The sequence below is a fragment of the Helicoverpa zea genome, chromosome 13 (assembly GCF_022581195.2).
Source record: "Helicoverpa zea isolate HzStark_Cry1AcR chromosome 13, ilHelZeax1.1, whole genome shotgun sequence".
Classification (NCBI taxonomy): Eukaryota; Metazoa; Arthropoda; class Insecta; order Lepidoptera; family Noctuidae; genus Helicoverpa; species Helicoverpa zea.
Window position 1 is genome coordinate 2,120,435 of NC_061464.1, and position 72,089 is coordinate 2,192,523.

Sequence of the window (72,089 nt, forward strand, 5' to 3'; positions counted from 1 at the left end):
CGTGCTTACATTTTAAACGTACTGAGTTATACACAAATTCATATAACAATAAATAAGCGACGAACGTTTGGGAACCCCAGTATATTAATTGGTATTTGGGAAATATTCTAGCGATCGTTAGCTTTTTTAGTCTAACAAAAATGACCAAATTAGGAGTCATGGTATTACATAATTGGTAACATCTAAGTAGTGACAATATTTGGTCTAAAGGGTATTTTAAAGGCGTCCATATATTTTTTTAGTAGTCAATAAAACGAAAAAATGGTTTTATTTAATAATATTTTTGGAAACGTTATTTGGTGACCATTTATCCATTTTGGTAACCATTTAGAATTTTTTTGGTAGTAAAATAGGTACTTTTTTGGGTGGTGTTTAAACACAAGCCATTTTTTTCACCAGGGGCCCGATTCTCCTAATTTTACTTAAGCGCCATTCGATTGACGTTCGACTCGATTCGACTGAGATCCAATCCCGACTCGATTACGATTGAAGCGTATGTGGCATTCCGCTATTTTTTATTTGAAATAAATGTTTTTATCCTTTTCTGTCATTCAATAATGAATCATTTTGTCTGCAAATGATTTACGATTGCAAAATGATTGTACAGCAAACTACCGTATAGACCAAAATCATCAAAATAGCAGACCAATCGCACACCAATCGAATGTCAATCGAATACGATTGGTCTTTTATTAGTAGCAGAATGCCCGATATGGTTAAAACTGCTATTACGATCATATTGCGATTCGATTTCTATTCGATTTTGACATCATTAACTTAGGAGAATCGGGGCCCAGGTATACAATTATGAATAAGTAGTCGGCAGCAGCGTTGCCATATATACAGATTTCTCCGTATTTATACAGATTTTTGATGTGTAATACGGTATAGCACTGGATACAGATTTCTATACAGAGTTTTCTAACTCGATTGATGAAATTACCATAAAATTATTCAACTCAAAATAGAACGAAGCAAAAAATATACAATCATGTTTAGTACACACATCATTGCATAATTCTATTATTTATGGTCAACTTTCACTAACAACGTATATTTTTAGTATGGCAGCATTACAAGTGTCACTCGCTATACTTGGGAAAGTCCCCGGAGGTCTTTGCGTGCTGTTTATGATACTTTGCTCTCGTTGCGAGAACGAATGCGTGTAGAGTGAGCCGAGTGAGCGAGTCGCGAAAGAACTCAGTGCTTATTATTGTGTTTTTGTTAACCATTATGGCATCTAAAAAACCCAGAGTGATGCAAAAGTTTAATCGGAACTGGATGGAGTATTCTTCCTACAAGGCGTGGTTGAGACCTAGTAATAAAGGTGATTACTTTGCTTTTTGTACATTTTGTAACACAGATCTTTCAATTGGAAGTGCTGGGAAGAATGATCTCTTTAGACACACAAAAACAAACAAACACATAAATTCAAGTCCTGGTGGATCTAGCTCGCAAACATTATTGACAGATTTATTTTCAAACAAAAACATTGAACCAGTCAAAAGAGGAGAGATTTTGCTCGCAGCGTTTATAGCTGAACATAATATTCCCATGAACGTTATGGAACACTTGCCTCAATTGCTAAAAAACGTGTGTCCCGATTCACAAATTGCAAAAAGTATTAGTTGTGACAGAACAAAAACTTCAGCTATTCTAAAGAATGTGACTGGCATAACTGCAAAACAGATGTTAATGGAAAAGTTACGAAACCTTAAATTTTCTTTGATCGTCGATGAAAGCACTGATAGGGGATGTGTTAAGCATTTATGCATATTAGCACGATTTTTTGAAAGCAAAGTGGAGGATGCATTTGTTTGTCTAATACCCCTTGAAGAGGCTACTGGCGAAAAGCTGTACCAACATATTAAAAAAGTTTTTAGTGACAATAAAATCCCAATGGACAATTTTATCGGATTTGCAGCTGATGGTGCGAATGCCATGATGGGACAGCACAATTCATTATCATCCCGTCTAGTTGCCGAAAACCCTCATCTGTTTGTATTGAAGTGTGTATGTCACTCATTCCATCTTTGTGCATCGTATGCGTGTTTAAAATTGTCAAGAGAGCCCGAAAGTCTCATAAGAGACATTTATAGTTATTTTAATAACAGCCCCAAAAGAACTGGAATTCTAAAAGAGTTTCAGCAGTTCTTAGATCTAAAGCCCCATAAAATACTTCATCCTGCTCAAACTCGATGGCTTTCGCTAAGAGCAGCAGTTTGCCGTATTCTAGAACAGTATGCCGCACTCAAATTATATTTCACCGAAGCCGCTCTTACGGACCACTTGAATGCTGATTCCATCTTGTTTAGATTAAACAATCCATATAATAAGCTGTATTTAGAGTTTTTGGAATTTTCATTAGAGTTATTTAATAATATGAATAAGCTGATGCAGTCAGAACGGCCGCAAATTCATAAATTGCATAACAATATGGTAACGGTTTATAAATCTTTATTGGAATGTTACATGGACGACGAATATGTTTCGCGAACAGAAGCCGGATTAATTCAGATTGACAATCCACGTCATTATAATATAAACCAATAGATAACCTTTACCTAGGAGCGAAGGTATCAGCCTCCCTTGCCTCCACGAATTCAAACACTTTAAACCAAGATGATATTAAAGCATTTAAACTCAAATGTCTTGACTTCTTTATTGAAGGGGCAAAGCAGATCAAAAAAAGATATGATTTCAGCAATGATGTCATTAAAGAAATGCAGTTTCTTGACCCACATGTCGTCAAGTCTCGTAAAATAAATTCATTGGTCGCTTTGGCTGTAAAGTTCCCAAATTTGATCTCAGTCAATGAACTACAAAAACTTGACACAGAGTGGCGGTTTTTGCGTAATAATAAAGACCTAGCCCCTGATGAATCAGAAGACGTCGAAACCTACTGGTGTAAAGTCACTGCAGCCCGTGACCCTGCTAACTACAGCAATCAATTGTACCCTACTCTGTCAAAATTTGTTTCTGCGATACTAAGTCTACCTCATTCCAGTGCCGCCGTAGAGAGGATCTTCTCTTCTATAAATTTGATAAAATCCAAACAACGCAATAGACTTAATACCACTACTATCGAAGGTCTTTTACATACAAAGCAACTGATTGGTGCAAAACCTTGCTATAGCCTCGAGGTTGATAATAAATTACTGTAAAAATTTAACAAAAATATGTATGATTGAAAATAATAAAGTAATTTTTAGTGTGATTATTGCAAATGTGTGAGTTAGAGTTGTTTGTTTAAATTAATATTTAAATTTTATAGTACATATGTAAGTACTTCAGTACATAAAAAGTCAATTTTATTAATTTGTTGTTGCTTATTTAATACATGATTAATAATTCTATTTTTTGTTTTATTTTATTGTACAGAGTTTAAGTTAAAATAGTATACAGATTTAATACAGATTTTATCAGTTTCTACTACAGATAAACGGTTCAAGGCATCTGGCAACACTGGTCGGCAGTATCGTTACTCCCTACTAATCCTCACGCAGTACAAGTACAGAGTGTGTAGTGAAAATAGAGAGATCTACGTTGAAATGAATTCTTTTGATACGCAGACAGTTTGCATCAGGTTTCTTTTGAGTGTACCTACTTTTAAAACTTAACTAGGATAGCATTTATCGAGACTGTTTTCCGACACAGTATTTACTTTAGGAAGGAACTTATTTTTCAAGGTTAAGTTTTGAAAATAAAAACGTGTTATAAAACTCGGGCACGCCGCTCGGGTGAATTACCTACCAATAATACGTCGTACCTACGATAAATATCAATGGCTAACAGGCCGTTGTAAATTAAATACTTAAAATGTATTGTTACTAGTGTCAATTTTTCTCAGATTCTAGTAGTTAATATACCTAACTAAAGATAATAAAGTTTTATAGATATTAATAATCTGCTGAATTCCTCGAGAAAACATGTTCAAACTATCAGTTTCTCAGTCAGTGCTAAAAGGTGGACTGAGAAATTACCTCCATTACCTCTCCCTCCCATCCCTGAGTACTCCCCCCCCCCAGTTTTTTTTCTGCTGCGGCTTCCCTTTTTCATTAAACCACCCCTCGCCACTGGGCAACAGTAAGGGAAGCAGTTTGGCCTGTCAATGGTAAACAATTAGCGAAACGTACAGCCAATAACTGCGTGCGATGCAGGCGCCTAAGTGGTAGAACGCTGTGCCTGAAAATGGGTGACTTACCTTCACAGTGCGTACTTTCCATTTGTGTCCGTCGGTTTAGACTTCGCTGGACCATTTTTAATTCTTAATCGTAAAGGTCGTGGAAGTCGTTTAGTAAAGTGTTATATGTGTGTCTACGTTACAAATGCATTCATTTAGAGGCAGTAAGCGATTTGAGCAAAGATGCATTTGTGATGACACTTAGAAGGTTTATTGCACGTGGAAAACCATCGGAATTTTTTTGTGACAACGGTCGTAACTTTGTCGCTGCCGCGAAGGAGATAGGCGATTTCATAAAACAAAGTACAGAACCTATATCTGAATTTGCAAGTCAGCAGGGTATAAGTTCAATTTTATACCTTGTTTACGCTCCTCACTTCGGCGGCATTAAGCCGGCGTAAAATCGGCTAAATATACATATCAAACGAGTTATTGGCAATAATAATTTGACATTTGAGGAAATCATTACTTTGTTTGCGCAAGTGGAGGCGATTCTCAATAGCCGTCCCTTGTGTCCTTTATCATCCAGTTCTAACGACCTCCTCTCCCTATCCCCAGGGCACTTCATCATTGGTCGGCCTTTAACTACGCTGCCCTTACCAGCCTTGGAAGACAATCATGGCAATCAACGAGACAGATACAAACGCCAAATCAAAACTCCTCGAGGCTGCGTTCGTCGTCCGTTCACCCGCCTATGCCCGCAGCCTACTGCTGAAGAACTAAACGCTTGAAAGGAACCTTTCAAGGGCCGGGAATATGTTGCGGCTATTGCCTCACGCCTAATAAATTTAAATGCATTGGTTGTCATCAAGCGACAACTTAATAAGAATATTTTGCCAAGCGTATTTCGTACACCATTCACCGGTCACCGCGGCCATTGTGTCATTCTTTATAATTCACTCCGTTCACTAGCTGTCATGTCACCTGTACACACGCTCTTAAATAAATCACATATTTTTGTAATTGGACTTTAAATTAGCCCCAGTGTATACGCTAAATATACACTTGACTAATTTTGTTTTTTGCAGAAGTAAATATGACTATTTAGCCCGGTCAAAATAGACATTTGAAATAACAAAAATTCCCACAAAGCTGATTTTTGGTGGAGAGCTAGATTTGATCATTATAAATAAAATACTAAAAGTCCCCATCAATCCCATGTGTGCGTCAAAAGTTATTCGAGGTTAAATGTCAAAATTTTAGGTTTTTTGACTTTTTTTCGAAAACGGTAAGTTTTATCAAAAAAGAACATCAGACCAAAGTTGTAGATCTTAAAATTTTCTACAAAAATAGCATCAACAGTTTTCTCCTAAATGTTACCATTCCTGAGATATCGCGATTCAAAGAGTCACACTACACATGCTATGCACATATATAAGCAATGTATATACGAGGACTTTGAGTGTCAGACTCTTATTGACTAAAAACCGTCGTGTTCCGTCGTAAGCATTTTATGTACCAGGGCCGCGGTAACTCTTTCGAACAATCCCGCAGCCCCGACAGGCCTTGGCCCTGCTGGGCCCCGCTGGGGCTGCTGACATGTCTTTGAGGAGCGCGTGGAACAACGCGCCGCCGACAGGGGTTTTTTGTCTATTAACTAGACATGAGCGATGAGCCACCCGAACTCACCGCACAGAGACCCACGCCTACGGTGGCCGGGAGTCGTCTTGCGACACCCGGAGCCCTTGGTGTCTGCCAGGTCCAGCGCGGCGGCCGGGATGAGAGGTGCGAACTCTTTGTCGTTTCGCCTCCTTCTTCTCGGACGCGAGAGGTCGCCGCCGCCTAAAGCCACGGCGAGGACCCGAAGGTGCTCTTCCCACACAGGGCACACCTGGACTGTGTGGTCCATCGTGCCCTTGGGGCTGTCCGCACAGTGGTGACACCCGGGCGCCTCCTCACGACCGATTCGATACAGATACCTTCCGAAACAAATGTATCCGGTGAGCCGCCATGACTCCTTCTGAGCCACTCCTCAAAGGGGGGACTTACGGCCACTATGGTGGCGTGCCCTAATTTACAACATCATGTGTAAAACAGAGATAAAGTTAGGAGTTTACAGTTTAACTTTCAGTTGCATTGTATAATTTTGTCAGCTTACTATTGTTAAGTAATAGACTGTTTGTAAAAATATTACTTTTTAAAAGAGTGTCTATGGAGTTTCTAGCCGGCTCTTCTCCATGAGACCAACTTTTTGTTTCATAGGAGCCTGCAAAGGCCTTTTTGAAATAAAAGGATTTTGATTTTAATTTAGAATTTCAATGTGGGCACTCTAGCTTCAGTGACAAGCCACGTGAAGGTAGTTCATAACCCGCCATGATCCAAGATAATATCGAGGCTAAGCGGCAGTTAATTCTCGCAGACCAACATGTAACATACCGTGACATAGACCCGTGGCCGATTATTTTACATTCCCCAAAATGAAGCAAAGTCTTCGTGGTTAACGTTTCAGCACACCTGAAAAAGCTGTTGACTCACACAAATCGGCCATTTTGACTACCCCCACTTCAGAATGGAATAAATGTTTCAAGAACTGGTTTAAATGCATGCAAAAGTGCATTAAATATCGCGGAGAATTCTTTGATAAACAATAAATGTTATTAACCTATTAGATTGTCTACACTTATTTCAAACGACACAACTTAAAAGGCAGCCCTCGTATATACGTGGCTCATATGTGCATATCATGTGTAGTGTGACTCTTTGAAGCGCGATATCTCAGGAATGGTAACATTTAGGAGAAAACTGTTAATGCCGTTTTTGTAGAAAATTTTATAATCTACAATTTTGGTCAGATGTATTTTTTTGATAAAACTTACCGTTTTCGAAAAAAACACAAAAAAACAAAAATTTTGACATTTGACCTCGAATAACTTTTGATGCACACATGGGATCGATGGGGACTTTTAGTATTTAATTTATAATGATCAAATCTAGCTCTCCACCAAAAATCAGCTCTGTGGGAATTTTTGTTATTTGACCACTACTTTTATGTCTATTTTGACCGGGCTAATTGTTTGTATGTTAGAAAAGAGAACAACATAAATGTTTATATTTAGTTGTGTATTGGACACTCATACTTACCCAGTGATCTAACAAAAACAATAGTCACTCCCATACTTAAGAATAAGACAGGTGATAGTTCGCTGAAACCTAACTACAGGCCGATTTCGCTTGCTACAGTCGTGGCCAAAATATTGGATAGTGTGCTTGAGACTCAGTTGTCGGAATGTATCAACCTACATGATGCACAGTTTGGTTTCCGCGCTGGACTTTCTACTGAGAGCGCGATACTGAGCCTGAAGCATACTGTTGAGTATTATACCAGCAGAAAGACGCCTATATACGCCTGTTTTTTAGACCTTTCAAAGGCATTTGATCTTGTCTGTTATAATAAACTTTGGGATAAGCTCAAAGACTCCAATGTACCTCATGATATTATTTCTATCATTAAGTTTTGGTACTACAGTCAAATTAACTTCGTTAAATGGGCAGGCGTGTTATCAGATCCCTACGGGCTACAATGTGGAGTGAGACAGGGTGGATTATCATCCCCACTTATGTTTAATTTATATAATAATGCGCTGATCGTTGAGCTCAGCAGCATGCACGTCGGCTGCCATGTAGATAACATTTGTGTGAATAATCTCAGTTACGCAGACGACATGGTGCTGCTGAGCCCAACGATCGGTGGTCTTAGGAAACTGGTTAACGTATGTGAAAGGTACGCGGCTAAACATGGCCTCAAATATAAAGTTTCAAAAAGTGAGCTCATGATATTTAAGGCTGGTACAAAGTCACCCGAGCAGGTCCCTCCCGTTACTCTGAACGGAATACCGATGAATGTGGTCACTAGCTTTAAATATCTTGGTCACATGGTCACGGAACACCTACGTGATGACGAGGACATGGATAGAGAGCGTAGGGCGCTGTCGATCAGAGGCAATATGATAGCTCACAGGTTCAAGCGTTGTGCGGCGAGTGTTAAAATAACTCTCTTTAGAGCGCACTGTACGTCATTTTACACTTGCAACCTGTGGGCTCGTTATACGCAACGTTCGTTGAGCGCACTACGAGTTCAGTACAATAACGCGTTCAGGGCGTTGTTGGGGCTGCCGCGCTGGTGCAGTGCGTCGGGCATGTTCGCGGACGCGCACGTGGACGGCTTCCACGCCGTGCTCCGCAAGTGGTATGCCGCGGCGCTCTGCAGGCTGTGCGCCAGCACCAACACCATCCTGGCCGTTATAGCGGATAGGCTGGACTCTTGTTACGTCCAACACTGGGTCAGAGCCCATGCCATAAAATAGATTTAAGTTTTTTGTTTTATTTTAAAGTATGTTTTTATTGTATTTACTAACACTAGTTTTAAGTTTTTTCAAGTTACTAACATTCTATGGACTTGTGGGTCTGCAATAAAAAGTTTTTATTTATTTATTTATTATATATTCTTCTATTTGTAGACGATTTATTGATATGTTGTGAAAGTGTAGAAGTTATTACTGACATAAAAACTAAATTATCTGAAAGGTTTAAAATGAAGGATATTGGTAAAGTAAAAAAATTTAATAGATTTGCAGGCAGGACGGTTTGGCTTGAACTTGACCATGTTGGATATTTCGGAAATTAAACGAAGTTTCATTGAAATATAAACGGATAGTTTATTTTAAACAAATTATACACCGCGTACAAAAAAAGATCATAGTGAAAAGGGAAGAGACAAGTGACAGCTAACACAGATAAACTAGATACGTCAAAACGTGATTTGACAGATCACATTAGGTTGCGTTTACACATCTTCAACAGGCCATTTACGGAACATTCTGTTTTGAACATTACAGACACTTGTTCTGGTAAGTGGTTTCATGGAATATTTTCACTATCATTGATTATATCTTTGATAGGTTCAAGATATTCAATAGTATCTTGTTTTTCAAATTGAGATGCCGTTATTTTGTCTGAATGCAAAGGAAAATCCAATACATCTTCAAATTGTTCATCAGTGATGGAGTCAATAAGTGAGATATCCATATGTTCTATTATAGATTCACTATTAAAGACTTGGGTCGTATAATTCGGGTCCAATGATTCTGATGGTTCGGGAGATAAAGAAACCAGTGATCTTTCTATTACATGGCCGGTAACAAGCGCATCATTGGTACCAGCTGGAAATGGTTCTGATGGCTCAAGATATGGAAGAACTGCCATATCACTCATGTTGTTCGTCGCTGTTTCAAGTACTCCAGTACGAGGGGGCTCCTGCATCTTGTAATTAGTCATCAAAATATGAGTTTGAGGATCATGACATCTACACAAGCCCTGCATTCCGTTACAAAAGCAACTTAATATCCGGTGCTCTATCTGATTTATTTTTGTAGATATAATTTGGTGGAGTTGCAGTGTACCGGGTACAGCCCGTATTCCTTCGGGGATGAGAGTTTTTATATTTTTGACATCATTGGCAGACACATAAAATGTTTTAACAGACTTCATTGTTCTTACCAATATTTTGTGAGCATCAGTAGCGTTGGTAATATCTTCGCCATATTCTTTTATCCAATTGTCTTTTCACAGACCCTCCAACGCCATCAGCTAAACTTTTACCATGCCCTGCCTCCGAAAATGACCGAGTAGTATGGGGTTAATCCTAATTTCTTGGTGAAATAGTTTAGGAGAAAGAAATTTTTCTTTTGGCGGTATTGACTACTTGGTCCATCTGAAAAAAAAATGTATCTGATCGTGTAATGAATCTCATCTTCCAGCTTGTTTCCGCTGTATTGAACAGAACTTTTGCACTCGTTGACAAAAGAGTTGAAGGTCAGATAGGCAGTCGCTTCTTGTAAAGCACTGGTACTCAGCTGAATCCGGTTAGACTGGAAGCCGACCCCAACATAGTTTGGGAAAAGGCTTGGAGGATGGATTTTGCACTCTTTGCATTTATTGTACATGCAACGAAACTATTTCGTATCACACGCAACATTCTTTAATAAATCGTCAATGTTAGTGAAGGTAATCCTAAATAACTCCTTTTAATTTTAAATCCATAAATATAAACTCCATATTGCTATGTTTAATACACCATGCATGTGTCTCTGCTAGCTAAACCGGGTGACAAAATATAAAATGGCTTGTATCTGAAGAATGTGGTGTAACTGTATTTGCCACCCTCATTCTTATAAATCTGATACAGATTTCTTAAAGTATCTACCAGATATCTGATTTACATTTTTTTTTCTTTACTGTTCTCGTTTCTTTCTTACCAGCCGTATTTCTACTTATGTCGTCTCTATTGTAAAATGCCTATTCGAAAGCACCCGTTTGCTCTTGCTAACAGTTCTTATTTTGCCTTTTAATCCTAAAAGTTTGTTGCTGGAACCATTTTTCATGCTTTTGTTTAATTTTAGACCTATCTTTTTGATTAACTGTTTATGGGCCGTTTTTTTACAATCAGAATATATTTCACGCAGTGATAGCTCTAATATACACAATATCAACGCTGTATTAAAAATCTCCATGGTGAATCAGTAGCCGTTCACAGGGCCGCGCCGCCCCTGTGTGCGAAGTGTGCGGCGCACACAGGCGCCAAGACAATAGGGGCGCCGCGCCGCCACTGCCACCTAAATTATTTTTGTTACCTATATGATTGTTTTTTGTAGTGGAGTATCGACAAGTAGGTACAATAGGCGCAACATAGGCCTTGTAAACTACAAAACATCTATAACGCTTATTGAACAAGTCTCTCAATATTTAATGTTTATTATTATTCACGTTTATGGTTTCATTTTACGTTTAGGGTTTTAGTTTACATTCCTTACGAGCTCAACGTTAAAACGGCGGCAGTTCTTTGAACCAGGGAAAAAGTACTAGTTATTTAAAACCGTAGAGGCGCCGAGTTTGTATGAGTATGAGTGAGTTTCTGAACGCAGCCCGATGCGATACGTGCGACGCAAGCGGGGGTGGGGTCACGGGTATTCCTCTTTTGATTTTAACGAACGAGATAGCTAAGGTAAAACAAAACAAATGAACAATCATTTGATTGAAAGTGTGTGTAAGGTGCGCATTGAATTTTTATAATCATTGTTTGGGTGTTACCTACTGATTGTTTTAACGTGTTTTCACGATGAGTGATAGTATTCATGATAAAAAAAAGAAATTATCTGGTTACCAGAATCTAATAAGGAAAAGAAAACAAGAAGAAGAACGTAATAAAAATGCAACTAAAATAAGTAAATACTTTACGGCTCAACCATCCACTTCGACACAATCATTAGAGACAGAAACCAGTCATGTTATCGATGAAAGTGTTATTAAATCTGATTCAAAAAACGCTTTATGTAGTGGTAAGTGTGTACTTTTTATGTAATTTTGTATAAAATAAATTAAATTAATGTAATTTTGTAAAAAAACGGAAGGAACAGACAGACAAAAATTGTAAAAATTATATTTTATTTTATGTACTTTTTACTGAATGCGTACATCATAAGCATTTAGTAAAAAGCGGTTATTTTAATATTACAAACAGACACTCTAATTTGTATAAATATAAATAATTATTCATAGATAGATAAATCAGTTTATTCAGACAAGGAGATAGATAGGTACTCTTGTGAACAATATTATGTATTTGTTTGTCTGTTATTAATTTAAGATGATGCCGCCGAAGTTACGTCTGTGCCTGTGCCTGATACACCATCGTCACCGTCAAGACAATTATCGTCACCAATACCAACTTTTCCAAAGATGATCCTGGAGCCTGGCCAGAAGTTTTAAACGCTACTTTGATCCAGTATTTAATAGAAAATCCGATTAAACAAATTAGACAGTATAATTTTCCGCGTGATTCTTCGGGACGAAAATTTTCTGAGTATTATTATGAAAGGCATTTAGGAAACGGTGAAAAGTATCACAGAGAGTGGCTGCTGTATTCAGTGTCCAAAAATGCCGTTTACTGCTTCTGTTGCAAGCTATTTGAATCAAAACATAAAAATAAATTCTGCGAGGCAATTAGTGATTGGCAACATCTAGCTTTGTATTGCAGCAGACATGAGAAAAGTTCTGCTCATTTCAATAATAATAAAAAATGGACAGATTTGTGTAATGCTCTTAAAAATAAGAACACTATTGATAGTATTCAACAAAAACTTTTAGAGGTTGAAAAGCAGCGCTGGTACGATGTAATCAAAAGAATAATATATGTGGTCCAATTTCTAAGTACACAAAATATGGCTTTTCGTGGCCAAAGCCAAAAATTATATGATCGTAACAATGGTAATTTTTAAAAATATATTGAAATGTTAGGAAAATTTGATCTTTCAATGACTGAACACATACGACGCGTAACGAATGATACGAATTTCAAAAATATGCCGACTTATCTTGGAGATAAAATTCAAAATGAAATAATTTACATACTCGGTAACCAAATTCAACATTTTATTTTAAATTTATGTCGAATTAATAAATATTTTTCAATAATACTGGCTTGTACTCCTGACGTTTCACACGCAGAACAAATTAGTATTATAATAAGATTTGTCAATTTTAACACAGAAACTAGAAAGTTGGAAACAAGTGAGCATTTCCTAGCTTTCTGTCCATACAAGCTGTTGATTTGCATTCGTGCCATATTCAAGGACGTAATTATGCTACTGATTCTCGACCCAAATCAACAAAAAAATTGGTACGTAATATTTTTTTTTTCGGAATTCCGTCAATGTCATCTAGCCGTATTTAAACTTCGCGCGTGTGTTACTGGCCTTAAAACCGTGCTGCGCCCTCACACAAACGCAAACACAAAGCATACGCAACGATTATTCATAAATTTCATTCATAAAATTGGATTATTTCTGAAATACTACGACATTACAATGACAAAAAAAGCAGTGCATATTAGCTATTTCCCGTCTACTGTAATTCCAATCGATTATTAACGTATTGTATGTCCTCATCCTAAAGTATGGCACAAATGCAAATCAACACCTTGTAGATACAACTGGCGCTGGATTGACGTCATTTATTTTAGAAAAACTAGACAACATTAATTTGGATATAAACAATTTAAGGGGACAGGGTTATGATAATGGATCAAATATGCGCGGTAAGAATAATGGTCTTCAAAAAAGATTGCTGGATTTAAATCCCCGCGCTTTCTATGTACCGTGCGCTAGTCATAGTTTATATTTAATGTAAACGACGCTGCCAACCTCAATCATCATACGACTGGTTTTTTTTGTATTGTGCAAGAATTATATAAATATTTTTCGTCCTCTGCTAAAAGATGGGATTTATTAAAAAAATATGTCATAAATCTGACCTTAAAACCATTATCTGAAACAAGATGGTCAAGCAGAATAGATGCTATAAAACCGCTGTTTACAAATTTACCAAAAATTTATGATGCCCTATATGAAATATCAAATGATATATCATATGATCAGAAGGCAAAATATGACGCTAAATGTCTAGCAGAAAAAATATGCAACTTTTCATTCATTTGTTCACTAAATGTATGGCATATAATATTGACAAAAGGGACATTCCACGCGAAGCGGACAGGTAAAAAATGATGATGTTTCGGATTTCTGAAATATCTGAGTATGTTCGACCTATACGTGTCCTTGATACGTGTATCAAATATTTTTATAATTTAGTGATTGGTTATAGAGTTAAGGGACTTTGAAGTTTTGACCAACTGGTAGGCATGCCCTAATTAAAAGCCGATTATCAAGTCATAAAACTATAGATAAAAATAATTTAACCACTGGATTCGTTACTTCATTAAATTGACTTTTTTGTACTATTTTTGAAAACCAAGAAAAACTTTTTTTTTTCAAAAATTTGTACTTCAAATTATTTTAAACTTGATTTTCACAAAGTTAGACCACTTCGATTTTTTTTATTTTTTGTACGAAAATAGCCAATATTGTATAGAACATCCTTGCTAAGTTTTATAATGGGCGTGGAAGTGGATTATGAGCTAGGTTGAAAAAACTGCCGAAGCGCGGCGCGTCCTACGCACTACCGCGCGCGCCTAACGTCATCTACTTAGGCACCTACTTGCGTGTTTTATTAAAACTATCATTCAGTCGAAAAAAAAATAACTTGTAATGGAATATTTTGCTTATATATTTTTATTATAGTTTGGTATTAAAAAAAAAAAAAACATAAAACAAAACGAATTTCCTCAGCCATGCAATAAAAAATAACAATGGTGTTCTATTCTATTCTATTTTTGAATGATGGCAAGCGATTCGTCGATGCTAATGCCAACGATTTATGTTCATTTCGCGCCATGTGTAAAAATTTTGGCGCGCTATTGTAGTAGCTAAGCAACTAATTGTTTAGACGGACGTGCGGACGCGATTAGAGTGATTTTGTTTTGCTACTGCTTGATTTAGTGATTTGAACGTCATGGCTCCTTATGGCGATCGATGTTACAATCCGTTTAATTTACCTCTTCATAGAAAAACTAAAGACTTAAGGAAGTTATCACAAATTTTAGCTAAAAAATGGTCAATTTCAAATAAAAACTTATATGTGTGTAAACAGTGTAGAGAACGTCTTGCTAGTGAAGTACCGTTAATTATTACTGAAAATGTGGTGCCAAGTAGCCAGTCAAGTCAGTCGTCAGTGCAAAATTCTCAAGAATCACTAGGTTCATGTTTTATTCCTGAAGAAACTACAATCAACAAATCAACACAGACAGACAATGTAACATTAAATGACAATGAAATACTTTTGCAATTGAAAGAGAAGTTTAATGACCCTTCCACCTCTGTTTCTATGAAAACTATAATTCTTACCTTAGCACCCAAATCATGGAGCGAAAACAAGCTTGCTGATGAGTTTCGTACGTCCAGACGGCAAGCCAAAAAAGCGAAGGAATTGGTTGAGCAGAAAGGTATCTTATCATCACCTAATCCAAGAGAGGGCCGCAAACTGACATCGGAAGTTATAGATCTAGTAAAAACATTTTATCTTAGAGAAGATAACACTAGAATAATGCCTGGGAAAAAAGACTTTGTGTCTGTTAAGTTACATGATGGTAAAAGAATACATTTGCAAAAACAGCTATTAATGTGTAACATCAATGAGTTATATCAGCAGTTTAAATTAGAATACCCTGGCAAAAAAGTAGGCATTTCAAAATTCTTTTCACTGCGTCCTAAGCAGTGCGTTTTTGCCGGGGATTCGGGTACTCATGTTGTCTGCGTGTGTATTTACCATCAAAACGTAAAATTGTTGCTAAGCGGGGGAGACATTTCATCGCTTACTTCCGAGTCTCAAATCCCCCTAAAATCATACAAAGATTGCCTGCAAAAGATGATGTGTCCAGATCCAACACCAACTTGCCATTTAATGACAGGAAAATCGCCACTAAACGAGCAATGTCATAATTGCCCTGGCCTGGACGAAATCCGCGAGCATTTGATAAAAACATTTGACGAAATTCAAGTGACCAGTGTGCAGTTTGATACATGGGATGGTACAGATCGTTTTACGATCGCCACTCGAGTCCTTCCGCCTGACGAATTTGTAGAGAGTCTTTGCTCGGCGTTAGAAACTTTGAAACCCCACGCCTACATAGCAGATCAGCAATCTCGGTATTTTCAATTACAAAAAGAGTCGATTTTGGAGGGTGACATTATAGTTCAGTGCGATTTCGCTGAAAACTACAGCTTCGTGGTCCAAGACGCAGCCCAGACATTCCATTGGAATAACGACCAGGCTACGCTCCTGACATCGGTGTATTATTATAAAGAAGAGCAAAATTTGAAACATGGCAGCATTGTAATGATATCAGATGACCTAAAACATGACACTGCAACGTTTTACACATTTCAAAAAATGTTGCACCAACATCTTCAAGAAAAAGGCATAACAATTAAGAAATATATTTATATCACTGATGGTGCACCCCAGCACTTCAAAAATAGGTTTAATTTCATTAATCTGTTTTATTTTAAACAAGATTTCGACACGGAAGCAGAATTCCACTTCCATGCCACTTCACATGGCAAAGGGCCATGTGATGGACTTGGGGGCAACTTAAAACGCTTGGCGACTCGAGCTAGTTTACAGTCGGCGCCCAACAAAGCTATAACTACACCCGAACGTTTGTATGATTGGGCGAGAAAATCAATGCCCTTGACGCAGTTCTTTTACACTCGGAAAGAGGACATTCAAGAAAATAGATCGTTTTTAAAAAGTAGATTTGAGTCGGCAGCGACGATACCTGGCACAAAAAAATATCATGCCTTCATTCCGACTACTGAAGGTATAATGATCAAGCGCACCAGTAACAGTGAAAAATTTAAAATTGTTAAAGTTTGTAAATAAATAGTTAATTGTAAAAATAATTGTTTTATTTTAAATATCACGAACTAGACAAAATGTAACTGAGCAAACTCACGTAAGTGGCAGACACGCGCATTATACGGCGTAGGACGCGCCGCGCTTCGGCAGTTTTTCCAACCTAGCTCATAATCCACTTCCATGCCCATTATAAAACTTAGCAAGGATGTTCTATACAATATTGGCTATTTTCGTACAAAAAATAAAAAAAATCGAAGTGGTCTAACTTTGTGAAAATCAAGTTTAAAATAATTTTAAGTACAAATTTTTGAAAAAAAAAAGTTTTTCTTGGTTTTCAAAAATAGTACAAAAAAGTCAATTTAATGAAGTAACGAATCCAGTGGTTAAATTATTTTTATCTATAGTTTTATGACTTGATAATCGGCTTTTAATTAGGGCATGCCTACCAGTTGGTCAAAACTTCAAAGTCCCTTAACTCTATAACCAATCACTAAATTATAAAAATATTTGATACACGTATCAAGGACACGTATAGGTCGAACATACTCAGATATTTCAGAAATCCGAAACATCATCATTTTTTACCTGTCCGCTTCGCGTGGAATGTCCCAAAAGTAAATTTTGTGAGTAAAATTCTACAGTCCGTCGATATGAATATGCAAGTTGCTTTAGATGCTTTAACAGAATTAAAAAAGTTTTTGATAAAAATTAGAACAGACACAAATTTTGAAGAAATTGTAAGTGACGCCAAAAAAATTGCCGAAAAATTAGACGTCGAACCTGAATTTGAAACTTCCAGATCCAGACCCCTAAGACGTCGTAAAACTCCAAAGAGTTTTGATTATGAACACGAAGACCACACTATAAATGATCCGAAAACCTCTTTTAAAATTAATGTGTTTTTTTATATATTAGACCAAACGTTATCCTCCGTAGATGAAAGATTTGATTTATTGAATAATCACAACGACGTGTTTGATTTTTTATTTAATTTAAGTGATGACCAAGATCAAAGTCGATTAAGAAGTAGCTGTCATCGTTTACAGGAGAAACTTTCAGCAAATGATTCATTGGATATTAACGGCGATGATTTGTGTGAAGAAATTATGTCTTGTCAGCCATTTTTCAAAAAATTCAGTAATGATGTGGTGAACATTCTTGAATTTATATATTTAAACAATTTGACAGCTGTATGCCCTAACATTACAATAGCATTACGAATTATGCTAACTATGCCAGTTACAGTAGCAAGCGCGGAAAGGTCCTTTTCTAAATTAAAACTTATAAAAAATTACCTGCGCTCTACAATGAGTCAGGAAAGATTAACTAATTTAGCAACAATATCCATAGAGGAGGCCATACTAGACCATATAGACATACATGAAACTATTAAGGATTTCGCAAACAAAAAAGCGAGAAAAGTGGAAATATTATAATTTAAGTAATGTTTGTATTCTTGCAAATGTTAAGACTCTTGTTGTTTTTTTAAAACATAATATAGGTAGGTAATAGTCATATTTCAGTTCTGTGCCTTCGGCTTGACCTTTCGGAGATTACCTACCTTACCTAGAGTACACACATGCTTGCTACTTACGTCCATTCATGATAGTGTGAGCCGCGGGCGGGCACAGCGATGACCGCGCGGGGAGAGAGGCGGCGGCAGGCGCGCGATTGTAACTCGAACGCGCTCTCGTCAGTACGCTATCTTTATTCTAGCGTGCGCACGTATTGCTACAGTGTAACCGTTATATTGTGGTGTAACGTTGTTGTAACGTTTGTGTAAGAAAATATATATAACGGTAAGTTATTCATTATTTTGTTTTGTGTGAATTGTGTGTTTTAGGTGCGGGCCAACTGTGAACAAGAATGCTGAGGTCTAAGTGCTTAATTTTGCATCTGCAATTTTATTAGAGCCAATAAAATGTTTGTCGGACATACCATCCACAAACTGCGACCGATATAAGCGATACGTTGGCAAGCCAGCCACTATCGTACCTACGGGTCGCGCTGCGAGTTGCATGTTTTGTTTACATAAACATTGCGGCCCAAAACTTGGGCGGCGCGGCTCAACTTTTGGTCGGCGCGGCTCACCATTTGAGCGGCGCGGCTCACCATTTGAGCGGCGCGGCTCACCATTTGAGCGGCGCGCGGCTCACCATTTGAGCGGTGCGGCTCGATATTTGACCGGCGCGGCTCAAGGTTCGAGCCGCGCGGCCCTTAATCTAGGCGACGCCGCCCAACATTTGGATGGCGCGGCTCGATATTTGAGCGGCGCGCCCCGCGCCTTGAACCGCTCCCCAACTTGTGAGCACTCAGTGAACTTTTTCACTTTGCTTCAGATGACCCAGCTTGGAGGAGTGGTGACTCTGGGTGAACTTTTGGACGAGCATGCCGAAGCGGAGGAAGAGAACGTGATCTTGGAACGGGTGAAAGTTTTGGCTCAAGAGCATCTCCCCGATGGTTGGACGAACTGGGAGGTGACCACGGCAACGAAAGAGGAAGTCTTTGGGGAGAAAGTCGACCCAAATATACTAAACAAACTCGTAGTTGCTTTGCCTACCGTAGGGTTAGTTCGTGCCTTTATACCGGAGGCGGATCACCGCGTATTCCGTGCGGCGCGCACGGAATACGTGAAACAGTCGGTTGCTGCGCTTATGCCTCTTCTCCACACAAGAGCGGAGACAGATAAAATACTCTCAGGCTGTCTTTCGGAGACAGAAGAGACCAGTCGAAAGAGGAGGTCGACGTCTCGGGTCAAAGAGCCCGCGACACGTCGACCTAGGCTTGAGTCTCCGCCGTTCTCTACTGGGACGTCACTTCAGGAAGAAAGGTTTTGTGCACTAGAGCAGAAAATGGAAATGCTCCTGGAGATGGTCACTCAAAGCAGAGGCAGAAACAAAGATTCGGACTCTGATTCTGACAAGGAAAACGATTTTTCCGATGGCGAGGAAGAAGTAAGTTCGGACGCCTCGGACGCCCCATCGTGGAAAGCCCCTACCTGGGGCCCATATCCAAACGAGCAAGACGAGCGAAACGAAAAGGAGCTTGAGTTTCGACCCACGACTAAAGAAGCAGATCCTCTTGTTCCGGAGCCGTCGTCGCAAGCCAAAAAGGAAGGCATTGAATGTCAAAGACTGGGCACTGATAGCTGGAATCGCATCAGATACAAGGACGTAGAGAAGCACTTACACGCCGCTTCGCCATTTAGCCCGCTAAAAGTAAATACAGAACTGGGTACTTTAGCCTCGCGGCTCTCTCCGTGGGTGACGAGGCAAGAAGGAATTCTAGGCACAATCACACACGGATTGTTGCTCCAGCGCAAGGCGCTAGCAGACGGGCTCAATGCCATAATTAAAAAATGCCCAGACATCAGCACGGACTTGAGACGGTTGGTGGAGGCAGAGGACTCTAAGTTCAAATTAGTGTCAGATCAACTGCTACAATATGTTTGCGCTAATAGGGCTGAAACCATTGAGGTTCGTAGAAAAACTTTCAGGCCTAAAAATGACGTCCTCACCAGCGCCCTCAACAACATACCTCCTTCGCCAACCCATTTAAAAACCATTTAAACCATTTATTTAGCCACACATACAGTCATTGAAAAATAACAAAAAGTATACAAGAAAAAAAAAAAAAGAACCAGTGTGGCAAGGGGTATATCTCAGTATAAGCTGTGCTGCGCACAGCCCTGATTTTCAGATATCCCCTGACCATCATTGAAATTAAAACGGTACAATTTACACGCACACGAAATTTTAAAACAATTAAAAAAAAAAAATTAACTTAAAAAAACAGTTTGTAAGAGAGCTTAGGTAGGTAGAAAAAAGTTAACATATCCAAACCAAGTTACACTACACAAATAACACTACACACACATCAAGAACAATGAACAATGAACGCTGTTAGAGGTAGGTAGTGTGACTGACACTATATTAGGTGGTTGCTACTCTAACTTTTGTTTATTAAGAAATAATATTGTCAGATATTTTTTTAATGTTACCTGGGACATGCTACTACGTAAAGGAGGGGGTAGGTCGTTCCATATTTTCGTAGCAGAGTATTGCAGAGTAACCCACCTGTTTGATGAAAAACTATTTAGCGCGTTTATTAAAGACAACGGTGGCACATCGGGAATTTTTGCCTCATCTAATTTAAATAAAAAAGAAACTATTCATTCGTTTCGGAAGAACTCATTTCGCAAAGCATCTTCGCATGCTTCCAAAAGCAAACAACCGACTGGTCGCGGTCACTCTTCAGCAGCGACCACCACCACGTCTACTCGCAGTGCAAACTACCGCCGAAGCGGAAACTCTAAGGCACCAAATAAGCATCCCGATCGACACGGAAAGGATAAGAAATTACAAAGAGGTCGTAAGTACTGACAATTTTCACGGGGGACAGTTGGAGAAATTTCAAGCTCGGTGGCAGGAGTTAGGAGCTCCAAAGAAGATTTTAAAAATTATTACAGGCTATACAATACCCTTTGCAGCAAAACCACCTTCGATTCCATTGCGCGAAAATTTAGGAAGGTTTTCCACAAACCTGTCCCCTGCTATGTCCAAGGAGATAGAGATATTGCTCAAGTCAGGTGCGGTAGAGAATTGCGAGGTTGCGAACGGGTTCCTATCAAGAATATTTCTAATACCCAAGAGAAACGGAAAGCTACGGCAAATCTTCGATTTACGACGCTTGAACCAATTTCTCAAACCCCCGAAATTTCGTCTGATAAATCAAAGTCAAGTTCCAAATTTTATGCAAGAAGGAGATTATCTCGGAAAGCTAGATATCAGCCAAGCCTATTTTCATATCCCAGTGAAAAAGAGTCATCGAAGATTCCTTGCGTTCGCTTACGCGAATCGGGTTTATCAAATGACATCTTTACCTTTCGGCCTGTCCACTGCACCAATAGCCTTTTCCAGTGTCAGCAAGTGGGTAGCAAGTTTTCTGAGAGAAAAGGGTCTTCGCGTTCTAGTCTACTTGGACGACTTCCTATTTGCACACCAAAACCCAAACACGCTGGAGAGGCACATGCGTTATGCAGTAGAAATTTTACAGAGCATGGGTTGGTGTGTCAATCTAGAAAAATCCGTGCTAAGGGCCACACAGGAAATAAAATTTCTGGGAATTATTTGGAATGTATCGACAAACCAAAAGACGCTTCCAAAAGACAAGATCGACCGGATCTCAAGAGATCTCAATCAAGTCTTAGAAACAAAGCAGTGGTCATGGGAATCCGGCACGGCATTGATCGGAAGGCTAGGGTTCGCATCACTTGTGACCCCTCTAGGAAGACTTTACACCAGGCATATGCAAAGAGCGGCAAGAAAACTGTCACAAGACCGGCCCGGGAAGAGGGTGGCAGTGAGTTCACAGGCTATTCAGGAAGCTCGTTGGTGGGCTCAAAATATCAGAAATCCCGGAAGGATCTTTGTACCGGAACCGACGATGTTTGTGAGCACAGATGCCTCCAACGACGGCTGGGGCATTCAGATGAGCGACCACCTCCTTTCAGGTCTGTGGACAGAAGAGCAATTAAAATGGCATATCAACAGAAAGGAACTTTACACAGTCTTAGTAGCTTTGCAGGAGTTCCAAGAGGTAGTTCTAGGTCAATCAATAATGGTTCAGTCAGACAACAGGACAGTGGTGTCGTATTTGCGAAACCAGGGTGGAACCAAGTCTATCGCACTGCTAGAAATGACAAAAGAAATCTTGGTCTTAGCTCAGAGTTTAAATGCAACCATTCACTCGTTTTACCTGCCCGGCCGCTACAATTCAATCGCCGACTGCTTATCCAGAGGAAAAGCCCTACCCGATTGGCACATCAAAAGCGAGATCACACAGAAGATTTTTCGAAAATGGGGAGTTCCTCAGATAGATCTCTTCGCCTCAGACCAATCGAAAGTAGTACCGGTCTATGTCTCGATAGATGCAAAGGACACACAAGCTCTCTTCGTGAATGCGTTCAGCCGAACTTGGAACTACGAACTGGCGTGGATTTTCCCCCCTCCACCACTTGTACCTCGGGTACTCCAACATCTGAACAAGTCCTCCGGAACATTTCTGATCGTGGTACCTCAATGGGAGACAGTGTTTTGGAGAAGCGACCTCAAACACAGAGCCCTGGGTGCCCCGTACCTGATACCGAACTTAATAGAGAACCTAATCGACTTCTATTTGGAGGTCTGGAAGATACGGGGTGGGCGGATTTAGTAGCTGGTTTAGACCAAGCTGACGTTAACCTGATACAGTCAGCATGGCGCGATTCGACTTGGCGTACCTACGAGTCCGCATGGAAGCAATGGGTCTCGTGGTGTAGACAAAATGGGAGAAAACCTAATAGTCCTCGACCTCTTGATGTTGCTGCTTACCTGGGTTCCCTTTCACGAGTACGGAAATTAGCCCCATCAAGAATTATGGTTCACAAGTCTGTAATCCTTACTTTTGCCGACCCTACTCAAGAAAAACAACTAGGAAATCATCCTGTAGTGGCTGCAATGCTCAAAGCCATAAAAATTCAAAAATGTATGTCAGCAGTACCAAAGACTCAGATCTGGAACATTCAAGACTTATTTCAGTGGCTAAAATCGAATATACCTGATAAGGAAAGTATTTTTCAAGTATCTCGTCACGTGGCGCTTCTTCTATTGCTAGCTTCAGATCGACGTATACATGACCTCACCCTCCTTATGATAGACGACCAGCATTGTGAGATATCAGATTCCTCAATAACGTTTTGGCCAAGATTTGGCTCAAAAACAGATAATGACAGGAACCGTCAATCCGGATGGCATCTAACATGCTCAGGTGACATGGATTTGAGTTTAGTAAAATGGATAAATTGCTTAATAGACGTGACTAACAGTAGAAGGAGGGCACGAGAGGGCTTAAATAATTTGTTTATTACAACGCGAGGGAAGGTTGAAGCAGCTTCCAGAACCGTTATTGCGGGCTGGTTGAAGGCACCCTTTAAGGATATTGGCATAGACTGCAGCCCAGGCTCGGTTCGATCAGCTGTAGCTTCTAATGACTTCCAGAACAACGTACCGCTGGATGATATCTTGAAACGAGGGAACTGGAGAGGCTCGACAAATTTTTTCAAACACTACTGTAAATCAGTAGAGCAGCCTCGAGGTAGAAATGTTAATGTTCTTAATAATTCCTTTAATGCAGTGTAAGACTGAACATTTGATCTCATTAAAGATCTCAATCTTTACCTAATGTTTATTTATTAGATATAAGAAAGGGTCAGGACCCTGTTATGTTTAAAATGATAAGGTTTAAGGGTCAGTTTATATTTGCTAAATTGTTAAACTATGATGAAGAATAAAGATTTTATGTTTGATAAAGAAGAATTAGTTATAAAACTGTATTAATAGCATTTTATCGTTAAAAGATACGTTTGCTGTGATCGTACAAGACTTGAACTGATTTTGTACTTACTTGTATAACAGCCATTGATTCTAATTTTAATAAAACAGCTTGATTTTGAAGATGAGAACCTAAGGTTTTATTTCTCACCTTTATCACAGTACGCTTAATAGCACCGGCAGATGATAGACACGTCTCCGAAAGGTCAAGCCGAAGGCACAGAACTGAAATATCACCGTTTTCCACCCCGAAGGGAAGAAAACGATTATTTCAGGTCTTGCCGAGGCTTGACCTGAGCAAGCTCTTGCCGGCTTTCGGAGATAGGTACTGACGAGAGCGCGTTCGAGTTACAATCGCGCGCCTGCCGCCGCCTCTCTCCCCGCGCGGTCGTCGCTGTGCCCGCCCGCGGCTCACACTATCATGAATGGACGTAAGTAGCAAGCATGTGTGTACTCTAGGTAAGGTAGGTAATCTCCGAAAGGTCAAGCCTCGGCAAGACCTGAAATAATCGTTTTCTTCCCTTCGGGGTGGAAAACGGTGATATTAGTATTATTATTCTTAGAAAAAAGTCAACTTCTTTGTTATTGATATTTAAGTATTAAATTCTTTGTATTAATAAAGCATGTTAAAATTTTGTTCGAGTTTTATTTTTCGCAGTAATTGCCAAGCAGAAGCGAACGGGATTTACCTATTTAGTATCCTAATTCCTAAATGTTCCACAGTTTTGACCACTTAGATATTAATGATAATATTATCTAAGTACTGTAAAACTGGAGAACATGTATTTCAGTCAAATTTAACAATTAAAAATATTTATTCAAAAATTAAATTCGTTTTTTATGATGATTCGTTAAAAAAGAGGCGCTTCAAAGCTTCTTCCTCTTCCCGCGCGGACCCTGTGCAGAGCAGACGTGTCTACACATATACTCAGTGCATTTTTAAATAATATTCATAAAATCGAAATAAATCCGAAAAATAATAGTTGAACAAATTTTGTGAAGTACCAGGAGCGCATATCGTCGTGGAGACTAACCAACAGTGTGTCGAGCGAAACAAAACACACGCGTGCGACAAAGACCAATATACTTCTACATGAGTCGTCTTCACCGTGATTGTAATAACACGCTCAAGGTCACATCCTTTCACCTCCGGCCCGTGAGAACGCTGCGTGCAAAACAAGGACAGATACACTTCCAAGTGAGTAATCTTCAACTGTGACATCGTAACTTGCACTCATTGAGGCTTCCATTCACTGCTGCGCCTACGCTTGTTACGCACACACATACGCTGTGGCTATACGCTGTGCCCGACGACCACTATAATAAAATATTCATATTAGAACTTTACTTGCCTCCGCGCTGTGCTCGCCTGCGGCCGATTTGCTGCTTCACGCGTACTGCTGTGCTTTGGATGTAAACAGCGCATGTCTTGTGACACATAAGATAGTCCTACTTCGCACTTGAACAATATGAACTCGCCGATGAACAAATCGTTATCAGATACCGATATTTGCGTGGCAGGTTCGGATAAGACACCGCCGAACTACGTATCTATGCGAGCTAAAAGAGGCAGGGAGTTCACGGAAGTTTCTATAGGGCAACAACTGGATGAATTTAAAGATGAAATTAAAATAATGCTATCGATATTCACTGAAAAGCAAGGGAAAGATATACAATCCATAAATACTACTTTACAGGAGATCCAACAATCTAATACTAGTATAGAAAGCTCAATTACTTTTCTTACTGCACAAAACGAGGAGTTACGAGAGAAAATAGCCCAGCTTGAAAAACAAACTAGAGATGATAAATCCTATATCACTATCCTAGAAAATAAAATTGAAGACCTGCAAATGGGAAGCCGTAAAAGTAATCTGGTGATCAAAAACGTACCTAGACAAAAAGATGAGACCAAAGAAGATCTTATGGAAATGACCATGTGTCTATTCCAAAACATGGAATGCTGCGTTAGAAAACATGACATAAAAGACATCTATAGAGTACGTGGAAAATCGGCAGATAAACAAAGCACGCCCATCGTCGTAGAAACTGACTCCACGATGTTGAAGACTGAGATTTTGAAAATGGCAAAGGCATTTAACTTAAAGCATAAAAACAAATTATCTTGTAAACATATGGGTCTCAAAACTCAAGTAGACACTCCAGTATTCATATCGGAACATCTGACAGCCAAAGGCACCCGTCTCCACTTCTTGGCACGTGAACTAACTAAGTCTGGAACCCACAAGTTTTGCTGGACCGCCTACGGCAAAGTCTACACCAAGAAAGATGAAACTTCCCCAACTATAGTTATTAGAAGTGAAGACCAGGTACATAAACTTCTGTTGAAAAAATGACTATTATCTTGTAACTCTGTAGCTAACCTTTATGTAACTGTTAAGTTAGAAATAGTGTTGTTTATTCTAGATGTGCCTCTTATCCTACTTTTTATGTTGTTTTGGCATATTACCTCCGATGGTTTACTCGGTTCTTCATACTATTTTGTTATTGCCATTCATACACACACTCATTCACAATTCATCACATTATACACTCTAATCATTCTTACATACACATACACACATTCTCAACTTTCATACCTACCACACATACACCCCTTCCTTTACTCAAATCCCTGCACACATTCTTCAAAATCACACTCTTCGCGCAATACTCACACTCCAATTATAAATAAACAAGTAGTATACTACTATACGTTAATATTGAAAAAAAAAAACACATCCTTGATACATCTGCTTACCCTAGACTCAATCTTCTTAAATGGATAATACTCTACAAACGGTATCTGAATTAGACAATATTGAAATTGCTCGTTCTGTCACTTGTGATTACTCACAACTCCACGAACATGTCGTAGTAAACAAAAATGACCTTACAATCATATCACAAAATATAAGAAGCATTTATCATAACTTTGACGATTTTATTATCAATCTGAGTACACTTAATTTCGAACTAGACATCATTATCTTAACCGAATGCAGATTAAGCGCTAATAAACCTATTCCGCAAATCACCAACTATCACTCTTACATGACAACTCGACAGCTTAATCAGAACGATGGGGTGGTTGTATACGTTAAAAGTTCTATAAAACATAAAGTTGAGGAAATACAGCTTGACCAGGCATCCTGTCTACGGCTGAATATATTGGGTTGTGAAGTGTACTGCATTTACCGCTCACCTTCTAACTCTAACATTGACAGGTTCACTGACTCTCTTAGTACACACCTAAACATTCAATCGTCCCATATTAACACTATTATAGCTGGAGATATCAACATCAACATTAAGGTAAGAGAGACTGAATCATCCCACGATCGCAAAAATAGAGTTAGTTACCTAAACATGCTTTCTCACTTCGGTATACTGCCTGGACATACACTTCCCACCAGGGAACATAACTGCCTTGACCACTTCATGTTAAACATAAATAAAAAGAAGTTCTCCGCCTTTGTTGCTATATTACACTCAACAATAACTGACCATCACACAACATTCCTATCTCTTACAAAATTAAAAAATATCCATACGGCCAAAAAAACTACGACTACACTAAATTACGAGCAAGCTTTGAAAGATCTTCAAGAAAAGAATTTATCTGATCTCCTATTTTGTGATGACCCAAATTTACTAATTTCAAGTTTTATTGGTACCTTAACTTACATTATAAACAATAACACGATAACAAAGAAAATTCCGAATAGTAAACGGATAATTAAACCGTGGATCACTATGGGTATACTACGCTGTATTAAAAACCGAAATCATTTACAAAAGCAGAGTCGAAATGACCCCTACAACGAAATACTAAAAATTACGTATACTAGATACAGGAACTACTGCAATAATCTAATTAAAAAATTAAAAAGGAAATATGAACGAGACTTACTTGCAAAATCTATAACTAATAATAAAATGCTATGGAAAAACATAAAAAATATCACATACTCAAATAAAATAATGAATCATAACTTAGAACTATTAAATATAAAACCTTCTCCTTATGAGTCTATAAACTATATTAATAACTACTTCTCTAATATTGGAAAACAACTAGCTGATCAAATTCACCCCACTTTAAATAATAGCCATATCCCAGACATATCTCCCCCAAACTCCTTTGCGCTAATTGACACCGACGAAAATGAAGTTAATGATATATTAAATAATTTAAAATCTAATAGTGCCCCAGCGGGCCTAGCATGACCGCCATAGAAACAGCTTTTGTCTACCGAAGAATCGACAAAATGACAGATTGAAGAAAGATTTCTATCGATCCGAGCATGGCGATGTTTGACATCGAGAAAAGAAATGTTTCTTTTCTTCGTCGACATGTGTCTATCGCGTCGAGCATGACGACTATATTTTCTCTACTTTTGACATTTGGGAGTAGATATAACTTTCTATATGAAATGTCAAATACTCTACATCTCATCTGACCTAGACAAGAGTAGACAAAGAATATCTTTGTCTATTTTTGTAATTTTTGATTGCAGGTAATAATTATTTAATATCTAAAAAGTATGTCGGGATCTTACCGTCGTCATATGATCAGTTTTTATGCTGATAAAAATGAGCGTAAAGCAGAGAGAAACGCTGTACGAGCGTTAAGCGGGGCTCTCGACCTTCCGGACAACGAGTTTCTTCAAAATTATAAAATTTCCAAGGAGATGGTGCAGTATTTGTGCCAGGAATTGGCTGAGGATCTGTCTCCTAGGACATCTCAGGGTCTGCCTGTTTTGATCAAAGTGAGTACCTACTACGTTGTGCTTTCCAATTTTTATCGACCAAAAATATGACAAAGTTTTCGTCCTTAGGTTAAAGTATAGAAAGATATATTCAATTCATTCGTTTATTATTGCTTATAAGATTATTTTGTCTACTATGTAGGTACCTATTGCCTAAATATAAACAAAACATTAACAATGCCCACTTATTGCAGGTTCTTTGTTCGCTTAAGGTCCTGCTTACAGGACATTACCAACGAGGGACGGGTAACGAGAACGATTTATCGATTGGCCAAACCACCGTCAGCAAATTTTTAAAACAATTTGTTGTTGCAGTAAATACAAGGTTAGTATAATTAATACTACCAATATAAAAGTATAGTCTGAGTGGCATGGAGTGAATAGGGGTGTGTCAACAATTTGAATGAATATTGAATGTGTTATTTATTCCAGATTGAAACCACAGTGGATAGTGTTCCCAAACACAGAGGCAGGAAGGCAGACGGTAGCATCTGGCTATCTTACAAAGTTTGGCCTTCCTGATGTATTGGGAGCCGTTGACTGCACCCATGTGCAGCTGTTTCCACCTCCAAAGCCACATCAAGCGCAGTTCAGAAATAGACATGGCATAACATCCATTAATGTTCAGTTGGTAAGAAAATAATACCTTATACTGCAGAAAATTAAAAAATTTGAGACAAATTTTGAATTTTTAGTGTCACTCAACCATCATTTCAATTTCAGATGCAGACTGCAAAATAATAATGTTAATGCAAATTATCCAGAGTGCATGATCAATTTAAGACAGAACTGCGCAGGCTACATGAGTCTAGAATTGGACAGTATTATCTGCTAGGTAAAAATTCCATTTTAAATAAAAAACAATTATGATTTTCAATATTCATGTTCATTAATCTATACTAATATTATAAAGCTGAAGAGTTTGTTTGTTTGTTTGCTTGAACGTGCTAATCTCAGGAACTTCTGGTCCGATTTGAAAAATTCTTTCAGTGTTAGATAGTCCATTTATTGAGGAAGGCTATAGGTCGTCTTTCCGATCGGGCTATGAGAGTGAAGGAATATTATTTTAATATTTATAAGAGAGGCATCTGCACTTGTCTATGCCTGCTGCACATTATACAACATGCGTCATTATCGGTGTGTTATTCTTTTATTGTACTGTAAAATAATTGTAATAAAAAAGCTCTTTACCAAACAGATATTTGTTTTTGCAGGTTGCCTATGCAGTATTACACAAGAACAGACGGACCATACTAATTACCCTAGTGGCAGCTTATTACAAGCTGCAACTTGCAGGAGGGATAATATTATATTTATTTTATTTTTTGTTTTTAACGGTTCTTCAAACCATACAGACAGAATTGTGTTGCTGGGGAGTTTGTTCCACCATTTCTTCTCCCCAGCAAAAACACATAGGAAGTGGTGAAGGGCGGGCGTTTTGGGGGCTGTCTTTTGTAAATTTTACTTAACAAAAAGGCTGATTTTCAGCCAAGTTTGAATAAAGGACTTTTTATCTTTATCTTATCTTTTATTTGAATATTATGTAAATGAACATTTACCTATCCAAATGATTTCGTCTCATTTGATTTTCCTCAATATAATTTTTTCTTTTTAAAGAATTGCTTATGTCCTGAAACAACAAATACCATATTTACTATTGCCATAATTATATTTTTAAAACATAGCATGAGAGTTTTGCTTGGATGGAGCCAAGTCTAGGGGAGTACTAGTAAATGAATATTCCTCAAAGACACTTACTAATAACACTTCTCGCGTTTCAGCATCAGAGGCCAAGAATTCATTTTTGACTCTCTGTGCACGCTGAACCCTAGTAGACTGCGTTGTAGTGGTAGGGACGACGGAGGGCTGCATTGTAGTGGTAGGGATGGGGGGCTGTGTTCTAGTGGTAGGGACGGAGGGCTGTGTTGTAGTGGTAGGGATGGGGGGCTGTGTTCTAGTGGTAGGGACGGAGGGCTGTGTTGTAGTGGTAGGGACGGAGGGCTGGTCTGCTACTGACGTTGTCGGGATGGGTGAGTTGGAAGTGGTAGGAAGAGGGGGGGAAGGAAAGGCAGAGGGTAATGATGTTATCTGAAATAATAAATAATAATTACAATCACATAATATCAGACAATAGTACCTGCTAACATAAAATTAGACAATACTATAAACATGATATCAGATAATAGTACCTATTTACATAATATTAGACAGTACTATAAACATAATATCTAATAGTATTAATGTAACATCCCATCACCTCGCCTACTAGGGTTTCAGATAAACCAGCCATCCCATAAGCACTCTCAGAACCTATTATATTAAGGATTTTCTCCGTTGTTTCTGAGAGGCCAGGGATGGTGGTACTGTTGCCTGTCTGAGAGCGTGCTGCGTTGGCACGTGCAGCATCGTGCCGTGCCTTTTTTTTGAGATCGCGCCATGTCTAAAAAATTACATTATAGGAATAAAGCTTAGGATTTGGTAAAAATCATAAGTATTGAGAATAAAAAGGAATGCATTATTCCCAACAGTGGGGCAATACCGCCTAGCTAATGTAAAATTACAAGTTTAAAAGAAATTAAATAACATACCGTCCGCCACTGTTCGACAGTTTTGTTGGGTCCGTATTCCTTCAGCAACTGCTGAATACGGACCCATTCTTCATTGTGGCCCTCCTTGCCCAGAGGACCCCGGTATTCGCCATTGGCAAATAGAGTGTGGGTAGACATGTAGTCTACCAACATCTCTATCTGCCGGTTTGTGCTTCGTAAGCTGTAAATAAATTGTTTTTGTAATGACTCAAGTTAAATCACTTCGGACAGTACAAGTAGCCGGCATATAACTTGGCAAGGATTTGGGTCCTTTAATAAGTGTGAGCTTGCACATAGTGCACTACATGTTACAAAAAAAGGGGTCCCTATTATTGCTTGTACATTGTTCTATGGTTATTGACATCATTTAATGGCAATAATTATGTCTGTTTGAGAAACATAGGAACTGTTTTCATCTCACGATTCTTGCCAAGTTACGTACCGGGAACTTGTATTGAAGGGAAACAAGATAACAGTAAAGAACGTATTACACTGTGCATGGCAAAGTTTTCATCAGACAATGCCACTAATCATCACCATTTATTTAGATTATTGTTATTCTCATCGAATGGTAAGATAATGATTATGTATGGATGATTATTATTCACTTAGATTAATTACACGCAACTATTGGTATAATCTGTACTTTATTCATTTAATCATAAAATGTGGTACTTACTTCTTTCTTGTCGCCATTATCACTATAATTTTAAAAGAATTATTTATAAGCAACAACTAAAAACCGACAAAAACATATACCCATAGATAATACATATACCACAGAATACTTTATTTATTATAACACAGATAAAAAATAAGTTCGATCAATACGTTTTGTTGTGCTTTGAGTTACGTGAGTTTATGTATAGGTTCATGCGTGAAAAATAGTGCATTGACACATTTTTTTGGCTAACTAAACGTAAATTCATCGTAGAGCGACCCATCACTAGCTACTTATCCGTTGCTATGGAAAGTCTTTCTCTTGATAGAAACGCGAGTCTACAGCTCGCGCCATGCTCGGGTAGAAGACATGTCGAGTGGGAAAGAAAGAGCTTTGTCGTTTCTTGGTAGAATAGAGATAGAATCGCCATACTAGGCCCGCTGGTTGGGATAACATTTCAACAAAATTCTTAAAGTTTGTAGGAAAGGAGATTGTCCCTGTGATAACCCACCTTGCAAACCTCTGCCTCCAACAAGGCGTCTTCCCGGCTCCCCTAAAGCAGTCTATTATTACCCCGGTACACAAGGGGGGGGACAGAGACGATGTCAATAATTATAGACCTATCTCGGTCTTACCAGCCATATCAAAAATTCTCGAAAAGATTATAAATACTAGACTCACTAAATTCCTAAATAAATTCAACTTACTTTCTCCTTCTCAGTTTGGATTCAGACAAGCTGTAAGTACCGAAGATGCTGTAACAGCATTATCTTCTCATATAATTGAGCATCTGGAGAAGGGAAACAAGTGCCTATCTATTTTTATAGACCTCAAAAAAGCTTTCGACACCGTTTCTGTCCCCATCCTTGTGAACAAGTTATATAGTGCCGGAATTAGGGGTACTGCACTCAACTTGCTCAGGGACTACCTTTCCAATAGAAAACAAAAAGTAAAAATAGGGCTATACACGAGTGATGAAGCAGACATAACATACGGCGGACCTCAGGGTAGTGTTTTAGGCCCTACCCTATTTTTGCTGTACATTAATGACTTATGCAATATTAAATTAACTAATGCCAGGGTCTTTGCATACGCAGATGATACTGCGGTTCTGTTTTCTGGTAGTTCTTGGCAAGAAGTTAAAATGAGTGCAGAGGTAGGGATTGCTTGTATAGACAAATGGCTGAAAACCAATTTACTAACATTAAATACCTCCAAGACCAATTACATATGTTTTAGTGTTAGCGCGCGGACACAGCCTAATGAGGATCTCAACTTGAAGGTTCATACATGTGGAGACATAAACAGATCAAGCTGTAACTGTCCATGTTTAACTAGGGTCACTAAAACCAAATACTTGGGCGTGATGGTTGACCAGCTTCTCTCATGGTACCCTCATCTTGAACAGGTGACTGCCAGAGTTCGAAAGCTTACCTGGATCTTCAGAACACTTAGGCATGTGGTTCCTACTAAATTGTTGAGGAGTGATCAGCAGCCTAGAAACCTTCTGAACGAGATCTACTTTGCCCTAGCACAGTCTGTTCTATTGTATTGTATCCCCATTTGGGGTGGGGCAGCCAAAACTAGATTCATGGACTTGGAACGTGCACAACGAGCACTTATAAAGGTCATGTACTTTAAAAATAAAAGATAGTCCACTGAATTCTTATACGTCATCAGTAATTTACTCTCAGTCAGGAAACTGTACATAACCCAAACAGTTCTAAAAAAACATAAAACCCTCCCTTATCATGCGAATAAGAAACCTAAAAGGAGAAAAGATAAAATTGCAATAGTTCCCCAATGTAAAACCATATTTAGTAGTAGACAATATTACTATCTCTCAGCACAGCTATATAACAGGATTAATAAAAAAATCTACATACACAATCACAACTATTATGTCTGTAAAAAAATGATAGTGAACTGGATTAAGTCTCTCTCTTACGAGGATACGGAAGCTCTTCTGGTTTTTCATGAGTAATGTAACCACACGCTATAGCTATGCAAATCACCATACCACATCACTCTCTACACCACTCCAAACCACACCACTCTTCACACCACATAACACCACATCACAACACTCCACTCGTCACACCACATAACACCACACCACTCCTCACACTACATAACACCACACCACATCACAACACTCCACTCGTCACACCACATAACACCACACCACTCTTCACACTACATAACACCACACCACTCTTCACACTACATAACACCACACCACATCACAATACTCCTGTGGTGACCTACCTCTTTCGCCACTTATTGGTACTGGCCGGCTGGTTTGGCAGCTACGTTCGTAAAAATGAAGACTTGTCAAACCAGTCGGCAGTCGGTTTTTTCTCTTTGGTAGGAAGAAAATGTATATTTTTATTGTCTCAATTTATCTTGTAAATATTATGTGAATATATCGATGTAAATACCAAACCCATTTATATTTCTTCCTACATTTGGTGACCCCGTCTGAGCACGACAACAATGTCGATCAGCAAAGCCGACGTTGACGGTGCTGAGACTAGCAAAGTCGGCATCGACGCTGCGGAGGCATGCCGCGTGGGCGTGCGAGTTCCACCGTTTTACCCTGAGAAGCCGGCGCTTTGGTTCGCGCAGATGGACGCGCAATTCGCGCTGGCGAACATCAAAACCGACGAGACGAAATACTTCTACGTCACGGGTCACCTCGACCCGAAATACGCCGACGTCGTCGAAGACATAATCGCCAACCCGCCCGCCAGCGATAAGTATGAAAAGCTCAAGGCCGAGCTCATCAAGAGGCAGTCAGCTTCACGCGAGGAGAAGGTGAAGCAGCTTCTCATGCACGAGGAGCTCGGCGACCGGAAGCCGTCGCAGTTTTACCGGCACCTCCTCAACCTCGCCGGTCCAGGTGTTCCCGAGGAGTTTCTGCGGACGATGTGGACGAGCCGTCTGCCAGCAGGTACGCAGACCATAGTGGCGTCGCAATCCAAGCTGGACTTGGCCGAGCTGGCCGAGTTAGCGGACCGTATCCACGTCATCACCGGTCCCGCGCAGGTGGCATCAACAGCTGCCGTCGCCACTGCACCGTCGTCGTCCACCAGCGGTCTGCACGCCGAGATCGCCGCGCTAAACCGGCAGATGCAGAAGATGGCGCTCAAGCTCGAGAGGTTATCCCGCAACAGAAGCCGTTCCCGTAGTCGCTCACGTCACCGGTCCAGCTCCAGAAGATCGCAGTGCTGGTACCACCAGCGGTTCGGTGATAACGCTAAGAAGTGTATTAAACCGTGCGACTACACAACGTCGGGAAATGCGCGGGGCAATCTGTGATGGCGGCCGATGATTGTCCGAGCGCTGGTCGCCTCTTCGTCACCGACCAAAGGTTGAAGATACAGTTTTTGGTTGACACCGGCAGCGACCTCTGTGTATACCCCCGGTCGGCGATTCCGCGACGATTAGGAAAAACAGAGTATGAACTGCGTGCAGCAAACGGCACTGTGATAAACACTTACGGTTTTGTGAGCTTAACATTAAACCTAGGGTTGCGCCGCGACTTCGCCTGGCGATTTATTGTTGCAGACGTTACAAGGGCGATAATAGGTGTGGATTTTTTGTCTTATTATAATTTGGTTGTCGATTGCAGGAACCAACGCCTCATCGACAACCATACTACGCTCTCCACCCCGGCGTCGCCTGTCCGCCGCTCTGATGATGTGTCTTCGGTGAGGGTGAGTCTCGGTGATTCCGCGTTTACACACATACTGCGGGAATATCCCGACATCACTCGACCTCGCGGCATACACGACACATCCAAACACAATACAGTACACCACATTCGTACTACGCCAGGGCCACCAGTATCTTCATCCCCACGCAGATTAGCACCGGACAAATTAAAAATTGCGAAGGCCGAGTTTGATGACATGTTGCGGTCCGGTATCTGCCGTTTATCCGAGTCACCGTGGTCGTCGCCTCTTCACCTCGTTCCTAAAAAGGGCAATAGATGGCGCCCTTGTGGCGACTACAGGATGCTGAACGCACGCACTGTCCCGGATCAATACCCTATCCGGCACATCCAGGACTTCGCGCACAGCTTGTCTGGCTGTACCATCTTCTCGCAGATTGACCTAGTTAAGGCTTATAACCAGATTCCAGTGCATCCGGATGACATCCCGAAGACTGCGATCACGACTCCGTTCGGGCTTTTCGAATTTCCGTTCATGACGTTCGGGCTTCGAAATGCCGCACAGACGTTTCAGCGCTTCGTGGATGAGATGCTCAGGGGTTTGGACTTTACATACGCATATCTTGACGATTTTTTGGTGTTCTCGAAAGACCAAAAGACGCACGAGCTGCACCTGCGTCAGCTGTTCACCAGACTGCGAGAGTATGGTATGGTCATCAACAGTGCTAAGTGCGTCTTTGGTGCGTCGGAGGTTAATTTTTTAGGGTATCACATCTCTTCCAAAGGGACGAGACCGTTGCCTGCCAAAGTTGAGGCTGTCCAGAATTTTCCTGAGCCAAAAACGGTCAGGGAGCTGCGCAGATTCCTCGGGATGCTAAATTTCTACCGCAGGTTCATCCCGAATGCCGCAGCCTGTCAAGCACCTCTCAACAGCCTGCTCTCCGACTCCGTGAAGGGTTCGCACCCTGTCAATTTCACAGCGGACCAACGTGAGGCGTTCCAGGGCTGCAAGGACAGTCTGTGTCGAGCAGCACTGTTGGCGCATCCTGACTGCACCGCCAAGATGGCGCTGGTCACGGATGCGTCTGACAAGGCTATAGGTGCAGTTCTACAGCAGCGTACCGGAGGAGCATGGGAGCCTCTGGCATTCTTTTCCAGGAAGCTGAGCGACGCGCAGGTCAAGTACTCTCCTTACGACCGTGAACTGCTCGCTATTTACGAGAGCGTGAAGTACTTCAGGCATATGCTGGAGGCTCGTGACTTCGTGATCTACACGGACCACAAACCTCTCACATTCGCCTTCACCTCTCGTAAAGAAAACTGTTCCCCACGACAGTTCCGTCACCTGGACCTGATTGCTCAGTTCACTACTGACATCAGGCACATCTCCGGGAAGGATAATGTCGTGGCGGATACCCTTTCGCGGGTTGAGGAGATTACTCAACCTGTGCCCGTCGAGAGGATCGCTGCAGCACAAGAAGATGACCAGGAGCTGCAGCAGCTGCTCGCCGGGGACAACTCACTGCGTCTGCAGTTGGTTAGCGTCCCAGGTTCACAACAGCAGCTGTACTGCGACCTCAGCAGCGGCACGCCTAGACCTTTTGTACCCAAGGAGCTGCGCAGGTCAATTTTTCTCAGCCTGCACTCCTTGAGTCACCCTGGTACTAAGGCGTCTGCCAGGCTGATTGCAGCCCGCTATGTGTGGCCTGGGGTTAGGAAGGACTGTCGTAACTGGGCTCAGAGTTGTCTGGCTTGCCAGCGCTCTAAAACCACACGGCACGTCTCTGCACCACTGCAGACCTTTAAGTTGCCCCAGGCGAGATTTGCCTTCATCCACATTGACCTCATAGGACCTTTGCCGCTGTGTCAAGGTTTCCGGTATTGTCTCACCGCCGTCGATCGCTTTACGCGATGGCCTGAGGCAATACCCCTGGCAGACATCACTGCAGAAACCGTGGCAAAGGCCTTACTGGGTGGATGGATTGCCCGATTCGGCTGCCCATCGGATATCGTTACCGATAGAGGTAGGCAGTTCGAATCGGCCCTCTTTAAGTGCCTATCCGGCATTGCTGGCTTTCAGCATCGTAGGACCACTGCCTACCATCCAGCCTGCAACGGACTGGTGGAGCGATTCCACCGTCAACTGAAGGCTGCAATCACCTGCCACGCAGGCAGCAGTTGGGTGGAATCTCTTCCACTTGTGCTGTTAGGAGTGCGCAGTGCCTTCAAGGAAGACGTACAGGCTTCCGCTGCCGAGTTAGTGTTCGGCCAGCCACTGCGCCTTCCAGGCGAGTTCTTCGACCCGCGGGTCGAGGAAACGGTCGACATGACCGATTACCTTTCTAGGCTTCGGAGTATTGTCCGGAGTTTGCAGCCAGCACCAGCAGTCAGACACAACAGCCGCTTCAAGACATTTGTCTTCAAGGAGCTGGCTACAGCCACGCACGTGTTCCTTAGGGACTGCACTGCTGGTGGTGGTCTGAAACCGGCATACTCTGGACCTCACAAGGTGCTCGAACGGGGTGACAAGGTGTTCAAACTACTGGTGAACGGTAAACAGGTCACAGTATCGATAGACCGCATCAAGCCGGCCTTCATACTGCGTGACCCTGACACCACAGCACACTCACCACACAACACTATCGCACATAACTCACCACAGTCACCACTCGACAATAACACTCATCACTACTCACCTGACGCGGATAACCGAGGCTTACCTTCGGCTGACGATGGCGTCATCAGAACGACGCGGTCAGGACGTCGCGTCCACTTCCCAGCTTATTATCGCCCTTGAAGGTCTCTGGGGGGGGGTGATGTGGTGACCTACCTCTTTCGCCACTTATTGGTACTGGCCGGCTGGTTTGGCAGCTACGTTCGTAAAAATGAAGACTTGTCAAACCAGTCGGCAGTCGGTTTTTTCTCTTTGGTAGGAAGAAAATGTATATTTTTATTGTCTCAATTTATCTTGTAAATATTATGTGAATATATCGATGTAAATACCAAACCCATTTATATTTCTTCCTACACTCCACTCGTCACACCACACATTATCTTATCTTATCATATTGAACCACACTACATTTCACACACATACCGTACATACAAACCAAAACAATACATCAAGTTTCTTCAAAACATGCATGTACTTATTCTTATTTTATTGTTTTTTTTTTTTTAAGTAACATGATGTAACCTTATCTATGATATGGAAGAGCGGAGTCTCCTAACACAGGCATTGTTTGTCTAAAAGGAGGCTCCAAACACAATTCTTGTACATTACACTTTGTTACTTCTAATAAATATTTTTCATTTTTTTTTTCATTTTTTTTTTAAAGGTTTCGCACACAGGCGCTGCCGGGGATTGGCGCGGCCCTGGCCGTTCACATAGACTTTTCTGAAAATTATTCGTGCAAATTAAGTACTAAAATTCAAGCCATGCACTTCGGTTCCTCATGTGAACAATTTACACTACATACTGGCCTTATGTACAGCAAAGGCAGAGACCCGATGTCATTTGCCTCCATTTCACCTTGTAACAACCATGGACCAGAAGCTATTTGGGCCCATCTGTCCCCGGTTTTACATTTGATTAGAGAGGAATTTCCTAACGTACACGCAATACATTTTTTCTCAGATGGACGAACTGTTCAATATAAACAAAAAAAAAGAACTTCTATTTGTTCTCAAAAATTACTAAAGATCTAGGATTCCCCTACTCAACGTGGAATTTCTTTGAATCTGCACATAGAATGGGTGGTGCAGATTGCATTGGTGGTGCGATAAAGGGAAAATTGGATACGTTAGTCTGCTACGGATCTGACATAACTGATGCAGATTCGGCATATCGAATATTAAACGAGACTGAATCAAAAATTAGACTTTCCTAATAATAAGACTAATTAGATGTGCCAGAAATTCTTGAAAATGTCAATATATGTAGATACAGCTACATCCTGTGCATGGTACTATGGCTCTCCATCAACTTAGAAACTCTCAGTCAGAAAACAAAATAATTTATCGCATTTTAAGTTGCTTTTATAATACAGTATTAAATCCTGGATATTGTCACTGTTTAGATATAAACGAACATAATTTAACAATAATTCAAAAACAGACTATTCACAAAAATTTAAAACACCAATATAATTTTAAAGATCCAATAGAATAGATAGAAAGAAAAAACAGAAAAGAAATAAGCTATTTAAAGAAAATGAAAACGTCCCAGTGGCGAGGCGTCCATAGAAGCCGATTCCCATCGGCTTCCCTTTCGAATTGTAGGTATATGTAGGTAGATATAACAAAACGCCTACCACCGAAAATTTTTGTCTATAAATTACTTGAAACATTTTCCTCCTAAACAACCCGGTGAGCGTCTCGGCTTGCTCCTCAATACAAAACTACGCTTGCGTGACGTCATCGGCGCCGCGCGATATTCTCAATCAATCGCATCAGGTTTCTTTTTAGTGTACCTACTTTTAAAACTTGACTAGGATAGCATTGATCGCATTAGACTATTTTCCGACAGATTATTTACTTTAGGAAGGAACTTATTTTTCAAGGTTAAGTTTTGAGAATAAAGACTTGTTGTAAAACTCGGGCACGCCGCTCGGGTGAATTACCTACCAATATTACGTCAATATTAAAATTACTAACGTCCTGACGGATTTATGAAACATAAAATGTATTCCTATACCTACGATAAATATAAATGGCTAACAGGCCGTTGTAAATTAAATACTAAAAATATATTGTTTCTAGTTTTCTCAGACTTCTGCAACTTTTCTCAGATTCTAGTAGTAGTTAGGTATAGATAATAAAGTTTAATAGATATTAATAATCTGCCGAATTCCTCGAGAAAACATGTTCAAACTATCAGTCTCTCAGTCAGTGCTAAAAGGTGGACTGAGAAATTACCTCCATTACCTCTCCCCCCCCGTCCCTGAGTACTCCCCCCCCAGTTTTTTTTTTTTTTTCAGAAATTGCAGGTAAAGATCATACCCAATGCAAAAATTGCAGGGATTTTATTATAAAAATGTATTTGAAAATAGCATGCTTTGTGAGGATGAATAATATGCACTATTAATCATTTTACAGGCATATCTCGTGCAACAGTCTATAATATCCTCAAAGAGTACAATATAGAAGGTCGCCTGCAATCACCTCCTGCTCGCCAACGGAAATACTCAAAATCTGATGAATATGATGATATAATATTAAGTGGAATACGAAGGAAAATTCATTAATTTTTCCTTGATAATGAATTACCGACATTGGATAAGATTCTGGAAGCCGTGAATAGTGATGAGTCTCTACTCGATTTTAAAAGAAGCACTTTATATAATTTAATCAAGAACAAATTAAACATTCGACAGACAGGAGATCGTATTATGGAGGGTGAAATATCTCCATGAAATTAAGAGATTAAGGAATGAAGGAAAAAAAAATATATTATTTAGATGAGACTTGGCTAAATGAAGGTATAGCGCTGCTAATATTTGTAAAGTCTGGAAGAAGGGGGTTTTATATAACTCGGTAAATAGCTAACCAAGTTATGTAAAACCTCCTTTATGCTAAACAATATAGTGAAATATTATTAGTTCAACATACGTTGAATTAATATTATGTTTACATCTATACCTTTATACCTACAGGAAACACAAAAAGTAAAGTATGGCAAGACACTACTATATGCGGTTGACTGTACAAAAATCGACGAATTTCTTAGAAAGACCCAACAAGAAAAAGTAACAAGTAATTTAGGGTTCAAACCAATTGATGATATCTTGGCTCTTCAAAATTTTGATGTAATAATAAATAAAATATTAAAAGTCCCCCATCGATCCTTGTTTTTCCCGACTTGTTTTTAATTTATTATTTCTATTCACATGACTTGTGATAATTTTAGTCTAGCGTATGATTGTCGTAGTCTGAAGTAATTGAAAAGTCGCGAAGTGCTGATAAGCGAAAAAAGTTTATCACGCTCTTAATGGTTCCGATACAATTACGGATCATTGATATTTCACACGAATGCGCTAAAACTAAATGGAGAACATGAGCTTTTATCAACTTTTTTCGCTAATGTCGAGCGATGTCGCTACTAAAGCGTACCACCTACAAACGGCCATGGACAACGGCCAGTTTATCTCTATATATATCAAAGAATCTTAATAAGATTGCACACCCATTTCTTGATAGGGAAAATGAATGCACAGTATTTCTCAGTGAATATGAGATATGACATAATCATTGGCAACCTATAGAAAAAAAAAACCTGCCACTGTGATTGACGTGATCGATAACTTCGATGAGCAGTTTTTTTCTACAATAAAAAAAAGCTTCTTCTTATTTTAGCTACACTGCCAGTGTCTACTGCAACCCCTGAAAGGTCGTTCTCCACCTTGAAAAGATTAAAAACTTATCTGAGAAACAAAATGGGCGATGAAAGACTTACTGGTTTGGCTTTAATGAGCGTACACCGAGAGCTGGCAATGCACCTTGATTCCAAAGAAATTATGAATGAGTTAGCAAAAAAACGTAAAAGACTTTTATTACTTTAAAGTTTCACTTTTTGTCATTTACTTTTTAATAAATATTGCAAAAATACATTACATAAAACGTTTTATTTGAAGGCACCTACTTAGATTAATTATTTAAAGTACATAGATTACCCGCGAGACCGCGACTATACCTACTTGCGTGTTATAGTCATAATGTTTGTTAGGTTGGGAATGAAACATTTAACTAGCGTTGCAGTGGGTTCTTACCTGTTTTGGATTTTGGACACCCCCCCCCCCCTGAGTAAAGCTATACATACGTCCGTGGTTTTAACTCTTTCGATTGTAAAAGATTTTGAGAACTGGCAACTGACCACTGACGTCAGATGGAACGCGGGTTTCTTTGAAAAAAGAGAAAACAAAAAAAGAGGAATAAAAGACAGACTATACTAAACCGTAAAAGTAAACTGGTATTTCTTCTACGAGAATCATACTACTAGTGATACTTCTACCACTGCAATCTGAAGGAGATTCCTACAATTGAGACACATCAATCGATAAATATCACAATAATGCCGTATAATGTGCATATTAGGGAGCATGAACGTCACAGAGTTGTTCTCTTGAAAGAACAAGGATACAATGTATCAAAAATTGCTGCAGAATAATAATTAAGAGTTAGAATGAATGACCACCAACTTTTATAACTTCACTATTGTCATTGGAAATTCTAAAAGTCAGCTAACTACTGAAAATGTATTGTGTTACTACTGGTATGAAACAGAGAGGCCCAAAGGTTCAAATGAAATCGCAAGTGCAGTTTACCATACTTTGAAGACCCTAAACATACCAGAGCACATTAAAATATTTACGTTATTTGCAGACGGCTGTGGTGGCCAAAACAAAAACACAACTTTAATTGGTATGTGTTGCAAGTGGCTGTATTCATTCGCACCTGTCCAACTAAAAAAAATCGAGATTATATTCCCAGTAGTCGGTCACTCCTTTCTTCCTGCAGACAGAGTATTTGCTAAAATAGAAAAAGACATTCGAAGAAGAGAAGTCATCATGAAGCCTGAGGAATATGTGGAAATTTTAAGTCAGCATGGAAAAACATTCCATCTCTCACAGGAAGTACCAGTGCTAGACTGGAAAACCGCAGTCAATGCTGTATTCAAACCTCCGGGAAGTTGGCATTTTGGTTTTAACATTTCAAAAAGATTTTTTTTATATAAAGGGAAAACAAATGTAGCCGTACGAGGAGAGGAAAATTACAGGAGTGAGAGAAATGAAAAAAAAAAAACTTGTTACCAAAAAAGATAAATCTGTATCCATCTTATTGCCGGCGTCGGCGCCGTCGCCGGAGTAGCAAGCTTCCCACCCGGTCCCGGCCCGGCAAACTGCATGTGTATTGCCTGTGTATTGCAAAACTGGTCAAGGATTCCAGAAAAAATATATATACGCAGAACAATTAAATTATCTTCTGAAAGTTGTAGAAAAAGCAGACACAGATTCAAATTTAATTGACACAGAAAATTCTTTGACGTCAGAACCATTTTCATCATATAATAATGGATCAAATACGCCAGAACCTCCACCGCGTACACCAGAGCTTAATGAATTACCACCACCCACATTACCGACACGGAAGAAGAAAAAAAGGGAGTCAGATGTGATAGAAAGAGAAATATTGGCTGAATTAAAAAAACAGGCCGAAAAAGATATTATTCCTGCTCCAGTATCCTCAAGGCAAAATGAAAAGGAAACAATGCTGCTGTCATTTTTACCTTACATAAAGGATATTTGCATATGGAAATACTGACGTCGATACGGAAGATAAAACAAAAACGAACTCTGAAATACCGCATCTTTTCGAAATCACCATCACCAGCAAGCACTGCACTTAGTTCGAATAACGTATATATATCCCAGCTGTCGTTTGCGCCAACCGCTGTTACCCAGCCAACAGTTACCTTACAACAAGTGCTAATTGATATGAACAACCAGTATTCACCACCTGAAGTTAATGACAATGCACTACATGAAAGCCTCTGCCTGTCCCCCAGCCAACAGAAACATATACATTTTCACAGCAAAATGCAGGCGAAAATGCCTATCAAAATTTGTTGAATCAGAATAGTACTGAAGAGTAAATTTTCAAAACGCGCATTTAGTTTTTTACTTTAGGTCCTGTTCGGAATATTATTAAAGCTCATCTAATATAATTACATTCGTGATGATTATTTTTTAGATAAGTAAAACAAATGTTTCACAAATAAATAAAAAAAAATCATTTATGATTATAAAATGTTTCATTTATAATGGTATGTATAATGACGAAGCTGACCACAACAAGTGGAGAAGTCGTTTATTCGGTGCCGGCATTCCTTTCGGAAGTGGAAAATTTCTATGGCCGGTTATACGCATCGCATGCATCTCGACTTGATCCCGGAAATGAGGATTCTAGAGCCACATTAACACGCCATTTCACCGAAGACCTGCCAGAAGTCAGCAGTGGCGAAATCGAGATCGCTCTGAGACAGCTCAAAAATGGAAAAGCGCCTGGCGAGGATGGCATTACAACAGAGCTATTAAAAGCAGGAGGTAAGCCCGTACTGGGGGAGCTCCAGAAGCTTTTTAATGCCGTCCTGTTTGAAGGGAGAACTCCAGAGGCGTGGAGTAGGAGTGTTGTCGTCCTGTTCTTCAAAAAGGGAGACAAAACCCAGCTGAAGAACTATCGACCCATTTCCCTCCTAAGCCACGTATATAAACTGTTCTTCTGCAGAGAATTCAGAATTTTTTCTTTTTTCTCCTCACTTGCGCACACAAGTGCGAATGCCACACCAACTTTTTGAAGTTTAGTTAAATAAGGAGCCATATTGTGATATCGCAACACGTGCTTCCAAACAAAGAATCGACAACAAACTGAGGTGGGAGCCTTGTTGTAAACAGTGTGGACGCAAACACCAATCGTGGGTTCCACAAACTTCCCACCAAGGTGACCCCTGTTAGAAGCTTGTTCAGAACAGGCCCGGCCTTAATACAGTAAGGCGCCGACTGCACGAAGCAGGTATTCATCATCGAGTACTAGCCAAAAAACTCATGTTAACAGCAAGACACAAATTGCAAAGACTCCAATTTGCGCAAAGATTTTTGAATTATGATTTTACAAATGTCATATTTTCGGATGAAAATACATTTCATTCTACCGAAAATGGTCGTATGTCGCTCTGGCGTATAAATAATACTCGATATGCAGCACGTAATATAATCGATAACCGTGCAAGTGGCAGAATATCTGTTGGGTTTTGGGGTTGGATGTGCTCTGGTGGCCCTGGAGAACTAATCGAGATAGGAGGTCGATTAAATAGCGCGGGCTATGTAGATATATTGAACGATGTTTTGTTGCCGACGACACAAGTCATGTTGCCAGAAGAGAGGCCAATAAACTTCATTCACGATAACTGTCCAATTCATAAAGCACGTGTATGCCGAGTATGGTTTAATGAAAATACTGAGCAAATTTTGGAGATTCCATTCCCGCCGAGGAGCCCGAACCTCAACGCCATAGAAAATTTGTGGGCTCTTATGGTGCATGGGATCCCGATACACTCCGCACTCGACAAAATATAATAGCTCATGCAACAGAAATTTAGGAGAGATTTAGGGGTCAAAATATGGTAGATAGTATGCGCGAACGTCTCCAGGCAGTAATAGACGCGAATGGAGGCCATACCCGCTATTAATTATTATTTTTAAATACAATTTTTGATTTTGCGTTAAGATTTATATATAATATCTAAAATATTTTCATTTGAATTTTCTTGGCATAGATCACATAAATCGAGAAGAGTTGGTTTCCAGAAACCTTACCATTCCAGCTCATATTTTTAAAGGCAACCAAGACGCAGGAATTCTTGTGGGTATTTGATGGCACATATCTTTATGTGCAAAATAGCGCTAACTTTTTATTTCAGAGAATAACATATAGTCTACATAAATTCCGGAATTTAGTCAAACCATTTTTGATAGTGTGCACAGATGGCTATATCAAGCACGTACCCAGAATTTTTTGTCGGGGGGGGGGGGGGATCCAGGTCCAGGCAAATGATTAAGGTATCGCGTAAATGGATACTTAAAACAAATTATTTAATGCATATCTCGGTAATATAAGACAGTATTATAACGTTAAATTTAAACGTCTTGGTCTTAAGGACATTTGGTGTAAAACGTCTAACGTAAAAGTAAAAAAAAAAAAAAGTATCTAACTAAGACTACATCTCAGTTACAGTCTTAGTTAGATACTTTTTGGTGTTTTATATTCAATTCTTAGCCGGACAATGATGTAAATAGAATCGATTTGAAATAGAATAGTTTTTTATATTGAAGTGTGTCACTTCACCCCAATCACTCAATAAACGCTAAGTTAAAGTTTCTTTCAATCTTTTAATTGAAATATCCTGAAGATCCCCGGTTCCTAGCGCGCCACGCGCTACATTACCGATGTAAAATTCGATACTCTTTATCTTGTGAAGGTGATTATGACAAAAAGTGTTTTGTTATTTCATTGAAAAATTTTCGGAGGCAACGCAAACAAATTGGATTATGTTGAGACGATATGCTCAGCAGGTACGATATGATTTCAGAAAAGTATTTATTTGTCATCTTTCGGAAAGGAATAAAACTAAAGATAAGAAGAAAGGTGTGACTAGAAACTATAATTGTAAAGCACATATTGGGATAAAATTTATAAAAGTAACAAAGAGTACGATAAAAAATTCGCAACTGATGAAACGGGGATTGAATGTTCTAATAGATACGAGGGCTGCCTTTTAAGTTGTGTCGTTTGAAATAAGTATAGACAATCCAATAAGTTATTACTGTTTATTGATTTTTTAAGAATACTGAGGAATATTTGATGCACTTTTGCATGCGTTCAAACCAGTTTTTAAATATTTATTCCATTCCAAAGTGGGGGTAGTCAAAACGGCCTATTTGCAAGCGTCAACAGCTTCTTCAGGTGTGCTGAAAGGTAGACCACGACGAATTTGCTTAATTTTGGGGAATGTAATAAAATAGTTAGAAGCTAAGTAAGGGCTGTCAGGTGGATGATCCAAAATTTCAACATTTTGGGAATTCTAAAACGTATTTGTTTGGCGGGCGGTGTGCGAACTTGCACTGTCATGGTGCTGGATCATTCGACGTCTTGAATTATTTTTTCTTAATTTGGTGATGACTTGTGGCAAACAAATAGTGGTATACTAGTCAGCGGTAATCGTTTTGCAATATTCTAGTACAATAGTGGCGAGGTGGCCACCCTTTGCCACAAACGACGTAACCAATTTTTTTTAAAGTGATTCTTGAACGAACGACTCCGGTCGGTTTTGGCTCGTCTTGGAAGACCCAGACAGTTGACTGCTGCTTGGAATATGGATCGCAAGCATATATCCAAGACTCGTTACCCCTGACTATATCATAGACATGCTTTGACACTCCTCGGTTAAATCGCTGCGGAGTTTTGCGACATCAACTTACACGGGCTGTTTGTTGGTCGTCGCTAAGCAAATAGGGTATCCAACGAGAGATCAACTTTTTTACGCCAAGTTCTTCGTTCAGAATTTTTTGGATAGTGGTCCCTGAAATGCTCACGGATGCCTCTATTTCACAGTATGTTTCAAATCGGTCTGCGAGAATTAGCTGCCGCACGGCGTCGATATTAACTTACGTCATGGCGTTTTTTGGACAACCTTCACGTGGCTTGTCACTGAGGCTAGAGTGTCCACGTTGAAATCCAAAATATTAGCTTTCTACGGTCCTAAGGCATGGTGCTACATCATTAAATACAGAACTAATCTCTTCAAAGCACTAAAGTCGCGACAACCCCCTTTTAAAGTTCTAGAATATTATCGCTCGCAAATTTTCCTTAGACATTTCCATTTTTACAACCGACCTGCCACGTTTGAATGGACGATACAATAAAACTATTCGATCAATTTAAAAACAATCTTTTGTTTTCGAATTCTAAATTCAAGAAGATGTAAGTGGCATACATATATTTTTTTAATAATCGCGGGAAGTTAGCAAACGACAGAACTTAAAAGGCAGCCTTACGTATAAACTATAATCATTCCCACCGAGTCAATGTCGCCCAAGCATTGAGCCTACTGCGTTGTTCCGAAGACACGATAAAACAATTTGAATCGTATTTTGAAGGTGGGATGACAGCTGCAGCAGCAAAATTGTATCATGAAATAGCTATCATTGAAGGATGTGAGAAGAATGCTTACACTACTTTATCTAATGCACAAAAAAATCCATGCGACCGCCAAGTTATTCATTTGTATGAACAATGGCGCCGCCGCACCTACGGATCGCGAGACATCAGTGATATAATTAAAATTTTAAAAAGAAAGAAGATTGAGTTGTCCAAGATAAATGTTGAGCTATATATAAAGGAAGAACCAACTGTGTGTGTTGTAATAACGCCTATTATGCAAAGAGTGTTCGTGGCTGGTTTGGCTGATGAAATGGTGTTTATGGACACAAGTGGATCTTGTGATCAAACAAATACCTGTGTTACATTTATCTTTGCTGCAACGAAAATTGGTGCTTTACCTATTGTTGTCATTTTGCACACGAGTCAATCTCAGGAAAATTATACACATTCTTTTCAAGCTGCTAAAGGTTATTTAGAGGAGACTTGCCAGAAGGTTTTTCAACCAAAAATCGTAATGACTGATGACAGCAGCGCAGAAAGGAATGCCTTACGCACCGTATTTCCCTACAGCAGATTACTTCTTTGCATATTTCATGTAAATCAAGCTCTTTGGCGTTGGTTGTGGCAAACCGAACATGGAGTTATTAAAGAAGATCGGCAATCAGTTATGAAGAAATTCCGTAATGTAATGTATGCCAATACAATGCAAGAGGCTGAAATTAGAATGTCTGATTTATCAAATGAGGAGAAAGTTAAGAAGAATAAAAATCTAGAAAAACATTTAACAAGTTTATGGAGTCGGCGTGAAGAATGGTGTTTAGCTTATCGCTCTGGTATTCTAACACGAGGGAATAACACAAACAATTACTGTGAATCCTCAATAAGAATTTTTAAAGACGTAGTATTGCAGCGCTGTAAAGTGTTCAATATGTGCGCGTTAGTCGACTTTATCGCGAATACCTTTGAATCATACCACAAGAAAAGGTTGATTCAGTTTGCCAGTGGGCGGGCAAGAAATCTTACGTTGGCGTATGAAAAATTTTGCCAAGCAAGTAGCAGTATTAAGGATATTGTACTTATGGATGACAATACCTACTTCGTGAAAGAGAAGACTGATCTGTATGTTGTTGATTGTGAGATGGCAACATGTGACTGTCCGTATGGTGCTGGGGGCCGATTTTGTAAACATCTCTGCGCTGTAGAAAAAAAATATGGGACTGCTCTTACCACATCGCTATATTTGAATGATTGTGATCGTCAACAATTTGCAAAATTCGCTCTGGGTGACCAATTTTCACCGTCATTCTTTGAAAATATTACGGGTGAATCAAGCACAAATAATGAAGACAGTCAAACTGTCTCTATTACACCTGATGATATTATACCAGACACTTTTGAACTTCCAATAAATCGAATGGAAAACAGTGTAACTGTCAACAATGAAAACTTTGAGAATGCTGTTCGTAATGTTAAAGCTCAGTGGCAAAGAATCACTGAAATCTTGGAAAAGGATTCCAATGCTGCATACACGAACATTCTTGAAAAGTTTGGATCTGATTTATCGAAGCTACTAACTCCATTGAGTATTATATCATTTATAGTTGAAAAAAATCGCAGCCGAAAAACTAGAAAAATTCGTGTACAACCAACATCGATCAGTCGCCGGAAAGAGAGAGGTCTTCCATGCAGTGGAAGGATTCAATCAGGACGACCAGCCAAGTCAGAAACTGTTAAAAGAAAACGTGTTCATAATATTGCATTTAATATTGATGAAAATGAACCATCTGCCAAAAAACATTGATTGAGTTAGGTATAACTTTTCCTAGGTATAACATTTCCTACTACATCATATTTGTTTTTGTATTATTTTGTCTTAATAAAAAGTTAAAAACTGTTCGAGTTTTCTTGTCTATTCATATTACCATTCACACAAAAATACACTTGTATGTACCTTCAAATACACACGGGTTTGTGGCGCATACTCCTTGCAAACCCGTGCGCGATTGGAGGACGCATAGTCTTAATTGAACACGTGTTTGGAAGAACATATGGCGTTACAAACCCGTGCGCGATTGGAGGACATGTGCCTTGAATTGAACACGATTTTGTCAAGGCAGTTAGCGCAACAAATCCGAGCGTGTTTCAAGGCAGCATTGCCTCCTAATGTACACGGATATGGAAATACGCCAACAGGTAGAGTCGTACTGTCTAGATTGACGATTTTTGATAATGTTGATGGTCCACTCGTTCCGGGTTGATTCTGTGGTAAAGTTAAATCATCAGCAGCAGCTAGAGACGTTTTGTCTAGGTTGGCAATTTTCGATAACGATTTATCAGATCTTTTAAAATATCCTTTGTCCATATCTTCCTCGCTATGTTTGGCTATTTTAGGCCGGAAAAAGTCGCTTATTTTAGAATTACGCTTCATTGTCGTGGTGATAAGCAGGACTTCGTCTTCATCACATAAGTCAAATTGTAGATAGTCTCAGTCCTTTTTTTTGTCGTTTTTCGTTGATTGAATGACTCGTTCAGCCCTGTAAACGTACAATAAAAATGTAGTAACTACTCAATGAAGAACTAGCGGTGCCCGCGACTTCATCCGCGTGGACTAACAGTTTTAAGTGAAGAACAGCGCCATCAGTTGCCTTTTCAATAAACTACACCATTCCTAGATTTTAAATTATATTATTATATCTTCTTTTCCGGTGAACCGATTTGGATGAAATAAAGCCTACACTTTTTTTTATACGGGCTCACTCTTGGCTTCGGGGGCGAAGGTGAAGCCTAAGATGGAAGCGAGTTTGCCCGGAAGCCCACAAGAGGGCACTGGTTACCCCGCGCCCGCACACTGACGGAACGCAGCATTTGCTACTTGGCGCCAGACTTCGACGGGAGGGTGGTAGCAAGCCATTAATTACAAATTCCTCGGTACCTACAAAACAGTACCTGACTGACTGACTTACTGACATACAACACGCAAAGCGTAAACTGCTAGGTACTACATTTATATTTATTTTTTGTGATTTTAAATTATTCTTGTCATATTTGTCTTTTTGATATCTTTTTTGTATAGATAAACGTTGCCGAATTGGAATATGAATAAAAAAATATCATAGAGTATATAACGAAACCGGCAAAACCCAGTCCAGATAGTTACCAAAGTACAAAATTGAATTCCCAACGGCCCGTTTATGAAATGACAATTACTTTTTATGCACAATTATCTAGCCCAGGTAAAACAAACAAATATAACAATATTTTAGTTTATTCTTTTTTCACTCACCTGTAGCTTGATTGAACTAAATCTACTACACAACCGAGCGTCGGCGCGTGGTGGATTAACAAATGCAATCATAAAGCGTGCGCACGAACAGAATCCGTCGAGCGAACTGAACCGACCGATTCGGTGTCTGCGGGGGCGGTGAGGTGGGGCGGCCCGGTCACCGTGGCCGGCCGAGGCGGAAGTTATTAATACTTGCTCCAATGACCGTTGAGGTGCCCCGCCACCACCCGCCCGCCCCGCAGATCAAAACTGAGAGTCATATTTGGCACTGTACTTAGGATAGGCCCGTTCGCCGCGTTTAGTACTCGCAACCGCTTGAGGAAGCCGCACGGACCCAACCTAGCTCGGAGCCACCCGGACTCATTTCGGCATTTGTCCGCAGGTGCCGAAGTGCCGGGAGGCGCCACCATCGCCATCCAGTGCTCTGCTGGAGCACCGATGGTCGCGGAGGCGAACGCCCCAGCAGCAGAAGATCCAACATGCCGAAGCCGGGAGTTCGCGGCTCAGGTCGCGACCCCCCGCGCTCCCCCTCCCCCCCCGCGCGACCGCTGGCGCACAGAACGACATCGCTGCCGGATCTCGGTGGCGAGTCGCACGACGCGCCGCAGCGGCCCGCTGAGGTGAGAAGAGGACCAAGCACCCGCGGCGACATCGCCCACCCTGCTGGCAGTGGCAGTACCAGCAGTGGAGCGAATACCGCCGCGAGACACAGCGTCCCCAAACGCCCTACAAACTTTCGCCCGGTGCCATCGCACCCCCCGGGACCAGCAACAGTGGGTCGAGCGCAGCAAGTGCGCGCCCCCCCACCGCAACCTCGCCCCTCCGCCGCGAAGCAAGCGCGTCCGGATACGCAGCCCGCGAGTGCCGTCACGTCCCCCGCGCGCCCCGCGCCCTCGGACGCAGTGCCGCCGCGTTCCGACGCGCCGCCCGCGCGCTCCGCCACGCGCCCCGCCGCGAGTGTGACTAGTGCGCGAGTCGGTGGGCAAGCTGTGTGCTCAGCAGCACCCGCCGCGCAACCCGCGCCCTCGGACGCAGTGCCGCCGCGTTCCGACGCGCCGCCCGCGCGTTCCGCCACGCGCCCCGCCGCGAGTGACATTAGTGCGCGAGCCGGTGGGCAAGCTGTGTGCTCAGCAGCACCCCCCGCGCGCCCCGCCGCGCAACCCGCGCCCTCGGACGCAGTGCCGCCGCGTTCCGACGCGCCGCCCGCGCGCTCCGCCACGCGCCCCGCCGCGAGTGACACTGGTGCGCGAGCCGGTGGGCAAGCTGTGTGCTCAGCAGCACCCCCCGCGCGCTCCGCCGTACCACCCGCGCGATCTGCCGCGCCCACCTCGCGCACGACCGCGCCCGCCGCGCGCCCCGCCGCGCCCCCCGCGCCTTCGAACGCAGTGCCGCCGCGCTCCGACGCGCCGCCCGCTCGTGCTGTCGCGCGCCCTGCCGAGCCACCTGCCCGGCCTGCGCCGGGCCCCTCTGTACCTGCCGCCGCCACCCCGGCGCACCCGACGCTGTGTTACAAGCGGACGGTGACGCCGCAGCGGCTGTGGTTTGCATCGAGTTTCTCCCCCCCGCCGCCGCGGACCTCTGCGCAGGACTCACCGGCGGCCATGCCGGGAAGTTTCTCGCGCAGCGGGTCGGAGATGTCGGTGGCATCGGGGGAGTACTCCCCTCTAAGAGACCAGTCGCCGCCCTACCTGGAGGACGCCTCGGACCAGGAGGAGGAAGAGAGCGTCGAGCCGGGGACCCAGCCTGAGAGAGCACAGCGCCGCCAGCGCAGCCCGGACAACGACGATGATGCCGCCGCGGAGGGTGAGTACCCTAAACGATATTGCATAGAGGTTCCGCAACCATCCTTCGCGGAGATGGCACGCCGCACCACGCCCCCTAGGGACACCGCCGCCGCCACCGCCACGGCCAACGACACCACTGTCACGGCAGCAGCCCCCCCAAAGAAAAAGCCTCGCTACCCGCCGCTGGTAGTTGAGAGGATGCCTGACTGGGCCGCCCATTTCCGGGTGCTCAGGGACAGGCTGGGCTTCCCTCCCCACGCGCGCCCCTACCAAGCCGGGGTGCGCTTCAGCCCGAAATCGGAAGAGGAGTACAGGGTGGTCCAGCGGTACCTGACCACCCTAGAAGGAGAGTGCGGCCTATCCTGGTTCGCCTACTCGCTGCCAGCGGAGCGCAGCCTGAAGGTAGCCATAAGGGGGCTGCCTGCCGATACGGACCCCGCCGACATTCAAGAGGAGCTGCGCGAGCTGGGATACCAGCCGGAGTACGTCCGCCACATCAAGGCGCGACGCGGAAGACCCGGCTGCGTATTCCACGCGATACTTAAAAAGACGCAGAACATCAGGGCTATCTATGACACCGCCGTGTTGCTCAACATGCGCGGTGTCAAGATAGAGGCGTGGCGCGGAAAACGCGGACCGGCCCAGTGCCACCGATGCCAGCAATTCCGGCACAGCTCCCACAATTGCCACCGCCCGCTCGCCTGCGTACGTTGCGGCGAGGGCCACCACGCACGCGACTGCCCGCGGCCCAGGGAGGAGCCCGCAACGTGCGCAAACTGTGGCGGGGAGCACCCAGCGTGCAGCATCAGATGCCCCGTCTACAGAGAGGAAACCAAGGTGAGGCGGGCGGGTACCGTCGCCATCACCGCCCCTCTACGCCGGCCGGACGCACCGCGACACATAGACGCGGAGCGGCCGCTAGAGACGGACGCCACCACCACCTTGATGGCGGCGGCGAACAACCGAACTGGGCCGCGACGCAGGAGGCGCGGCGGCAGGAGAGGAAAGAAGCCTCAAGGAACCGCCGCGCCCCAATCCCGGACACAGACGACGCAGCCACCAGAAGCCGTCCCAGAGCAGGAGATGGCACCACGCGGACGCCGGGCGACGCGGCGCGCTGAGGCAGTGGAGGCACAGGAGCTGCCCCCGGCGCCGCTCGCGCCCACATGCCCACAACCGCTGCAGCAGCGCGACGCCGCGCGCCCCCGCCGGCGGCCGCCGCCACCGCCGGCCGACACCAGCGACTCCAGCGGCCCAAGCCGGACGGCCCGGGCCATACACATCCTTCTCGGCGTGATCAGGGCACTCCGGGAAGGAGCCAGCCCGGAAGAAGCGGTCCTCGACGGCCTGACGGCAGTGCTCGCCCTTTACAATGGCTAGGCCGTTGAGGATCTTACATTGGAACGCCCGCGGCCTCCGGAACAAGGCCGCACCACTTCGCCATCTCCTGCAACAACAAGATATCGACGTGGCGCTCATCAGCGAGACACACCTGGGACCAGCGGATCGGACGCGGTTCCCGGGTTACATCGTCTACCGCCAGGATGAAGAATCGGCATTCCTGCATCGGTACCGTGGTCTGGCAGTACTGGTAAAGAGAAGAGTCGTCCATCAGCAGATAGCCCCTTTACAGCTTGCTTCCCTCTACACGCTGGGAGTCCAAGTGCACGTGGCCGGCGAGGACGTCGACCTCTACGCGTGCTACAAGCCGCCCGCGACCCGCCTAGAACACGCGGAGCTGCGGGCCCTCTTGCCGCCACACGCACCAAGGCCGGCGCTCATTGCCGGCGACCTGAACTGCAAACACCCAGCGTGGAATAGCGTTCAGACGAACCCAGAGGGACGACGGCTCTTCGCGGACGCAGAAGCCCACGGGTACACGGTGTCCGGCCCAGAAGTGCCCACCCATTACCCGGACAATGCCCTACACACCCCGGACGTGCTGGACATTGTGGTCCATAGTGGGCTCACGTGCCAGATCACGCAGCAAGTCTTGGACGACGAGATGCAGTCCGACCACCATCCTGTACTCGTCGTCCTTTCAGGAATGCCGACCAGACAGCGCCTAGGAGCGCCACGTCGGAAAATCGACTGGGACGCCTTCACCAAGAAACTGGAGATCACCACGCCGACTCGGCCTATCGTCTCCCCCGCGGACGTGGACGGTCTGGCTGAAGAGGTCACCGTTTGCATCCAGAGCGCCTTAGATGAGGCGACAACTGTGTCTCCGCAGGGGGCAACCGCCTACCCCCCCCTGCCGCGCCACCTGCAGCAACTGGTCGCCCAGAAGAGGCGCCTACGCAAACGGTGGCAAGTTACCAGATGCCCGACGGAGAAGGCCGTCGTAAACCGTCTCGCGGAGAGAATTAAGGCCGAGCTCAACGCACACCGCAGCGAGAGCTGGGAGGCCCGCATCGACGCTGTCGACGGCGACTGGCCGTCTATACACAGACTGTGCCGACAGCTGTCGAACACCCCAGCTCCAGTGCGGCCGCTGCTGGACAGCGGCGGGGCACTTAGATACACCGCACCAGACCGCGCGGAGATCTTTGCCGAGCACCTGGAGCGTCAATTCCGCCCGAACGACACTCAAGACGCAGAACACGTCGCAGCAGTCGAGAAACACCTTGGGGACTACTTCGCATCGCCGATAGCCTCTGAGGAAGACCCTATTTTCTTCGCGCCTGGCGCAGTCAGACGCGCCATCCTCCGGACCAAGCTGAAGAAGGCCCCCGGTGCTGACGGTATCACCAACACAGCGCTGCGCCACCTGCCGTACCGTATGGTTGCGGCCCTGGCGCGCCTGTACACGGGGATACTGCGCACGGGGACCTTCCCCCGCATATGGAAGGAGGGGCGCGTTATCATGCTGCCCAAGGCGCAGAAGAACGTGCTGAAGCCAGAGAGCTATCGGCCCATCACTCTCCTGCCCACCATCTCCAAGGTGTTCGAGCTGCTCCTGCTGCGACACCTCACCCCGCACCTGACGCCACGCCCAGAACAGTACGGGTTTCGGGCGGAACACAGCACGACGCTCCAGCTGACGAGGGTACTGCACCACTTCGCCAACACGGTGAACAGGCGTGAACACGCGGTTGCAGTATTCCTCGACATGGAGAAGGCTTTTGACCGGGTCTGGCACCCCGGTCTCATATACAAGATCTCCACGTCGGATACGCCCCGCCGCATAACACAGGTGATCTCCAGTTTTCTTTCAGGACGCACAATACGTGTGGTGGTCGACGGCGCGCTATCAAGCGCGCGCCCGGTGAGAGCGGGAGTGCCGCAGGGAAGCTGCCTCTCGCCCGTCTGCTACTCACGGTACACCGACGACATCCCCTCGGCGGAGGACTCGACACTTGCGCTGTATGCTGACGACGCCGCGTACATCACAACGTCGATGAGCGCGAAGCACGCGATCGTCAAAATGCAGCGTGTCCTCGACCTCCTCCCCGAGTGGCTGTCCAAATGGCGGCTGTCGGTGAACGTGGGTAAGACGCAGGCGATCATCATCGGGGGCGGCCCCGCACGACCACCCAAACTGGCACTACAAGGCGCCGAGATCGAGTGGTCGCCCCGGGTCAAGTACCTGGGCGTCACCATCGACCGGCGCCTCACCATGGCTGCACACGTCCGGCAGGTCGCCGGTAAGGGCAGGGTAGCCCGCGCCTTGCTCAAACCAGTGCTCTCATCTCGCCTCCCGCTGCGTACCAAACTGGCGGTGTACAAGACGTACATCCGGCCGGTACTGACGTACGCCGCCCCAGCGTGGTTCGCCCTCACTAGCGAGAGCAGCCGCAAGACGCTGCGCTCACAGCAGAGCGCATGCCTGCGGCTCATCGCGCAAGCTCCTCGCTATGTGAGGAACGACGTCCTCCAGCGGGACCTTAAGATGGAGAGCCTGGACGAGTTCGTGCGCCGGCTCAGCGAGGGCATGTTCGCGCGTGCAGACGCATCTGCTTGGCTTCACGTCAAGCACCTGGCGCCCTTGCACGCGCGCCCGCCTGACGCTAAGGCCTTACCGCGCGACCTCCTGCCGGACGTGCCGCCACCACCGGACTGACGACACCCGAGCTGGCTGCACCCATCTACACGCAGCCAGCTCACACAACAGACACTCCACACACACGATATACACTCGGCGAGCGTCGTGTGCTAGGTTAATATAGGCACGACGCAACCCGCCACACAATCACGACTCCACAACATTGTACTCACGCAATACCGTGTCGCGCAAGCGTGCACACGGTGGCGCACACACTGAGCGGCGGTACACACACATACAAGCCGCTCATACATACATAATCGGCCCGTCGGCTGGAGCGTGACCGGCTAGCTCTGGAAGCGTTACAGTCGCGGGTCTAGCATACCCGTTGTGCAGGGGCGCAGAGCCGGCGTCTCTGTCGCTGGTCGTCACCCGCCGGGCCTCCCCCGGGTAACCGGGGGTCTCACCTGGCGAGGACTGACCGCCGAGACGCCGTGAAGAAGCGGCAATGTGCTGCCGCCAGCGCACCTGCAAACAAACACACGACATATTAACACATAGGGCAGCGTCGCACAAACGCTGTCCTAAACTGCCGCGCCTACATCGGCAATCCAAAGACCTGCCCGTAGTAACGGGCAGCGATTGGACCCCGCGGGAAAGGGGCGTAGCCCCGCGGCCCGCCAGCCGCGCCCCCTTGCGGGGGCGCAGCGACAACCCGAGACCGCACTGTACTTACTACTGAGGGATTTATTTTATGGGTTGCATCTATTTTCGGGAGGGGTCCGGACCCCTTGGACCCCCCCCCTGGGTACGTCCTTGGGCTATATAGTTGATGTCATAGGCCCATATGCAGCAACAACCTCAGATGCTGAAATAATGCGCAGTACCATGCAAGAAAACTCAGATTGGCATTGGTTTCTAAGGTCTAATGATGTATTTATATTGGAGCGCGGATTTCGGGATTCTAGTTCAAGAATCGAAGGTTGTGGTTATAATCCACACACCTAGCAGACCCAGAGGAGAACAATTATCAAAGGCCGAAGCCAACAAATCGAGATTGATTACTATGGTCCGATGGCCAGTAGAGACCATAAATGGCCTATTTTAAAGTGGCCGAAAGTTCGTCGAAATGTTAAACTCGGGCTACACATTACCGACCCGGAAAACTCTTTCCGAAAGCCTACTTCCTAAGGTCTACAACAAGGTCTTAGAAACGGTGAAAAAGGAAATAGCTAAAGCTGCAGCTGTTTGCATAACCACAGACGCCTGGACATCCTGCGTGCGCGATGGCTATATTGCTGTCCGTTGAGGCTCAGAATGTCCACTTCCTAAAATGTCCCTGGTACCAAAATGTCAACTTCCCATAATGTCCCTTTCCCAAAATGTCCATTTCCCAAAATGTCCCTTTCCCAAAATGTCAATTTCCCAAAATGTCAATTTTCCATAATGTCCCTTTCCCAAAATGTCCCCCATTCTTAGAATTAAGCGTTATAACCCAACTAAAAAATAAAAAACAAATAATCGTCCTCACTTGTGATTGGAAGTAAAGAAATGTAACTACCAACATCATAGCTGTTAGAATGAATTATGTTGGTCACATTTAGACGATCTTGTTCGTCCAAATTAATTGAACTAATTGACATTAACTTAACTAAATTGATTGAACTAGATAATTACCTATTCGGTCTTGACCATTTCCTCCGACATATTATGTAATTAAATTTTATATTATCAAGTTAAAAAGAAATGTAAATAAATAATGCCTCTAAAAATCATTTTCTTTGAAACAAGTTGCATAAACTAAACCGCTTGCTTAGTATTAAAGTGACCGAATTCAAAATCAATCAATCATGAGTTAGATACACTGTCATCTTTAAAACAACGCCATCTGTGACAAACTCCAAGAAACTCTTAAAAAGTTAGAGTTATACTGCTCTTACAATGTTTCGGTCTCTTTCACACTTATGAATTTGAAGACGCCATTTTGACATTACACTGACACATTCAGTAATCGTTTAACCGGCTCAAAACGAACATCTGGTCGTTTGTCATAAAAGTGACCTATTAATATTTAGGATTGTGTAACAGTGAAATCGAAGGTAAGTTTTACTGATTATTTTTGTTGTATTTTGACCCAATACGTAATGAGTCTATTTTATATTAAATTTGTTAATTTATTGTACGATATATTACGTTTTAGGACTGTTTAAAACTAAAACTTCTAGATGATTCTACAGCACATTAATGATTAGGTCTCTTTTTGAATAAAAAACTTAGTAAATTTATTCGTACACTCTGTAGAATTCATTGTTAAGTCTGTTTATTACAAATAATGATAATGTATTTTTAGTAACATTCAGTATTTGGTCTGTACTATACTAAAAAAAAAACGGAATTTTGCTATGAATGTGCTAGGTGATTTAAGTTCAGGATTGAGTCACTTTAAAACGAAATATGGAACAAAAAAAGAAGTTTCACTTGTTGACCTATAATTATAATTAAGTATTTTTTTATTAGGATGACGTCGTCTACTTCGCGATCAAGAAAAATTCTAGATTTAATTCAAATTGAAGATAACATTATTCCAACTCAAAATGTTGATGTTCAGGTGTGTAAAAATCGTTGAATTGTCTTTATGGTGTCTTTCTTTATTTACGTCTACCTGCAATTTACTGACTAATACTTCTTTTATTGTTAACAGACGATTTGTTGTGATGCAACTAAAGAGCCCGAAAATGTTACGAATATTATTCCAACTCAAAGTGCTGATGTCCAGGTTTGTAAAAATAATTGTATTGTCAAGGTATTTTATTTATGGCTAGCTGCAATTTACTGACTTACTCACCTTTAATTGTTAACAGACGATGATATGTGACGCATCTAAAGAGCCCGAAAATGATACTGATATTGTTTCAACTCAAAGTGGTGATGTCCAGGTATGTAAAATTACTACTTAGCACTTACTTATTTATTGATACTTTATGTAGGTATGTTTAGTTAAATTTGTTTATTCACCTTTTATGTTTACTTGCAGATGTTATGTGATGTTTATAATAAACCCGAAAATCAACGACATTTGAATGCCTCTGAGTATTTCAAACATACTGAAGGCCGTAACAAGGCAGTTATAGATTATCGTGTGTCACCTGTTAATTCTGGAGAAAGCGACGCAGATTTAAGTGATGGCGATCCTACTTTCGAAACCGTACAAAAGGGCCAACAGGGTAGTCATTTGCTATTTCCCCGTACCCGTAGTTCAAGTTCGAGTAGTAGTTCTTCTTCAACTTCAGACTCAAGTTCATCATCTGATAGCTCTAACGAAGAGACTTTGGAAGAACAGTTAAATGCCAATAACACAGAAAATAGAACACCTGAGCCAACAAGAGAGTTAGACGGAGGAACAATGGAGAATCAAGATAATTTAACAGAAGACACAACTTCCGGAACACCTACAGTTTCTACTAAGCCAAAAGGTAAAAAACGCACTAGACAACCGGAAAACTGGAAGCAAACTAGAGCAAAAAAATTGAGAAATTGTGGTAAGTCATATATTAATAGTAAAAATATTATAACTAAAGCTCGTGAACTTAAACCACCATGTAATGACCAGTGCAGGCTGCAATGTTCTAGCAAGATTGATTCTGTTCAAAGGCAAAGTATTTTCGACGCATACTGGGAACTTGGAGATATTCATAATCAGCGATCTTTCATTTTGTCGTGTTTATCTGATATCACACCCAGATATAAATATACCAATGCATTGACCCCACGGCATTGTAACAAAGCTTTCCATTTTGTTGTTGCTGGTAATTCGATCAGAGTTTGTAAAACCTTTTTTACTAATACTTTGAACATATCCGATCGTATGATTCGTACTGTTAAACATAAGACTGATAAACATGGAATTTTGAAGACGGATTGTAGAGGAATAACCGGTAATCATAAATCAGATGAAGTATTAATTTCTGACATCAAAGAATTTATCAATTCTATTCCAAGAACTGATTCTCATTACACACGACAATCATCGACCCGTGAATACATAGACGGTGGAAAAACGATAGTAGATCTCTTTAAAGACTTTGAAGAAGTCCAAAAACAAAAAAATAAGCCAGCAGGAAAGTATTGCACATTTTATAAGGTTTTTAATACACAATTCAATATATCATTTTTTCGCCCAAGAAAGGATCAATGCGACACATGTTTGCAATACCAGAATTCATCGCCTGAACAAAAACTTATTATTCAAGAAAAATATGATTCCCATTTAGAAGAAAAAACCCTCAGCCGACAGGAAAAATATAATGACCGACTTAAAATTGATGACAGTAATAAAGTAATTTTGTTCGACCTCCAAGCTGTTCTTCAATCACCTAAAGGGGACACTTCAGCTTTCTATTACAAAAGTAAGCTCAATAGCTATAATTTCACTGTTGCCTCCTTAAACAAAAAAGTAGAAGGCAAAGTACAGGAATCGTACAGTAACGTGCATTGTTATTTTTGGAATGAAACTGATGCAAAAAGAGGTGCCAATGAAATAGGCTCTTGTCTACTCCATTATTTCGAACAACTTTGTATCGAATCCAGGGCTACTAATGAGGAAGGCATCAATCTTATACTGTATTCGGACAATTGCGGAGGACAAAATAAAAATAAATATATCGTTACACTTTATCTTTACGCAGTTACACATCTTAATATTAATTCCATCACACATAAATACTTAATCAAAGGGCATACGCAGAATGAAGCCGATAACATACATAGCCTTATAGAAAAAGAGGTAAAAAAGAATTTAAGATCTGGACCTATATATTCACCACACCAATATGTAAAAATAATTAAAAATGCACGAAAATCAGGAAACAAATTTATAGTAAATGAGCGTACATTTCATGACTTTTATGACTTGAAAAAGTTACAAGAAGCTTGGGGATACAATTTTAATAAAACAAAGAATGGAGATAATATTGTATGGAATGACGTAAAAATGATTAAGGTGACAAAGAAAAACCCCTTTTCATTTTTTATAAAAAAATCTTATAAACAGGATTTTTTGGAAGTATGTGTAAGAAACAGGCTGTACGAGCACACTCGACAATTTTATGCTGACGCCCGCGATCTTTACTTACGTTAATACTTTATAACATATGCATTACTGTAATTAGTTTAGTTCAATAAAGCTGCTTGGTTAATACACATGTCGGTGTTTTCTTCCACATTGCACATTAGAATTCCCGGCGCACAGCATACCTAAGCGGCTGGACTCTACATCTTTTTGGTCCTTCGAGCCCTAAAGTGAAGTGTGAGAGAAGGTGTCTTCATCAATAGCGAATCGGCTTGGCTGGCCTCCCACAAGCGGGTCTCACCAGTCAAGTTGAGAAGTCGTGCATGTTGGTGACGGACATCAGCTCACACGGAACTTACAGAACCAGTGGACATACAAGACCACTGCAAACTCTTCTATCAGTGACAGTGATTGTTGACAAATAGTTTCTTCTACACATATCTTACAATGGAAGGACTACTACAACGACAACACATCATTGCTGAAGCCATACAGAAGTTATCTACAAACATCAAGAAAGATTCTGCAATTCGGAAAACTGCCGAGTACATAAGAAAACGGCTAGTGAATCTTGAAGAATTGTGGGATGAGTTCGAGAACAATCACAAGAAACTTACAGTGTTTTGTGATAACAAACATGAGTACTTTCAGTCTGGTGTTTACCTCTCCGTGAAGGAGCTCTACGCAGCTACATGTGCTCTGCTGATGGACATAACATCGACCGAAACCATGGCTAAACAAGGTACAAGTAGTCAAGGTGAAGGTGATGAACTACACAACGTCAGCACGGAAGAAAAAGGTACGCTATCCAAAACTGATGAGCTGATTAGTCAGCAACGAACAAACTTTCGAGCCTTTTCAAGAGTCGTACGAGGAATCGACATTAACATTATCTCTGAAAAATGGGAACTACAAGACAAACTGCAGATGGTACAGGCGCGCTGGAAAACTATTGATGATCTCCATTGGCAAATTGATAACTTACTTATCGGCACGGAAGTGGATTATGAACAGGAGTACGTGGAACATGAAAATATTTACGAAACTACCAAGAGACAACTCAATCAAAAACTTAGCCATACTTCTCACCAACAACAAACAATGCCGAAAGTAGAGATTCCGGCATTTAATGGTAACTATGCGCAATGGCCAACTTTCATGGACCTCTACTCTGAAGCCATCCATAACAATCCTTTGCTAAGCAAGACTCAAAAACTGCAGTATCTCAAGGGAAAACTGAAAGGTGAGGCAGAGCGTCTAGTGCAGCATCTCAACGTTTCAGCTGAAAACTACGACGCGTGCTGGGATATACTCACCCGAAGGTACAACAACATACAGCTGCTGTTTACAAAACAGATACAAATATTTTTAAGCCAACCTGTAGTACACCACCACTCTGCGCAAGAATTGAAAAATCTCCACGACACGACCTTGGAAACAATTCACGCCATACGCAATCTCGGCGTCGATACCACTACGTGGGATCCACTGTTGGTACACATTCTTACAGAAAAAATGGACACGGAAACCTACAGTGCATACATGGAGTGTCGAAAGGCACCACGGAACCTGCCTTCATTCGTTGAGGCTATGGAATTTCTGGAAAGCAAATTCACAGCTCTCGAGCCAGTCAACAGAAAGAATAACAAGGCTGGTTTTCCGAAACATGAGGCCAAGAACAGGAACAACATTGAGGCCAAGGAATTTTCCTCCAAACAACTTCCTATGAAGTTTAACAACAAGACAAGGACTTATCATGTTCGATCTGAAAGAAAATGTCCATTATGCAAGTCTGATCACATATTGGTTGCCTGTAAAACATTCCAAGGAATGGCGCCAGAAGATAAAATAAATACAATTGCACAATTAAAAGTTTGTGAGAATTGTATGTACTGTCATAACGACAAACAATGCAATTCCGCGAAAACATGTAGGGTGTGCAATAATAAGCATCATACGACGTTACATGATGCTATGCAACAAAAGGTTCCCACCAATAACCTGACACCCAAAGGCGTCCCTACGGTGGCGCAACATAAGTCGCATCACGTGGCTGGGAATGCGAACGAGGTGCTACTTGCTACGATTGAACTATGTGTTCTCGGTGAAAATGGAATGCCTATAAAACTTAGAGCTCTACTTGACCAAGGTTCCCAAATTAACTTGATTACGGAATCAGCTGCGCAACGATTGGGACTTCACAGGCGTAAACAAGACGCAATTGTGTCAGGAGTTGGCATCTCGAACAACAAGAGTCACGGAACCGTATTACTTACCTGCGAGTCCATATACCAAGACTACAATTTTACCGTTGAGGCGCTTGTCATGGCAAACTTGCTGAACAATTTGCCCAATTACACATTTGAACGGCAACAGTGGCCACATTTAGAAAACATAAGCCTTGCCGATCCTAACTACAACATTTCTAGGCCAGTTGACATTTTACTGGATGCTGGAGTTTACGCTCAAATCATCATGGATGGTATCCTGCGAGGACCCATACATGCGCCAATAGCTCAACAGACTAAGCTTGGATGGGTTCTATTGGGCAACACCACAACGTACCAATGCCACGCAGTGCTTAACAACCTAGAAGATATTTCACGTTTTTGGGAAATAGAAGAAATAACTGAACAATCAACAACGCTGACGTCAGACGAACAATATTGCGAAACATTATATAAAACTACAACTACGAGAAGGTCTGATGGCAGATATGAGGTCAGAATACCCATGAAACCGGCGTTCGAGAGACAATTAGGTTCTTCGAAGTCGCAGGCATTAGCACAATTCCGACAATTGGAGAAACGTCTATCAAGAGACCAGTCGCTATCCGAAAGTTACAAAACATTCATGGCTGACTACATACGTCTCAATCACATGAAGCAAAGTTTAACTTCAGTACAACCGAGTTGTTATCTACCACACCACGGTGTCATGAAATTAGACTCCACTACGACAAAACTCCGAGTTGTGTTTAACGCCTCTAACAAAACAACTTCGGGCTATAGTCTCAACGAGCTAATGGAACGTGGGCCAAACCTTCAACAGGACTTACAATCATTAATATTGCGGTGGAGGAGGTTTCCCTTTGTTTACACCGCCGACATCGAAAAATTTTATAGAGAGGTCCGAATACAAGAACAAGATCAGCATCTGCAAAGGATTCTGTGGAGAGATTCCGAAGAAGACAAGATCAAAGAATACCAGCTGTGTACCGTAACATACGGTACTAAAGCTGCTCCTTTTTTAGCGATGCGCACAATAAAACAATTAATTTACGATGATGGTGCTCAGTATCCGCTTGCTGCTGAAATATTACAGAGTCAGCTATATGTCGATGATCTCCTAGCCGGGAACTATGACATTCAACAAGCCAAGGCCACTCAACAGCAATTAATCAATCTACTCAAACAAGGTGGTTTCAACCTGCGCAAGTGGGCGAGCAACGACAAACGCTTATTAGAAGATCTTAAACCCGATCAAATTAGTCAAAACATGATTGACTTCAAGCACGCAGAAACAAACAAGACATTGGGAGTTATGTGGAACCCCTCTACGGATCAATTTACATTTCACCATCCAGTGGAAATAACAAACGAGTGCATTACAATTACGAAAAGATCGTTGCTATCTCAACTATCAAAGCTATACGATCCACTCGGCTGGCTTTCACCTGCTACTATAAAGGCCAAACTTATTTTCCAACAACTGTGGACTACAAACCTCAACTGGGATGATCCCGTTCCACAACACGTACAAAAACAGTGGGAAGAGTTCAGGAACGACCTTAAATATTTGGGTCAGATCTCTATACCTCGGTGGATGGGAACTAATAATACCCCAGTGGAACTACATGGGTTCTGTGATGCGTCGGAGAAGGCATATGCATGTGTCATCTATTGTCGAAGCATAAACAACGATGGCCAACACATGATTCGGGTAGTGGCAGCGAAAACGAAACTCGCGCCAGTTAGAAAAGTGATGACACTGCCCCGACTCGAACTATGCGGCGCACACTTATTATCAAGACTAGCAACAAAGGTCATAGAGTCATTAAACGAACAGACCGTAACAATACATGCTTGGACTGACTCTATGGTCGTTCTGGGATGGCTACATGGCGACGTGTCCCGCTGGAAGACATTTGTAGCAAACAGGGTTACGCAAATTTCAAACATATTGCCACCATCGTGTTGGAGACATGTTAAATCCGAGGAAAATCCTGCGGATTGCGCTAGTCGTGGCTTACTTCCGTCACAACTAGTCGATCACAAACTTTGGTGGCAAGGACCCACGTGGCTGATAGAAAACAACATCCCAGATCATTTAACTGAATTCGTAACTCCTACATTAGAGCACAAGCATAAGAAGCAAATCTGTGCATCCCAAACATCGGAATCGATTACCGAAGAGCTTCTATGCAAACATAACTCTATAACACGTGTCGTCAGAATTCTAAGTTGGATTTTACGAGTCAAGGCGAACAAAAACAATACGCGATCACCTTACCTAACAACAGTGGAACTTGAAACCGCATTGAATGTCATTATCAAGAAAGTGCAATATAAACATTTTGGCGAAGATATTGCACATTTACAGAAACATGGAAAGGTGCATTCAAAAAGTTGTTTACTTAATCTAAACCCATTTTTGGACAAACAAGGTCTATTGAGAGTTGGGGGACGTTTAACTGAATCGGCTTTGAAGACCTCTCAAAAACATCCAATTATTTTACCAAACAAAGATCGGCTCACAGAACTCTTAATCGACAAATCACATATTTCGACAATGCATGGAGGTGCAAGACTCACTTTGACCCATTTGCGGGACAAATACTGGATACTTAGAGGTGTGAGGACAGTAAAGGGCCACATTATCAAGTGTGTCAAATGTCATCGCTTCAAGACATCTACTAACAAACAGCTGATGGGAAACTTAACAAAGCCTCGAATTACACCATCACGTCCTTTTACGCACACAGGCGTGGATTTTACGGGACAAGTGGAAGTCAAGGCTAACAAGGGCAGAGGGTGTAAGACATCCAAGGCCTATATCTCAATATTCGTCTGCCTGGCAACGAAGGCTATTCATTTAGAATTGGTCTCCGACTTGAGTACTGCAGCCTTTCTCTGCGCATTCAAACGCTTCTGTGCCCGGAGAGGAACACCAAAATGTATGTACTCTGACAACGGCACCAATTTTGTTGGCGCTGCCAAAACTCTCGTACAAGAACACAAGGAGGCATTAAAGTACTACATCAACGAAGAACTCTTGAGTGAGTTACAGAACCTAGGAGTTGAGTGGCAGTTCAACGCTCCACTTTGGCCATCAGCAGGTGGACTGTGGGAAGCCGCAGTCAAAAGTATGAAATACCACTTAAAACGCGTCATTGGCGAGCAAAAACTGACGTTTGAGGAGTTTTCCACGCTGATAGCCCAGATTGAAGCATGTCTCAACTCTAGACCACTGATTCCGTTAACAGACGACATTGAGGATCTGGAATGCTTAACGCCTGCACATTTCTTAGTGGGAGGGCCAATACTGTCAAGCCCACTCTCCCCTGACGAGGATATCAGAAACATTAAAACTAGATGGCAGCTACTGGAAAAAATGCACAAGGATTTCTGGAAGAGATGGTCATCTGAATACCTTCAAACACTGCAAACGCGCAGCAAGTGGCATTTTGCAACAAAAAATCTTGAGATCAATGACATCGTATTGATAAAGGACGATCACTTGCCGCCCTCTAAATGGCTTCTAGGGAAGGTTACGGAAACGCACCCTGGTAAGGATGGACATGTTCGAGTGGTGACCTTGAAGACAAAAAATGGCACTCTCAAACGCCCCATCATCAAACTATCACGACTGCCTGTTGAAGGGAGCGATTCAGGGTGCACAGTGAGTGAAGGTGACACGACACCTAACAAACAACAAACAATTACTGAGAGACCGAAGCGGAGGAAGCCTGCTAAAAGATCTCTATACAGTTACATTTGCATGTTTTTAACGTTTGCAATGTGCATAGCTACGTCATTGCAACAGACTACAGTGAACGTCACCAAGTTGTCGTCAGCAAAACTAGTCTACTTCGACAAAATTGCTGATATGCAAATACAACAAGATAACTGGAAAATGGTTGTGTATTATAACATGACAACATATTGGCGAAGTTTAAAAAACGTAGCAGACTACGTCTCACATCTGAACAATTTGACTAAGGAAGAACCCACCTTGATATCCATCGCTGCTCAACTAGAACACGAAATTAATGAAATACGACACTATAACGATGTATTGCGATCGGAACACGGAACGCGCAAGAAAAGGGGGCTGATAAATGGAATTGGTTATGCAGCAAATTATCTATTTGGAGTGCTTGACGAAGACTTTGCCAAAAAATATGACAGGGATATCAACCTTATACAAAGGAACGAAAACCATTTACTCAACCTCTACAAGGAACAAACATCGATTATAGAAGGCGAATACAATATTTTGAAGAGAAACGAGATTATCATGAACAAGCAATTTACGCTTATAGACAAACGCTTCCAAGAAACAATCGAACGGATACACTTGGAACGTAGCAGTATACTCAATGTGATTTCGTCTGCATTTGCTGCCAACTTAATGATCTCAAACATAAGAAGGGTTCAACAATTACTCCTCGACTTAGTGACTGATGTGAAGGGCGGACGCGTCGATGCACATCTATTGAAGCCAGATCAGTTGCAAGAACAACTAAACATAATATCTGGACAATTACCTAGCGAACTATCGCTACCTTGCACAAACAGCCATCAGTGCATTCGTCAGATGTATAAATTGTCACGAGTACACGTCAAACTGACAAGAGACTTCTTCCTGTTTGAAGTCAAGCTGCCCTTGGTGAACAACGAACAGTATGAGATAAGCCGAGTCATACCTATACCTTCCATACAAGGACAGATACAAAAACACATCATTACTACATCTGAATATTTGGCAATAAATCTCAAGAAGGACGTGATGATGCCGCTAACATATGATGACTTAAGAACATGCATACAACTGAGAAAACATCGGTTACTATGTGAACTGAGTTTGCCGGTTTATGACATCAAACAATCCACGACTACGTGTGAGGCACTGATTATAGTAAACAATAAGGACTTATCAGCGTGCCACACGACTGTATCAAGTTGCAGAGACAAGTGGATACAGTTACACAATGATGGCGCGTGGCTGTACACCTGCTGTAAAAATAGCTTGACTCGCATTTTCTGTCCATCTGGCACGTCATCAAAACAATTAAGTGGTACAGGTATTATCTCACTTGGTCCTGGATGCATGTTGAAAGGAGACAACATTATACTTCGCTCTCATTACAACTTCCACAGTGAGATAACCGTAAAGGAAGACGAGTTTTACTTGAGAGAGTCAACGGTAAATCACTTCATAGCAGACAACAATTATACCTTTCAACCTGAGCATCATGAAGAGATGATGAAGACGTTGGAAGCCAGGATTCAACAAGTGAAGCTGCACCAAGAGACACTTAACGAAGTGACAACTTCCCACGACACACATCGCTATATTTTGTATAGCTTTATGCTCATAGTTGTTGTTGGAGTTGGTCTATGGATTATTTTCAAACTCAAGAAACACTATGGGCCAGTACTTCGAGTTACGACTGATAACCCGGACCGGGAGCAAGCTACCAACGAACCACGACCGCGGACGAGCCGGGACACTTGTATGGCGAACAAAGTCGACAGAGCTACCTCGCCGACAAGCTGGAGTTAGATATAAGCCTAGGATTTTATATTCTTATTTACGTTGTTTATTTACAGTTTACCTTTCTTTCAATGTGTTTAATATTTTACATTTTGTTGTTTTTTTTGGTGATTCGGGAGCATGTACGAGCACACTCGACAATTTTATGCTGACGCCCGCGATCTTTACTTACGTTAATACTTTATAACATATGCATTACTGTAATTAGTTTAGTTCAATAAAGCTGCTTGGTTAATACACATGTCGGTGTTTTCTTCCACATTGCACATTAGAATTCCCGGCGCACAGCATACCTAAGCGGCTGGACTCTACACAGGCGAACCAAAATGTTGCCTTTAAACGAGTTAACGCTAGTCAAAGCGTACACTGGAAAACAAGAGCTAAGTGAAAATAAAAAAAAAGATTTACGCGAATTATTGTCTAAGAATTTGATCCCTAACTTTTATTCTGACTTTTATAATTCCATTCTTTAATCAGTAAAGGTAAAGATGACTCCTCCGTTTTCATCTTATATTTTTAAATAATTTATGTTTTGTTAACTGATTTATACCTAGACTGCGGACCTACTAAGAATACCATAACGCTGATTAGATTCGCTAAGATCTCTTTTAATTTTGCTACGATGTTATAATTATAGTTTATAATAGTTATCATAGTTTTTTACAATACTATATACTACTTTGTATAAAAAAACTATATTTGCTTTTTGTTAATTTTGAAGGTATATGAAAATGTATACTATTTTTTTTATTATATTTCTCGTAATCATTTAAATAAAGACTTGTAATTTAAAAAGCGATAGTTAGGATAGAAGAGTGATTTTTGTGAACTGATGTAAACCTACTTAGAATACCATGAGACTGATTGATTTATTGCTTAGAAGTTAAGATCTCTTTTAATTATATTAATAAGTTCGGTATAAAAACATCTAACATCTTCTATTAATAAGTGTTAAAATGAAAATAACAGTTTTTTTATAATTTTAGTTCCTTAATGTTGATCTCTTTTTTTTAATTAAAAACCGTAACTACAAAAATGTATTTTCATTTTTATGTATTTTCGTTTAGTATTATTATGACTTAAACCTTACATATACAACCAAGTAGTATTTGAATTTAATAATAAATCAACTCAAAATTAATTAGGTCTTTATCTTTTTGGCAGACTAACTGTTACTTAGTATTATATAGACCTAAAACTACAAAAGTAATTTTGACAGCCTACAATAAACAAAATAAATAGTATTCAATTGAAATTTAAGTTTCAACCAACTATGTGGTTCATATTCTATCATTAAAAAATAAAAATAACTATGCGAGTAACATCTTGTAACATTTATGTCTAAATAAACAGCCAAAGTCCTAATTGCAAAACGTTTTTTGCGATTTGCCAAAAAACTAGTTTTTTCAATTCGGTCACTTTAATAATAAGCGTGCGAAACGAAAGTATCAAGAAAAATATTTATCTCACAAAAGTGGGTACTTTTGAAAAAATATGGATTTCATTGACATTTTATTGTATTCAATGGTATTGTGTATACTTACGTGAGACAGTTTAATTTTGTTGTTTGTGACGTGTTTTTATTAATAATTTGAAATTGAGTGAGGAATTAGACTTTATATGTAACCAAAAAGGAAATCAAACACTAATATGGAAGGGATTTCAGTACAACAAAAACAAAACTAACAAAGACAGTACGTTATGGCGATGTATTAATAGAACTGCATGTAATGCATCATTGACATTAGATAAGAGCAGGAAAATTGTTTTAAGAGAGTCAACGCATTCTTGTGAACTTAATATTGTTGCCATCAATATTAAAAAAGAAAATATCAGGTTGAAGAAGGAAGTGTGTGATAATTTAGGGCCGATTCAAGAAATTTGCGAATCTACTTTGGCAGACCTACGCGATAAGAA

The 72,089-nt window shown here is 41.7% G+C and overlaps 3 protein-coding genes across 5 annotated transcripts; 2 read left to right on the plus strand and 1 right to left on the minus strand.

Annotated features, from left to right (window-relative positions):
• The first annotated feature begins 7,845 nt into the window (after positions 1–7,845).
• On the plus strand, positions 7,846–8,487 carry LOC124636011. Its single transcript, XM_047171970.1, has one exon. It carries the CDS (start codon positions 7,846–7,848, stop codon positions 8,485–8,487), a length of 642 nt encoding a protein of 213 aa, XP_047027926.1.
• Positions 8,488–24,625: 16,138 nt separating this feature from the next.
• Positions 24,626–30,021, plus strand: LOC124635821 (putative nuclease HARBI1). Of its 2 annotated transcripts, XM_047171778.1 has the most exons (6): positions 24,626–25,060; positions 28,383–28,634; positions 28,829–28,959; positions 29,067–29,265; positions 29,358–29,469; positions 29,849–30,021. In XM_047171778.1, the coding sequence occupies exons 2-5, from the start codon at positions 28,410–28,412 to the stop codon at positions 29,373–29,375; spliced, it is 573 nt and encodes a 190-aa protein (XP_047027734.1). In that variant the 5' UTR covers positions 24,626–25,060; positions 28,383–28,409; the 3' UTR covers positions 29,376–29,469; positions 29,849–30,021. The 2 variants fall into 2 exon arrangements, with proteins under 2 accessions (XP_047027734.1, XP_047027733.1); XM_047171777.1 differs by lacking the exon at positions 24,626–25,060 and having other exon boundaries at positions 25,616–28,634.
• LOC124635837 (integumentary mucin A.1-like) lies at positions 29,502–31,877 on the minus strand. 2 transcript variants are annotated; one of them, XM_047171791.1, is made up of 3 exons: positions 31,223–31,877; positions 30,393–30,722; positions 29,502–30,264 (listed from the first exon to the last, which is right to left on the minus strand). In XM_047171791.1, the coding sequence occupies exons 1-3, from the start codon at positions 31,373–31,375 to the stop codon at positions 30,190–30,192; spliced, it is 558 nt and encodes a 185-aa protein (XP_047027747.1). In that variant the 5' UTR covers positions 31,376–31,877; the 3' UTR covers positions 29,502–30,189. The 2 variants fall into 2 exon arrangements, with proteins under 2 accessions (XP_047027747.1, XP_047027746.1); XM_047171790.1 differs by having other exon boundaries at positions 29,502–30,722.
• Positions 31,878–72,089: the final 40,212 nt, after the last annotated feature.

Coding starts and splice junctions, on each gene's coding strand:
- LOC124636011 (XM_047171970.1), top strand. CDS start 7,846: ATGGTGCTGCTGAGCCCAACGATCGGTGGTCTTAGGAAACTGGTTAAC.
- LOC124635821 (XM_047171777.1), top strand. CDS start 26,644: ATGGATAATACTCTACAAACGGTATCTGAATTAGACAATATTGAAATT.
- LOC124635837 (XM_047171790.1), bottom strand. CDS start 31,375: ATGTTGGTAGACTACATGTCTACCCACACTCTATTTGCCAATGGCGAA. Junction 30,723..31,222: donor CTGTCGAACAGTGGCGGACG/GTATGTTATTTA, acceptor TTATTATTTCAG/ATAACATCATTACCCTCTGC.